The sequence below is a fragment of the Saccostrea echinata genome, unplaced genomic scaffold (genome assembly GCF_033153115.1).
Source record: "Saccostrea echinata isolate AGI-Se365-2 ecotype Australia unplaced genomic scaffold, CSIRO_AGI_Sech_v1 ptg000052l, whole genome shotgun sequence".
In the NCBI taxonomy this organism is placed as follows: Eukaryota; Metazoa; Mollusca; class Bivalvia; order Ostreida; family Ostreidae; genus Saccostrea; species Saccostrea echinata.
This window is the reverse complement of record NW_026889801.1, coordinates 11,250,039-11,322,127: the sequence shown is the minus strand read 5'-3', so window position 1 is coordinate 11,322,127 and position 72,089 is coordinate 11,250,039. Positions and strand designations below refer to the sequence as shown.

Genomic DNA, 72,089 nt, shown 5'->3' with positions numbered 1-72,089 from the left:
ATACACTTCGTATAATTATCGCGCTATTATCTGATCACAGGAACAAAGGTAACCCGAGCGTGACAGACAGGTGGTTGTTATCAATAGAGCATTCAGTTTACATAACGGATTTGATCATCAGAGCGGAAAACTTTCCTGATTTCGAGATAACGCATGTGATTTTAATGAATGGGTATATAATTTTACTTCGAGATAACCGGGGTATTCGACATTACCGTGTTCAACATAGAGGGGTTTATTTTAATCATTTATAAAGCAAATTTCGTCGGGACCACGGCCTTACTTCGACATATCCGGGGTATTCGAGATATCCGTGTTCGAGATTTCGAAGTTTAGCTGACAAAAAGGATCATTTTCTCACACTTTAACAAAATTGTACGATATGAGTGTGTCTTCGCTCCATTTTTTTGAAAGTTGATCCTAAAAGTTTGCATAAAAATATACATTTTTTTGGTTTACAAAAACATGGAGCAAAGACCCACTATACCTTAAAAGTACACTTTTATGACAAAGCATTCGCATCTTTCCGAGAAATACTTGAAGTCCTTAATTCAAGGGTCATATCACAAATATGATTTAAATGCCACTATTCGTCAGGAGCTGCTTGGCGTAGTGGTTAGCGTGTTAGTCTCGAAACAATATGATATTCCGGATTTTTATTGATAGGGGTCCGAATCCCACGAATACCATTGTTGCAGCCACTATTGAAATAACGTTCACTATTGAAATAATTATTTCAATAGTGGTTGAGAGTGCATTTCAAAACCAAACACAGGTTGTAACCACTATTGAAATAACGTTCACTATTGAAATAATTATTTCAATAGTGGTTGATAGTTAATTTCAAAACCAAACTTAGGTTGTTACCATTATTGAAATAACTTTAAATTGAAATACCGGTAATTATTTCAATAGTGGGTGAACGTGCATTTCAAAACCAAACATAGGTTTCAACCACTATTGAAATAACGTTCACTATTGAAACAATGATTTCAATAGTGATTGAAATAAAGATTTCAATTGTGATTGAAATAATGATTTCAATAGTTGCTGACAATGATTTCAATACCCAAACCACATTGCAAGCCTTATTGAAATAATCCTGCTCTTGAAAAAAAATATAAAGATAAATTCTTCATTATGTTTCCCAACATAATGAATTAATTTATTGAGTTTAAAATATGATATGTAATTTTAAGTTTTAATTTCTGTCTAGAAGTACTAATGATATACGGATATCTGTGATTTAAGTGATCTAGTAATTCTTACGTAATTTTGTTATTTAAGGTTCATCATTGCTATTAACTGCGGAAAGTTAAAGTTTATAAAAACAGAAAGTTTTAGAAATTAGAATATCTACACTTAAAAAAAGAAAGAAGAAATCTATGTGACATCTATGTGTACAAATTTTCTGATGAAAATATGGTTATTTTTAATCAATAGGATATAGAATAGAAGTAAATTCTCGCTTATATATACATTAAAATCAACTATTCGGGAAAACTAAGTATAAGCGTTATAACATAAGAGGTTGTTATTTCAATAGTGGTTACATGTATAAAACCGCTGTTAAAATAATATCAACTATTGAAATAATTATTTCAGTAGTGACCACTATTTCAATAGTGGGTACATGTACATTGTTGCAACCACTATTGAAATAGTGACTATTGAAAAAAAAATTTCAATAGTAGATATTATTTCAATATCGGTAGTATAAGTGCAACGCTATTGAAATAACGATCACTAAAGAAATAATGATTTCAACAGTAGTCATTATTTTAATAGCAGTTTTATATGTGTGATCACTGTTGAAATAACACCCACTATTGTAAAAAATGTAATGCTTATATTAATTTCCCTTTAAGTTTTGCTTTTTAATGTCTTGAGGAGTAGGCATTGGATTTACTATCCATATTTGTAGTGTAGGCAAGCCCATGAATATATGCGAGAATTTACCTCTATTGCATATTCTTTTTATCATAATAGCCATATTTTCATCAGAAAGTTTGTGCACATAGATGTCAGTCTTCTTCTTTTTAATGTAGATATTCTAAATTCTTCAATTAAAAATCAATTTAAAATCAGTGGCAAAGATGAACAATATTTACCAAAATTACTTAAAACTTGCATATATTGATTGATTGTCTGTTTGTTTTCGCCGAGTCGGCCAGATTCAGCGGAAGATTGCATATAACATTTGCATGCTTTGTTTGAATTTAAGGTACGTCAGTTAAACCAAAAATGTCCGTGTATTAATGGTAATTTATAGAAAAGAAAGGAATACATAAATTTATATATTAAACTCAATACATATAATATATTATGTTGGACAACGTAATGAACAATTTATCCTGGCTTATATTTTTTTTTTCAATAGTGGGGTTATTTCAGTAAGGCTTGCAATGTGGTTTTGGTACTGAAATCATTGCCAGCAACTATTAAAATAATTATTTCAATCATTACTGAAATCTTTATTTCAATCACTATTAAATCTTTATTTCAATCACTATTGAAATCTTTATTTCAATAGTGAACATTATTTCAATAGTGGATGCAGCCTGGTTTAGGTTTTGAAATGCATTCAAAACCTCTATTGAAATCATTGTTTCAATAGTGAACGTTATTTCAATAGTGGTTGCAATCTGTGTATGGTTTTGAAATGCACGTTCACCCACTATTGAAATAATTATTTCAATAGTGAACGTGGTTTCAATAGTGGTTACAACCTGTGTTTGATTTTGAAAGGCACTCTCAACCACTATTGAAATAATTATTTCAATAGTGAACGTTATTTCAATAGTGGTTGCAACATACCATTTTATTTTTTAATAAAAGAATAATTTTTTCCGCGATCTTTTTTCTCAGAAAAGTTTTGTTAATCATAATTTCATAAATTTCAATAATGAGAACTTTATTTTAAATACTTAATTCACAAATTGAATATGATTTTATTAACATCTGAAGATATAGGCATTCTGCACGCCTTGTTCACCCATCTTCTTTATAAGATGTGTCTAAATGATTTAGGATCTTCAAATTAAAGTACTGATAGATATTAATGATTTTCAGAAAAAATGCATAGTATTAATACCTTGTTGAACTACACGTCATCACACCAAGATAAGGGGCGGAAGAATAGTATGTTTTCTTTACGTATTGGGTTCCACCTTCACATCCATTCCAGCTATTGTCATACTCAAAACTATACAGCAACCAACAGTTGCTTGAATTTAAGCATCCTAGATGTAAAGATATATATATATTATATATAAATACAAGAAATGTGTTTCAAGTGTTTTAGAAGGACCATATCTCTATGACGAAATATCTTAAAAATTAATGATAATCCCTACTTATCTAACAATTTATTAAGTTAATACACACTTAAATGCAATGCAAATATGGCAAAAATACTGTAACAGTTGTTACTCAATTACCATAAGGGGGTCATGTTTATCTGAAACTATAAATTGCTTCTTTAATCTACTAACTCAAAGTAGTAGATGTAAGATGAATTATTAAACAATATTTCTTGAAATATATATCAAGTCCATTTATTTTATGACTCAAATATGCCTCAAAAGTATGAATATTTTACAAACCTTGAACCTGACGTTTTGAAACAATTGTTTGCAGTTTGTTGACCATAGAAGTGATATTTTGTAACTCTTCCCTGATCTTAAGTGTGGTTTCGCTGTAGTTTGCTATTATGCATTGTGCTTCAGTGAGTATTCTTTCATCCTCATTGTACAGGACATCCAGTCTAGTCTGAATCTTTTCCTGCTCAGATACTAAATCTCTCACTCTCTTTTCTGCAATTCAATATAGATGTAATGAAGAAACTAAAAAATTTCAAAGTTTTTATTCATCTTATTTAACTAAATTGAGACACTATTCTGTAGTTATCAATATTATCTATTTGTACTTTTAAGGTTTAGTATAGGCCTTGAAAACAAGAAGTCCTTAATTCACATAGCTCACATAAGTCATACTGCTATACTCTATCATAGATGACATGATTCTTTCCAAACGTCTGAATAAATTGAAAAAAATAAAAGGATAACTAGCAGCTGGTTGAATTATACCTACAATGATTGATGAATACTTTTTGGTAAATTAATGAAAATAGACATCCTTTGAATATTGGTTGTATTAAAGTGAGACGTTTGTGTTTTAACCTCATGTTAAAAAGATCCCAACACCTGATTATCATATAATATCAAACTGTTTATGTAACTTTTCTATTCCAATTTACACTTAACTTAAGATCTGTATCTCTTGCTGTTAAAGTGCTAGGTGGCAGAGGATAGTTTTTTGAATGTCAAACTTGTGCCGAGGGTGAAGGAATACACTTGAGGTAAAAAAAAAAAAAAAACAACAAAAAAGATAATTTGGGAGAGTTCTGGGGGCTAATGAATTCCCTCCACTTTATTTTCCAATAGCTCAAAAATAGTTCAATTATAGCATGTAATCCCTATATTAGAGTGCATGTGTACCAAAAACGCACCAGGGGCCCCAGATTGTGGCTTGCTTTTTAAAGATTTTGGCCACATCTCCACCCAGACAGCCCATCCCAGTCCCGAGCGAGGGGGATAAACACCCAGAATAGTGTAGAAAAATGCATGCCTAAATTAAAATTCAGAAATAAGTCTGGGGTCAACCAACGTCCCTCTAAGTTACAGACCTTCTAACTCCTACCACTTTCCAGCAGAATTTCCTCGGGAACTGATAGCATATGTCTTAGTTTTGCATTTACATCTCTGTATATGCTAAGCATCATAGTGTCACCTACATTTGTTGCACATCATTTTTCTTAGTAAGCACTCTATTACACTGGACATGTATCCCATAATTATTCTATTAATTTCCCTACAAAAAAATCACATCTAACAGGGGGTACGTCAATCTTCTTAAGAACTTTGATGGTTCATTAGTACAAAACTATATCCTCTGCCATCTTATAAACGAAACGATAGGCTCTATTTCTTTGACCCTCATTATAATTGCTAGAAATACATGTACATGTACTTGGTGTATTTGCTATAAAACATGTATATGAGAATATATACATTTGTGGTATCTCTCTATTATATAAACATGCAGAGAGCAAATATCTTCATACCTGTATGAAGTTTTTCGAAGGTCATAGGTCATTACGTGACCTAATCACACAGCGCAGTAATATCTACATAAAAAGACTTACTCCACTAAGCAATATAGCATGTTTTTCATGCATAAAAATGTACAAAATACGCAAGTAAAATAATTATCATTTTATTTAATGTAAACGAGTATTTAATACAGTTTTTGATCGGTTTTACATAGAGAATAGAAAACTACATGTTATAAGTTCCATGTCTGAGCTGCATAGTCTCAACGTTTACCCTTATTTTTCTCGCAGACCTCTGAATGCTATAATTTTTTTTCATTAAACTTTACTCACAATAAATTTGAAAATCTGTTGAAAAATATCAATGTAATGCAATCACGCCACAAACAGCTGACAAACACTGCACTTTGGAAGTTCGGTAGGCACACCTCTATCATCAAGATCGTTGTGACGTTGTCTTAACAATGTAAGCTGTCGCCAGTGTCTCCACGTCAACATCATAAACTAATAAATATGCCTTACTGAAATCGTAGATTTTATGTTTTTGATCAAATTTTGTACTTGATTTCAAGTTATCTGGTCCGGACAAGTGTCTCCATCCATCCCTTTCCGACCGAAATTCCTCCAACTTTTTATTATCAAACATCGGACGTGTTTCTTGTGTTTTTTAACATCGAATATGGGTTCTCATGAATACAAAAATTCCCAGACACCAATATGCTCACTATAATTGATCACAAGTAGCCTTTCACAGAATATTCCCTTCAAAACAGAATCCTTTGCCTGATGAATTTGAAGCGTAACCGCTTTTCAAGCCGATTTACACCTAGCGTAATTTGTCAAAATCTACGACGTACAGTTAGTGCAATATTTATATTCGATTACATTCTATTGTCCGTCTCAAATGTATATATAAGTAATAAATAACAAGTTTAAAAACTTCAATGGGAATTGAAGTGGGTCGGTACGTGATCAAATCTTCTGAGAAGGCCTTCGGCCTTCACAGGATTTGATCACGTGACCGACCCACTTCAATTCCCATTGAAGTTTTTAAACTTGTTATTTATTTCTTAATTAATTTTTCTCCGAAAGTTATTTTATTTCCCTTATGCTATATATTATTTTGTATTACAGGTTTATAGAGATTTTATTAATACATTATCTCGTCTCTCCTTATGCATGATATTAAAATCAACAAGCTACAGAACAAATAATTTGAACCAGAAATACGACTTAAATCTAAGGTAGATGATAAATATCAATAGATGTCGCTCGCCCATCTATCAACATTGCGGTCTAAAAAGCCTGATTTCATTCTTATATTTTTATTTAAGGCACTAAAATATCTACGAAAGCCCAGAAGGCTCATTCGAGATTCGAGTTTCGAAATACGAGATTCAAAATTCGAGATTCGAAATTCGAGTTTCGAGATTCAAGATCCAAACTAATCAATCAAAAGGCGGATTCAATATTTGATTACTCCCCTTTATTAAGTTTTTACTATCAAGAAATCACTGAATATATTTATAACAAATGGGTCATTTGCTTTGATAATAATGCAAGAAAAAATGTTATATGTATCAAAACGAAATAAAAATGAATTTTGGGGTAACGTTTTGAAAATATATATACATAACTTATTTTCCTCATTAAACAAAACAATAGATACGTATATAAAATATTATATGGTCTTATCTTTGAATTGCGAAATTAGTAGGTCGATAAATTATTTAATAAGGATGAGGGAGAAAATCATTATTGGTATGAAATACTAAGGATAGTCTTTACACTGCACAATCATTTAATTAAGGATACATTTAATTACATTTAAAGGTGCATTTGTGCAGTTACACTGATCTACTATTTGATAGGAAATAAAATAAATTCCAGTTTGTATTGTATACCGGTGTATAATTTTTAATTAATTCGAGTATTCAAAGCCTTAGACCAAGATAAGTAATTGAAAACTTAATTTTTATGTACATTGTATCTCTCCTATTGGGAAACAGTGGTGTATATTCCCTTCTGCTAATGTGTATACGTAGGCTAATGTGAAGTCACAGATTTCAGCAAAAGCGCATCATTGCCGAATTGCGGATAGGCAAGGAGGGAGTCGCCCCCTCTCAATGGGGGGTTGGGTTCGGGTTGGAGGACCACTTTTTGCGATCTTGCATGGCTGAAGGAACCGGGGGGCACGGGGGGGGCGTGCCCGGCCCCCCATAATTTTGCCGATTGATAGTGTCCCCTCAACTGAAAATGTATGACTGTGCCCCCCCCCCCCCAAAAAAAAAAAAAAAAAAAAACTGAATTTGCTTCCTACGGGCCTGTCTTGGATATATTTATCATTGTCATTTTTTCCACTAATATAATTAAAAATCATTTAATTATATATTTATGATACAGAAATTAAAATCCTCATGACCTCTCTTAATAAAATTGAGAAATTTTAAAATCCTTACACAGTTCTCGGAAATTACGGAATCTTCTTTGCTGAATAATCTAAATATAATTTTTAAAATGTTTTATGTTTGACTTCCTACTATTCCAAACATATTTCCTAATTCCTATTTCCTGTCCTAATCGTAGACTCCTGTTGCTGTCATTTTTAATAGTCTGATATCGACTTCAAGATAAAATTTCAATTCTAGATTTAACCAGCTATAAAAATCAAAGGTTTTGTATACTGTAAAAACTGGATAGGCATAAAAGTGTGAGTTGCTAAAAATACTTTTATTGCATTTGATGAAAAAATATTCTAGTAACTGGTAAATAAACAAGATTTATGATCAACTTCCCCCCATTTTTCAACCAAATACATGTATACATTTTTTTTTACATCAAGAAAATGATATTGCCTATATGGAATTTACACCATTAAAAAAGCGAACGCGATTTTTTTTTATCTCTACTACGATGTCTTTCAAGATTTCCTGTGTACACTAAAAATGCATACATAACCTAAATAATTTTAATAGAACTCCTTTAGGCTATACGATTTTTTTGAAATCCTAAAGGTGTATAGAGGGTCCATTGTTTTGTTAAAATAATTAATTTTTTATCATTATTAAACACTTTTATATATTTTTTTTCTCTATGGCCATTACATCATGTATTGAAACTTGTGTATTGATTGGTTATGTATCTTGAGAGACCCGAGCGGTTTCCTTATAAATAATTATCGCATACATATAATTATTTTGCCCATGCATCGCAAAATTGACACTGAATGTTGATAACCGAACATATGTCTACCGCTGTAATCAAATAAACAACATAGCCATAGGACCCTAGGCACGTGTTCCCCTCCCCCTCCCCCTCAATTCCCCTTAAATATTTTTACCGATATATACAGGGTGTTTCAGCAAACTTGTCCCGACTTTGCAGATTCAATATAAAGTTAGACAGTATCAATGTAAGAAAATTTTTGCAAAAATGAAAACCACATAACCAAACAATTTTATCAATATGAAAGTTGGAGTGATGCTGAAATTATTTTTTAAGAAAGGCATTTTTAAAGTTTGAACTTCAGCAGGAGTTTTCAATTTAACGTCATTTTTTATGTGTTCAAAAAGCCACAACGTTTTTAAGTCAGCATCCTCATTTTGTCTCTGAAGTCCTGTATGGCTTATATTTTGACATCATTTAAAAGTCTGTTTCGATCCTAGAAGGATAGTTTTCTTATGAGTACTTCTTTTTTCAAAATCTTATGCACTAGTATTGGTGAATTGGAGATTTCCTTTTGCGTTGATTAGTTCGAAACATCCATAGATCCATTTTTGGAGGAAAAAAAACTGACAACCTGATTTTTGAACATGTAATCGAAACTTCAATGGAAAAAATATAATGAAGTTATTTTATATTGTTTTATATCACAATTATATTGCCGGAAAATGTGCTATAAAATACGGTTATAATTTTGTAAATATTTTATTATTGTGCAAAAATATAGACATCAAAAGTCGGGACATGTTTGTTGAAACACCCTGTACTATAGAAAACATAGCAACTTTATGCTTGTGTCCTTTCAAAAATAACGTCTAATAACCGTGATAACCCCCCTTTTTTTGAGGGGGGGGGGTCTTTACATTACATTTTTATTATTTCCTACGGGCCTGAACAAAGAGAAATCATTATTTTTAATTAGCATGTATATTTCAGCCATCCGTACTTAAGGGACTGTCTCTTGGTTTCACAAACTAGGTCACTGGTCACTTTCTAAAACATTGTCACAAACTATATCCACTTTGAAACCCGTATTGGTCACTGGTCACTTTCTAATACCTTGTCACAAACTATATCCACTTTGAAACCCGTACTGGTCACTGGTCACTTTCTAATACCTAGTCACAACCTATATCCACTTTGAAACCCTTATTACTTTATATCATTAATCGCTAGCCACTTGTTTAATTGCACACTAATAATTCTCATCAACTACAATAAGCCCCCCTCCCCTCCCCCCTCCCTTTGCTCTTTGAATCCGATTAACAATATTTATTATTATGATTTCAAACCTTTAACCAAACTAGATAATACGATATAGATATTCTTGATATAAATCTATTATAATATCTAAGAAGTTATAATATAAATTAAAGCATACTTTGCAGACCAAAAACCCAATCTTTTTTCTCATTTCGTTCTGATATAAATAACACTCTTTCTTGCATTGTAATATAATCAAATGACCTCTTAGGTTTGAATATATTCAACGATTTCTTGAAGGTCGGAACCTAGCAAAGGGGAGTAATTGAATCTTAAACCGCCTTTTGATTGGTTAGTTTGGATCTTGAATCTCGAAACTCGAATTTCGAATCTCGTATTTCGAAACTCGAATTTCGAATGAGCCTTCTGGGCTTTCGTAAATATCTCATGTAATTTTTTAATGAAAATATCGACGCTTTTTCTACCATCGCATTTTTTAGTATTTAATATGAGAATTTCATGATTTAAGAATATATGTCTGCTTTTGATTCTTAAAGCTAAATTTGATATTCTACAAATATAATCAAAGGAAATAAAGAATCAGGTGACTTTCAGACCGAGCACGTTAATGTTAAATAATTTTATTTGTCTCTTCATAATTTAACTCATGAAGCAGTGAAAGGAACCAACTTGCCATTGATTATGCAAGAGACTATCTAGAACAACTATGAACAATCCTGAACAAATGCTTGTTTCTTAAGCACATTATTGTATATAATGACCACGAAATATATACAGCTGAACATACCTTGGATGTCGTAATTAGCATTGATTTCGTCGGTATAATTACGGAGGAAACATACAGAATTATTGACGTTGAGTAAGTAATTCTGTACGTTTACTATTCTTTCCGATGTGTCGTTTTGGTTAATTTTCATCTTTTGTTCTATTTCCCTTAACATTTTATTATGTTCACGCTGCACGTTCATTATCATTTCAGATGTGTCGTTATGATCATGTTTCATCTGTTCTATTTCAATCATCATTTTTTTATCTTCATGCCGGAGATCATCAGTACTTTTTCTTATTTCTTCTGCGCCGGTTTTCATGGCTGCCATATCATTTTTCATACTAATCATATCGTTGACCAGTGAATACACTTGTTTCAGTAAAGATAGCCTTATCACCGTTTCTTGATTTATCTGGTTCTGCAGATGGTTAATGATGATTTCACTTGCTTCGCACGAGGATTTTACATTAACGACATCCCCTGCCTTCTTATCTGTTAATGGCGAATGTGAATCTACCACGGCAAATAATATCCACAGAAATGTATAATGCAAAAAAGTCATTGTTCAAATCGCAATACTAAATGTTAGCAACAGAATTCTGTAAACGCTGAAGTTTGACGTTGTAAAAGTCCTTCCAGGTCAACATGCAAAATGTTGTGATCGGTGCAAGTTACAAATATTTATAATATATAGTAGTTTAGCTGCGTACAGAGAATAGAAAAATTAGAGCTAATCAAAACAATTTAGATGCTTAAGATACTTTGCATCTTAAGTACTCATATCTTATTTGGTATAGTCAGGGAAAAATAAGTAAAATGCCACGACTTCAGGACGTGTGTGCCAAGCTTTTATGAAATAAGAAGCAATTTGACTGATCAGAGGAGATTCTCTTTGAACTACACTGCCTACTACAATCGAATTTAATATATCATTAAAACCTTTGATTTTCATGTATAATTTTGGATCAAGCGCCAGCTTATTTATATGAACTTTTACCAAAACAGGCTTCAACTAAATTAAAATACGCGATAAGATGAATTGTAGTTTTGTAAAACAAAAAAGAAATTTTATTGATAGGATTTTCTGTACCATTGGTCCAAAATGTGGAACAGTTACCCCTATACACAACACAGCCAAAACCTCTTGATATTTTCTAGACCTCACAAATTACTTTCTGTAGAGATATTGAAGCATAAATCTACTTCTAGCATGCATATTTCATAAGTAAAAAAAAAATCGCAATTGCTATAGATTGTTGTTCACCACAATCATTTAATAAAAGCAGTTTCAATTTCAGTTTCAGATTCACTTAGGAAGTGTTTCTGTACAATTCAAAACACTTTAGATTTGTTGTCCGAGATAACCTAGTGTATGTACTTCAGCTTTTAAAATTTGCCTCTAGTAGTTACACTTGAATCTGTACTTTTAATTGACCCCTTAAATCATGTAACATACTGACTGCGAGTTTCGAGGCCTTCTTCCATTTTAAATAAAAGTATGTTGTACGCAATCAAAATATTTAAAATATTTTAAGTTATTATTTATTGAGTTATTAATAATTTTAGTTATTATAATTTAAGTTACTATTAAGTTTAACGGATTATTGGAAGATTTGATCTACAAAAACTTCAAAGATATTGTCGATCAGAACCTAAAATATCTTTTTAATATCAACTTCTGAATACTTCTGTGTACAATCAGCATGTTTTTAATAAAATAATTTTGCAAATGACAAATGACAAGATAAGTAAATTTACGAATTTCTTTTTTTATTGAAAAAGCAGTTGTCTATAATGTCAAAAAGTCTAGACTTAAATTTATCGTGGGTAATGGCTGTATAAAGAGTTACAAAGTCGCACGTTCTGATTTAGGTAAATTTTTTGTGATTTCAAATTCTAGAAAAGTTCCTTGGTGTACTTCCTTTAAGTATCCACATCTGATTAACATCACAAGACACTTCTCGAATATATTGTTGTACAGTACTCCTGAAGTTTCTCCCTCTATTCATTGCAGTCAATATTTTAGTGAGGAGTAAAGAAATTGGCTTGGTAGAACAATTACAGGAACCGCTATGTATCTTTGTTTATAGGAATTTAATGTAGTTTAGGAATACATGTAGGTATGGTAATTCAGATTCAATTGATTGTTGGGAATATCAAAAAAAAAAAAAAATAAAATAAAAACTGACATATGATTTTGAAGAATTTCCTTCTTAGAAAAGGAACTATGAATATAAGTTGGATAATAAGATGATGGAAAAATCAGTTCTTTTGATATGTAGGATCTCGCTCTCTCTCTCTCCCTCCAACATAGATATATGGATTAAGAAATAAGTTAAGGTCAAGATCTAGTAAATGAAAGGAGCCTACAGATTTCTCAAATTTGAGAAATAAATTCCTTTAAAGATGCTTTTTAAGTATAGCTTGGTCAAATAAGGTGTATCGTGGCAAGTTTTGTAGGTAAACAAGATGAAAAACCATAATTTAAACTGTCTTTTTTGATGAAAAATTAATAAAATCAGTCATGAATATGGGAGTTTTTTTCTTATCGGACAAAGGAAATGTATCCAGATTGCCTACAGTCTCTCAGAAAACGGTAATTTGTTTGTTCTTATCCTCTTCTTTAAATTAATATCAAAATAAATATAGGTTTCGGGATTAATTTTCACATGATTTCAAATTTAGTTCCATGAAAAAACTTTATTTTCTACATAATTCTATTGGAGCCGTAAAGTACGGGAAAAAGAAAGTTTAAATTGATTATGACGTCATAATGGATCTAACACCTAAAAGACAGTCTAAAGTCATTTACTAGAGCTTGACCTTAAATGCAGTTTGTCTGCATGAAGGAATTAGTTGTATACAGCCAGTCAGCCATCCTGCGCATATTGAACAATGGTTTTACTTGTTCAGTCAGGATCAAAATATGTAACATTCTCTTAATTTGGGTAGATCAACATAAAAATAACATATGGATACTCTTAAATACTCTTTCATCCTGAATATTGTTTATTTTTAAGTTTATATCATCCAATATACAATAAGGATGTTTTCAAATTTTAGTTTAAGGAATATATTTTAGATTGTCTTTTGAGCATTTTCAAGACGGTATGCCGTACCTTTGGTGAAATTTCTCATTGTACGTGTTTGGAAGATGGCCACGTATCGATTTATTGCATTATTAATCTCACAGATATGAGGTCTTATTTTGTTTTCATATTGACATATGCTAACTAGATGTTCTCAATGAAAAATGATACATGAAAAGATGACGAAAATTAGCATTCTGTCCTTTTATGCATCTGTCGAAAACAAGATAAATAGAAATAGATCACAGAGTCGAAAATGTTACATTCTCGATATCTTGAAATGCTTATTCGAAAACATAACAAGAAATAAATGTGTCGATTTCAAATTTAAAAAAAAGGAAAGTGATTGGATGTCCATGCCCTTATTAAGTACCTGTGGTCAATGTATGTTCCAGGTAAAATCTTGTCTACAAACTGCTATATATACATGGGTACCAATTGCATCCTGTTATTAACAGACCTATTTTTGTATTCATATGAAGCAGAATTTATTCAAAATCTTATACATGAGAAAAGGAAATCTCTTGCCTGTGGCCCTCAACTCGAAATTTAGATATATCGACGACGTATTATGAATTAACAATATGTATTTCCATTTATATGTCAACATAATATATCCTCCGAGCTTGAAATGATTCATAAGAGTTATCTTCCTGTGATCGCAAACCTTACCTTAATGTGACGATGTCAGAAAAGTATTTCTTGAAGATTTACCCTCGATAAAAGCAAATCATTTCTTCATAAACTGTTTCTTAATAAGAAAAACCCCACGATGATCTCTTAGTGCCTATGCCTTAATCTCCCTAAAATCCATAAATAAAGCTGTTCTACTATGGACATTGAAAATTTAGACAAACGATTCCATACTGGCTGACACAGCGCCCGATATAAAAATTGAGGTGTCAATTAATCTGTAGAGTCTACAAGGGGCACAAACTCTGACAGAGTGGCTTGGTGCCCCCCCCCCCCCCCCCCCCGTATTCTCCTTCGGGACATTAAGAATGTATTCTATATACAGTTAGCAGAAAACCAGTTTGGTATAAAACAAACCAAACCTTTATTAAATTAAAGAATGTGAGGTTTCAATTAGAGCTGTTTTTGACAAGTAGCTCCTAAGTTTGAGTGTGTCGCAATCTGAAAATGAGTGCTTCAGCTGTAACTAACATCCTTAAAAATTGCTGATATATATAAAAGAATAAGCGAATATAACACTGCAGTTGGTTGACTTGTACTTACTGAAGTTCATCATGGAGTACGCTTTTTACCTTTTCGTCTTTGTGGCAATTATAACAACGTTTGAGGGAAATAACTATTGTGAAGCTGTACTTACGAATGCCAAGACTACCTCGAATTTAACTGCTGACAGAGTGAGTGATCTAAAAGAAATTTTAATCAATCAGGATTTGACTCAGAAGCTACAACTCGTACAAAATGTCATACAAATAATGAACGATGTTCAAACATTAAAGAATGATGTTCAGCGCCTTAAAAAGGAAAATTCCTATCTCAAGAGAGAAGTTGAAAACAAAACAAACAGTGAGTAAACACATTATTTTTTAAATGAAAAGAAAACGAGGTATTTTCAAAAAATATAGTATGGGGATTTTTCTAAAAATTTCAGTCATACAAATGCACGTGATGACTGATGTTCAATCATTAGAGAATGATGTGCAAAGTCTCAAGTCAGAATATTCCTATATCAAACGAGAATTTGGAAATCACTTGATCAACACAAGAAATGAAAGTACGTATATCTGATTTGTTTATTATGCCAGTAGAAAAATACCTACATTTAAAAATGTTATTTTAATTTTGTTTTTGTGTTGGTATAATTTAGCATAGCATAATTTCATTTTTAATATATATTGATAAGCATTTGAACATGAGGGTTTATTTTGGATTCTGCAAGAAAAAAAAGATAAAAAAAATAAAAGCAAGCCGGAAACTCTGATTTTTTAATTTTCTGTCAAAATTATTCAAGACACAAGGGTAAAATGATACATGTAATTGAATTGAAAAAAAAAAATTTCGTCTTTAATTCTATCACGGCAATAAAAGTGTAACGCGAAGTGTTCCGAATTAGAGATATATTAAAGACATTGTCCACATAATACATAAATCAACACAGCTTGATTTCAAATGGAGTAAAGTTTTGGTTTACGATTTTTTAAAAAATAATTTTTGGAAAGTTTAGCTTTATAACCAAACAGTCGTTACCAAATGTTTTTGTTTCTAATGACTGCGTCAACTCTCTTGTACTGTGAATTAATAGGTTCATAAGTGTCATAGTTTAGCATGCTTTACAGTAAATAAATATATTGATATCCATTTGAAAATAATTATGTATTAAATACCCTAGATTTAATGTTCCAGGGTGCGCACGGACACTGGAATGCCTGGATCAGAAAACATACGTTGCCTTTTATGCGTACTATTCTAACAATTTTAAAGCTCTATCCACTGGGACGACTTTAATCTTTGATTTAGTAGAGACAAACCTTGGCAACGGGTACAATAAAAAAACTGGAATATTCACTGCTCCAACTTCCGGTGTCTTTGCCTTTACATGGACCTTGCACGCTGCGGGAAAACATGTCGCTGGATCATCTGGGAGCAACTATGGCGAAATGAATGCAGCGATAAAACAAAACGGAATCACAAAGGGTGTGATTGTTACTGATACTGAAACACAGTACGATAATGCTGCTGGTACTGGGTTTGTTGTATTGAGTCTAAAAGCTGGAGACCAAATAAAGATTGTGTCTAATAACTATAACGGCCAAGGATCTATGTACAGCACCGATCAAAATGGCCGAACATCATTTTCAGGATTTCAGATTGCATGATTCCTCTACTTATAATCATTTATTTAGGTATATTCATTATTGTAGTTATTGATTATTCATATTGATTGAAGAATTAACTACATTTTATTTCTTAGATTTAAAAAAAATCATATAATTCTGTAATGTCCATTGCTTACAACTTTTTTTTTCAACTAGACATTAACCCAAACACGCACGGGTTAAGGACTTAAATATTTGTGCAATTTATTAGCATAATCTCTTGATGTTTCATGTCCAGATTCATTGTTTGCTGATAATTAGACCTTCTGAGCTGAGGATTTAAGAAAGCTAATGTTAACGTAAACTTGTCATCGAATTACTGGCCAATTCATCAGACTGGTCAAAGTTTACATTAATCATGTTAATGTAAGATAAAAACATAGATCTAAGCATATTAGATAATCAAAGGTAAAATTCTCCCCTATTTGTCATCTCTCTCGAGAGATGACATATTAAGTTTAAAACTCAGATGAGAAGTCTCAGTGTAAGCTGCCATTTATAAACTGGTGGTCTGGCAAATGACGCGATTTTTAAATACAGATATGCTAGATATCTGGTAGTGGTGGGTCTTCAAAATACATGTCATGGCCGTAGGAACGGGGGGGGGGGGGCGTGCCCCCGAATGATTTTGCCGATATATAGATTACTATAGAAAACATAGATACTATATGCTTGTGCCTTCTCAATAAAAATGTCTGATGACCTTTTTTTTTTTGCTTGTCCAGAAATTTCTGGTAGTTGATAGTACCCCTTCAAACTGATAATGTATGGCTGTGACCCCCTCCCCCCAAACTGAAATTGCTTCCTACGGGCCTGCATGTAGTCATCTAGGCTATTGCGTAAAGGATGGACAGCGCTGCGCGTGCGTATTAAAATGTACTGAACATGGCATCGAATACGATCAGCCAAGACGTGGATCCATGAATTTAAAGAAAACGAAATTAAAGTGAAAACAATTACACAAATACTCGCATTAAATGCATAAATACAGCTGGTATGAATTGATGGCGAAAACTTTACTTTTGTGTATACTTTAGTCATTCGATAACTTGCTGCCATTTTTGAAATTACACAAATCTATTCAGCAAATGCTATTTCGAGGGGAAAAAGAGAAATTAAAAGCACAAGTTTCGCAGAGACATGCATAAATGTCTGCGATTTAAGAAACTACAGGATTGGATGATCTTAAAGAATCAAAAGTATTTTAACGCATGTCTGCACTGCACTCTTCTTTTTTTCCTTTAAAAATAAATATCAGAAATACAATATTATATTGTACTTACATTATTTAAAGCGTTAAAAGTTGAATCTGGACAGTAGATGTGTTTAATGTAAGAGTAGCTCATTTTCACCTTCATATCCCAGGTGGCTCGAGATTCGAACTCACGACTTTCCTATCACGGAGCGAGCGCTCTACGAACTGAGCTACCGTGAACGGTGATTTCTGATTATGAAACTAAGGATGAGTTTGTTCTATTGCTCATGTAAATAAATATTCCATAGTCGAATTTAGTATAAAAAAGAGGGATAACAATTGGTAACAAGGTCATTATATAATGACCTTAGAATTACAAAATACTGACTTTAAACGCGGTTGTGAAAATCCATGTAGCATCAAATTATCTATTAGTAGCCTGCCTCGGTTAAAGATTGAGCAGCATTATCGAATAAGTTTGGAGACATGAACACCATAAGCAGGTGATAGTGGTACATTACTTTATAAATAAGGAAAGTTGACGATGGAAAAGCTGGACATCTCGTTTGTCATACAATTTAGTTGTTAGTTATCCCTTATCGTCTACACAAAGTAGAAATTGGTCTTCAAGGTCCTTACGGTTGTATTGTAATTTCTTTCAATTCTAGAGCGATAAAGTGATTTATTCCCTTACTCTTATGCAATCAAGCACACAAAGAGAAATATTAACAAGAATTTCGTCATTAAAAAAAAGAAAATTAAGAAGAGGGGTTCAGAACCCCTGTGTAATTACACTGTACTCAGTATTATGAAGCAATGTTGTATGTTGTCCTCCACACACTGAAGTTTTTAGAATATATGTTGCTCAGTATGATTGACAAGATTTGTATCTTGTCAATATGTTTATGAAGCAAAACCAAGTACTTTTTGACACACTGGCATGTACCTTTTTGTCTAAAAGCCGTATTGCATTAAAGGCAAGCAGAAAACGATAACAATTTTAGAACAGATAAAAAGTGGCAAAATAAAAATATTATTTCAGAAACGGAAGTATAAAACCAATTAAAATTAACAAATATGTTAGTCACCAGGCCCTGGTGCAGTTTGAACTAGAATGATTAAACATTTTAAACAAACAATCAATAAGCCCATAGCAAAATCATTCATTATATCTCTTAAAAATCCATGTTGTTCTTTAAAAACAGGGTAATGCAGATGATGTATATAACTATAGAGAAATATCAGTAACATCTGTTGTTCGCAAATTATAAGGAAAATATTGTTGTTAAGCACCTATCCAATTATGCAACTGAAAATGATATAGAAGATTCAGTCTGGATTCCAGTCAGGCAATTATGTAAAATATACTTTATGTACTTCTTCTTTTATAAATAATATCTGTTGTCTGATCCAAATATGCATCGATACATACATGTAATCAAATATATCTTAATTCAATAATATCAAAATCTAGTGATACTAGCATTCTCAGCAGCTCTGACAATAGATTGAACTAGTTTTGTAATGTGAAAAAGTAGCAATTATGTAAGTGGCATATTTCTACAAACAGAAAATAGCTAAGGAATTCTCATTACACACGCTTAATTTTCTTTATTTTAGTTAATTATGGAAAATACATGCGTTGATACTACTTTAACCCTATGTTTTACTAAATTGAGTATAAATTCAACATTAAGATTTTGAAATATAAACTCAGATATATTTATGTCTGAATACCTGTATTTGTGAAAAGTTGCTACAGAGCTATTAGTATCAGGCTATTCCCCATTGATATCTGGTAACGGATGGACGTACAAATATTGATAAATTTCAAAAAATGAAATTAGGAAAACAAGGCACTTTACTAGCTGAACTATGTTTGATCTGTTATTTTAATTTTTTGAAAATACTTCATTTCAACATCGGTTTAATTTAAAGTGAGAGCAAACCTAAAAATCATCAACGTCAGCTGCAAAAGCTTGGAGAAAGTCCAGGAAACCATAACAGGTATGATATGACTCTGAGTGACATTATGTATTATATGTGTGGGTCATGTGTAGATCTCAGAATATGTACCCATTGACAGTATTTGCTTGTTACATGTATACTTGTACATGTAGACATATCTCATTGAATTTTATTTGCACATCGATTTGTTAGTCAAAATAGATTTACTTCACAATTTCTATTCCTTTATTGCAGAAATACATGAATCAACTTAAGTGAATAAAATCTATTGCACTTGTTGTTTTGATTGGCAATTCTGGAATCATCATTGAGTTCTTTTGCGACTGATATAGACAAATATAATTGACTGCGTCCTATGTGTTTTAAACGTGTCTATTAATAGCCCACGTGCGCTACAAGAAGTGATATCATATCCCGAAAAATAGTTCCCTTTAGAAATATTAATTAGATTACAAAAAGTCAAAGAATTCCTTAATTACAGATACCAAATTGTTAAAATAGAAAGGTAATTCTAAAATTGTAAATGCAGGACAAAAATAAATTGATTTTTTTTATCATTTGGAACTATATTTTGATTGGACAACTAGCGGTGTGATATCTTATACGGTTCATAAATACTTTCATTGTACATCATCGACCATTATGCAAAATATATCTGCTGAGTATTTTTCCTTCTTCTATCTATATATCCAAAAATGCTCTTTTTCTATCTGCTCTTTTGTGAGATCGCATTATCCATGTCGATGACACACTCGCCTTTGACGGATCTGAAATCCGAGGACAACCCAATAACAGATGTTTGTGCCAACGAATCTTTAGGGGAAGACATTTACCATCTGAAGCAGCAACTAAATCAAGAGTCTTTAATACGACTGTCACTCAATCAGATGTTTGTTTTTGTTAATGAAATGTTAATAGTGAAAAAAAGATATGTCCGAGACTCTAAGCAAAATACAAGAACTGGAAAACAATATTACTGATCTTAGACTTGAGAATCAGCGATTGCACAAGATATTAGACCAGAGCATAAGAGAAAAGGAGAAGGATGATAATACAAACCTACAAATGATTAAGGAAATACAGAAAGATATCAGGAATGTAACATCAATTGTAGAGAGCTTCCGTAACTATACTGAAAAAAGAAACCCGATTAGTGGGTCAATTTTAACAAAAAGATACATGTATAAATCTCAAAATTTCCCTTGAATTGGATTAGATATAGTTCAAAAGGTAAAATATTAATTGAAGACTTTACAAATCTTAAAATATTAATATAGTTGAAACTGTTCATATTTTATGCTACATAGTTAAAATTAAATAATTCTGTACTATTTAATAAGAGTTTTAAGCATTTATTAATTTACTGAGAATAAAAATTGAATAGTTTTTGATTTATTTAGTCTATATAGTTACATTATGTGTCACCGTATAAAGTTCCTTGAATTAATAAGCCCTCGAATGTTTCCTTCGTTTCACGCCCGCCTTTCACGCTCTGTGAGACAGATTGGCTTCTACCAAACTGTTATCTTTGACTTTGAAGTAGTGGACACAACAAATTCCTACGATCCACAATCTGGAATTTTCACTGCACCAGTAGCTGGAATATATGTCTTTTACTGGAATATACTGTCTAATGAAGCCTCAGGAATGGACACAACATTAGATTCCTCTCAAGGATCTTTAGGATATGGATTCGTCAGCCATGCTGTAAATTATGGAAATGGGGGAAACTTGGTAATAGCCAAACTGACTTCCGGAACGAATGTATGGGTGAAGAAAGCTGCCAGATACGGAAATTACATACATGAGAGATTTTCGACATTTACTGGTTATATTTTACATGCATCAGGTTGATATGAACCATGTTCTTCTCAATAAAATTGTAAATGATAACTAGTTCAATGAAACATGTTGCAATAATTAAGTTTTGTTGTCATATTTGTTCTATGTATAGTGCGTTGTGGTATACATGCAATATTTGAAAGAACATGTCATTGTTTTGTAAACATTGCGAGTTTTAAGGTAACGCCTGAGCTAAGAGGAAGTTCAGAATTTGTAAAAAGGAGGAAATTTTTTGCCAGTTGGTAAATTTCAGGTAAGGGTGGGAATGCCCCGAGGGTAACAGTCTATCTCAATTCGTATTTTTTGCAATTTCCTATACACTGGCCATGGCTTAATGCACAATTAATAATCCTGCAGTAGTTGAACATTAATTTACTTGTATTGGATTAATTTGCAATATCACTGAGACGATTTTACAATAATTGTAAAATATTCGAAAAGAATTATTAGTCCTTTACCGGTGAAACCGGAGGGGACTATTGGTTTTCTCTGAGCCTGTCCGTCCGTTTTTCTGTCTGTCTGTCCCTCTGTCTGTCAGTCTGTCCCACTTGGTTTTCCGCACTTTTTTCTAAACGCTTGCAGATATTGAGCTGATTTTTGGTATGTGAGTAAAATCTTGATGAGTTACAGATCAAGTTTGCATTTCGTTCCGCTTCAATGATTTTTGACGGAATTACAACCTTTTCAATTTTTCAGGGTTTTCCGCATTTTTTTTTTTCTAAACGCTTGCAAATATTGAGCTGATTTTTGAAATGTGACTTTATAGATCAAGTTTGCATTTCGTTTTGCTTCACTGATTTTTGACGGAATTATGTTATTTTCAAATTTTAACGGGAACCAAATTACACTTGCCGGTAGGGGACTAGTATTGCTAATGCAATACTCTCAATATTGTTCCTATTGTTGTAGATATAATAATAATTTGCGTTTGAATTTTTTTACATAGAAAATGAAAGATTTCAGTATAAAATTTTACGAAAATACTTGACTTGATTAGAAAAAAGACAACCATCGGACAAGTATGCATTAATTTTAATTAAAAGGAAATGCATTGACCGATGGGAGTCCCTGTACATTGCAGCGGATTTTAATTCCTGGCTACATAGCGATTTTCATTAGAAACCCTAGGATGGACATTATCCACCAATTTCTATATTTAAGTTGTAGTAGTATTTCAGGAGGCATTATATACTTTTAGGGATTGTATGACGTCTATCATGGTACGTCCTTGACGTCCTCGCGTTCCGGCGTACTGAATCAGACATTCTATCTCTCTTTGGAATCAGACATTCTATGAACCATGAAATATGGAGATAACGAACAGTAATCATGCTTAAAAGTTCATTGAAACGATACAAATTGGAAACAGAGCAAACACTGACCACTCAAATCATTAGAGGTGAGAACAGGTGTCATGGAGGAGTAAGCATCCCCAGTCGACTGGTCACACCCGCCGTGTGCTCCTTGTTCTGATCGGGCAAACGAAAAAAAACCCTTAAAAAATGTGTAAGTAATGGCCAACAATTTGCAGATAAACGTCATTTAGCATTAAACTTTAAGAAAGATTGTATTTGCTGACAAGGTCATTGAGACTGTTGATATCCTTGTTTCCTCAACTTATTTATCAATAGCTTGCCTCGTTTTAGAAAGTTTTCATACTTGGAGCAATTAATTGTAAAAGGTTTTTGACATATTGTTTCAAGATTTTCTATTTTTCCACATATGGTTAATCTAACTGTTCAGTATTTTGTAATAGCTGAAAAATATTTTTCTTATAATCATCTTCGCTTCAGATAGAAGCATTCACTTTCCAATATCCCCTCCCATGTTAAGTTCAGACATTTTATATCCAAATTTCAACATTCTGTGATCAGACATTTATAATTATGCATTTTTATCACTTCATCATCGTCAACGGATTGAGGGACACCCTTGGCAGTTATTTTCATAGCATCTTCATTTTGGCTAGAAATATTCGCAGAAAAGGGATTTACACCGTACATCTTCATGATATTTCCAATCATTAAGCCTTCTTGTAAACATTTTACACGTCTTTCTGAACTGTTTACATTTAACCTTCAAAGATCACTATCCTTTCGTTCACATTTAAGATCTTACGCACTCGAAACCAGAGCAACAGACAACTCATAGTCTGTAATTCCATTATTATTCTCATGAGGAAGCTCAGAGGTTTTGCTTTTTACATAAACTGGTTTTAACATTTCTATTGTTATTGATTATGCTATCAGATAAAACTGTAAGAAACGTTAGAATTTTGTCTCGGTGAAGAGTATTCAACCGAATACAAGCAAACAAAGGTATAAGCTACTGAGCAGTGCTCAGATCCGGAGAGAGAGAGAGAGAGAGAGAGAGAGAGAGAGAGAGAGAGGATCAAAGTCGAAACTCAAAACCCCCCACAAAACTGTCTATATATATACATAGGAATGGCAAGGTGATTCTCATCCTGAAGAATTACAGGTTTTAGACAACTAATCCTCAGAAAACCGTCAAAACTCATAGCTCAGAAAAACACTTCTGATCACCTCTGTGACATATAATCAATCTGACCCCGGTTTCCACGTTCCAAAGTGGGATTCGAACCTGCGACGTAAGGATCAGTCATGTTGTAGTCCAGGATAGGTGGAGTGACTTGGTCATAGTCAAAATAGTACTGTTTTTGAAGAATATATTTACTATTCCAAGAATATCAACAGAATTTACACTAATTTCTTTCATGGAATATATCGGAATACAGTATAAAGCCCACATTCCCTCTTACTAGTTCTTAACCGATTATTCTCGTATTTTCATAAACCAAAGTATCAATTCAAAACGTCTTGGACTTCAATATTAAAACTGTCCTCACCTCTTCGAATAGGTGACATCACCTATTTAAACAAGTTATATCACTCATTCATATTGAATAGGTGATATCAGCAATTTGAATTGGTGATACCACTTATTCGAATAGATTTTATCACCTTTTGAATTGGTGATATCACCTATTCGAGATGAATAGGTGATAATTACCTATTCAAATATGTGATTTCACGATTTCGAATGGAATATGTCTATCACCTATTCGAATTGGTCATATCTCCTGTTTGAATAGGTGATATCATTTAATGACAGTAAATACCAAAACGGTTCCTCATACATAGATTACAGGAATTGTAAACCCCAAGCTGTGAAGTCATTAGTTTAGTCAAGGATTGTTCAGGATGGTCAGGGAAGTGAACAAACACCTAATCAGATGCAACGAAAATAACGAGAAGATATTCCAATATAGAAGGTTTAGCTGTCTCAAGAATGAATTTTACATTTACATAAGATTGATTCTTTTTTGTTTTTGTTTTTAAAGGCACAGAGTAAAATGATTTTTTAAATATCTCAACTTTGGATATTTGATATCTTCAGATGGAATATTTATACCCCCGCTCCGAAGGAGAGGGGGTATACTGTTTTACCCTGGTGTGTCTGTCTCTCTGTCTCTCTGTCTGTCTGTCTGTCAATAACAAATTCTTTTTTAGCAGTTTTCTCAGAAACTACTTCTTTCAGTTTCTTGAAATTTTAGCACACTTTTGTTTTGGCATGCTATAATGTGAGATTCATTTTTGTTTGAATCTGATGTCAACTTCCTGTTTATCCGTGTGTCTGTCCGTACAATATATAACAAATTATCGTCACAGTTTTCTCAGCAATTACTCATTGCAGATACACGGAATTTTAGCACACTGCTTGTTTAGATATGCTCTATGGTGGGATTGATTCATTTTTATTTGAATCTGATGTCATCTTCCTGTTTATCTGTGTGTCTATCTGTACAATGTGTAACAAATTTTTATGGCAGTTTTCTGAGCAAATCTCATTATAGATGCTTGATTAGCACACTCTTTGTTGAGGCATACAGTATGATGGGATTCATTTTTGTATGAATCTTATGTCAACTTCATGTTCATCCCTATGTCTTTCCATTGCTGAACTTGTGTATATTCACATTAGAGTGTATATACACATCAGAGCAGGAGTATCACTAGTGATCATTGGCTCACAGACTTTTTGTTTGATCTGTATACGTCTAATATTTGACTTTGTGGAGCAGTTGTCAGAGCGTTGCTCTAGAGTCGCGGAGTAAAGACTTGATTCTTATATCGCGGGTTCGAATCCACGGTGACATGGAGACCGTATAAGTCGAGGTCCCTTGTCGCAGTAAGAGCTGGCAGAAAAAAATTCTTCACTGCTCATAGGCCGTAAATGCCAAGTACAGGTCTTTTGGCAGCCCTCCAAAAATTTTCTAGCTAGTGTTTGTAATTGTGGATGCTGCGCATCACGTGTAAAGGAAGATAAAACTCCTGATTCAAAAAATCGGTTCATTAAATTAAATTTGACAACAAAGGAATAGATGCTGTGAACATTAGTAAGATTCTTAATCATAAAAACGTTCAGTCTTGCATTCCACCATATACTCAAGTTGAAGTCTACACCCTGCATTTTCTACAGATATTCCTAAACTGTTGCTTCCATATTTTCCAAAATTTAAAACAATATCCTTTTAAGTGTTCTTGCTTCTTCTTTCACCTACAGTCCTGCTGAACACGTCATGTCAAAACAGTTGGAAATGACGACCTAAAAGCAAGAATCTTAACAGGCCCTAAATACTGGGAGCCCCGATATTCACTTCCTTTCTATTATAAACTCGGTTCACCAAGGTGAATTCGATTTAACCTTTCCAATATACTGGATTCCTAAACTTCATAAAAAATCTTTAGGAAGATATATTTCCGGGTCCATCAATTTAAATGCTCTACCAAACCCCTATCCTTACTCCTCACAAAATTATTATCTGCTATAAAGGAAAAATTTCAGACGTACTGTGCTATTCTAGATGTGGTGTAAATCAGATGTGGATTCTCAAAAACTCCAAAGAACTTTTAGAAAATTTAAGATCAGTGTTTTTTTTTCTTTCAAAAATCAGTAACATCAAAGCGTATGAATTTTCTACTCTATACAACTAAACCTCATATTGAATTAAAAACTAGCTAGGCTTTTTTGATATCATAGACAACTGCTTCTTCCAAAATAATAAAAAAGAACTCGGAAATGTTCATGTCTTGTGACTAGTCATCAACAAAATTACTTTGTCAAAAATCACTCTGATTATACACACAAATACTCTGAAGTTGATATTCAAAGGATGCTGGAGTTTCTCTTTGGAGTCCAGGTCTTCCAACAAACTGCTGGAATACTGTTGGGCACTAATTGTGCTCCTTAATTAGCCGACCTGTTTTTTTTATTCCTATGAAGCAGAATTTAATTGGAGGTCCGTGTTTGCTCTGCTCCTATTTTGTATTGTATAATGGACTTTTGAGCTTGAATACTGTTCGTTATCTCCGTATATTTCATTAAAGAAAACCCTCTACATGAGAAGAAAAAACATTCAGATATATTGACGGCGTTTTATCAATTAACAATATTTACTTCCATTCATATGTCGACTTGATATATCCCAGTGAATAAAATACACCACATAGTCTGCCACATCTGTTTCATATTTGGATGTTTGAATGAATATAGACGATAAGGGACAAATAACAGCTAAATTGTATGATAAACGATACTTCAACTTTTCCATCGTCAACTTTCCTTTTTTTGTATTAATACTCTGCTATCACCTACATCACAACTTATTTGATAATCTAGAGCACGCTCTGAGTATGATCAATTTTTTAAACCGAGGCAGGCTATTGACATATAAGTTGATGTTACATGAATTTCAACAACCTCCTTTATAGTCAGCATTTGGTAAATTCTATGGTCGTTTAATGACCTTGTTAGCAAATATAACCCATCATTGGGTCTTATTTTGGCTGACGTTTTTCATACCATTGTTGTAGCTTTTGTTTTTATACTAAAGACATCAATGACATTCAATGTTTTGTAGATGGACATGGAGTTTATTTCACTCATGGGACAAGATTTTTGATATTTTCACGAGTGCAAAGCACTTATCAAGTTCTATTTGATTTGGTAGTAAAGTAAAACAGACACTGCTTCTTTGTAAAAATACGATCTTGATGTATGATTATGTGAGAAATTATTGAAATAACCTTTCTCTTACTTCCGTTTTGTAATATGTAAACACCATGCTATCAGGATTGCAGTAGTTGTTGATTTTTTGGTAAACATTGGTTTTGTCTGATAGTCCTCATGAATCATTATTTAGCCACCTTTAACATTTATTTCTATAAAAGTGCTGAGAACATATTAAAGAAGTGATAATTCGAAAAAGAAATAATTATTGACACTATTTTATACAAAGAGGAAGGTGTAATAAGTAAATAATCATTTCATTTAGTGGAAATATTCTTTACATTGAAGTTGTATTTGTTTCCTATTTCTTTTTTAAATTATAAAAATATACCCTCCTTTGTCAAGAAAATAATCCTAACAACTTCACATTATCAATATAACAAATCTAAAAAAATTCAATTTCGTTTAACATCAGTGTGTAAGCACAGGTTTTCTGAGTAATGTATATCTGAAATTAAACCAGAAAATTAGTTTAAATTAACCTTCTCTAATGAAATGTTTTTCAAACGGAATCTATGTAATGTAATCCAGAAAACAACTTTGAAGATTTTAAATAGCCATGAAGAGTAGCTCAAATGTTCAAAGGTGACACAATCTGAAAATGATGCTTCAGCTGTAACTACCACCCAGAAAAATTGCTAGTATATATACGAAAGAACAAGACGAATATGATATATCACTGCAGTTTGTTGAGTTGCACTTACTTTAGTTTATCATGGAGGACTCTTTTTACCTGTTCGTCCTTGTGGCCTTTATAATAACGTTTGAGGGAAACAGCTATGGCGAAACTGTAGTCACTAATGCCAAAACTACCTCGAATTTAACAACTGATAGAGTGGGTGATTTGAAAGAAATTTTAATCAATCAGGATTTGACTCAGAAGCTACAACTCGTGCAAAATGTCATACAAGTTATGAACGATGTTCAAACATTAAAGAATGATGTTCAGCGTCTGGAAACAGAAAATTCCTATTTCAAGCAAGAATTTGGAAATAAAACAAATAGTAAGTAATCACACCATTTTAAAATGGAGAGAAAAGCTTTTTTTTTTTCAAATGTAGGAAGAAAATCATATATATATATATATATATATATATATATATATATATATATATATATATATATATATATATATATATATATATATATATATATATATATATATATATATATATATATATATATATATATATATATATATATATATATATATATATATATATATATATATATATTCAAATATAGGGTGGGATTTTTTTTTAAAATTTTAGTTATACAAGTGGCGAGTGATGTTCAAACATTAGAGAAAGATGTGCAAAGTCTCAAGACAGAATATTCCTATATCAAACGAGAATTTGGAAATCACTTGGTCAGCACAAGAAATGAAAGTACGTATATCTGTTTTTTTTTTTTAGTATGTCAGTAGAGAAAAAACGTATATTTAAAGAAAAAAATGTTATTTTTATTTTGTTTTTGTGTTGGTAAAATTGATCATAGCATACTTTTATTATCAGTCTACATTGAAAAGCATTTGAACATGAGGGTTTTATTTTGGATTCTATAATTGAAGTCTATTTTTTTTCTGAATTATTATTCTAGACACAGGGGTAAAATAAAAAATTGAATTGAAAATACATTATTTTTCGTACCTAATTCTGTAAAGGCATTAAAAGTGTATTAATTGCAAAGTATGACGAATTAAAGATATCTGAAAGATATGTGGCAACGCACTGTATTATTTAGAGAACGAGACAGGTACTGTATCGTAGATACAAATTTGGGGGTGGACGAGTGCGTAGCACGAGTCTCCACCCCAAATTTGTATCTATACAGAACCTGTCGAGTTCTCTAAATGATTTGTGACACGATCAACCAAAAAAAAAAAAAAAAAAAAAAAAAAAAAGCACCGTCCACTTCATACCTGTGCAGCATCCGAATTTCCGCCAGAGTTCGTTTGTTCTCTCTGTAGATGAGGCCTCGACGGGGAGTATACATCCGGAGTATATATATTTCCACGGACAACGTAAGATTTAGTCAGATTAGTTTTGACAGCGGGGTAGACGTAACAGACTCGAAGTCAGTTTTAATTGATAAGGTGGACGATTTAACCTTGTTGTAGATGGAGATTGATCCTAATTTTTTTCAGGGGTCTTAAAATCTCAGTTAACTATAGATACACATACAGGCGTTACAGACAGTTTTTCGATGACTTTGATGTTACGGATTTTTATTTTCTTATTGAAATGCGACATAAAAAACGAAGTGAAAGTGATGTGCGGCAGTCGTCAGCGATAAGGATTTAAGATGAAATTAAAAAAAACCCCTGAAAAATGGACTTGATTGAGTTTGCACGAGAAGAGTGGAAAATGGGGGGAGGGGGAGTGCGAATTTCACGTAATGTATGCTGCATCCGCGAACCCATTGGCTTTACTATTTTGAAGGCGACACAAAAAGCAGGGAAAGCAAACAGGTTTTCAGGAATTTATCCTACATAGGATGTTTTCCATATTTGCGAATTTTCCTTTTCGTTCGGTCAAAATAACCTGTAGATTCTGTGTGGAATAATTTTTTAAAAGTGATTGAGAAATTTTGACATTTTACATTCCTAAGAAAATATTTCTTCAAAGTTTATAATAGGGAAAAAATCAGCATTTACTATTTGTACGTGCTTTTGCTAAATTGAATCAGATTGATGTTTAGACCGTGCTGTATTTTAGATACAGAACAGTTGGCTAATACAAGACAGTATACAGGGCTAATACGGAACGGAAAGTAACTCCGCCAACTGTTGTCTCGTTCTGTATTGCTAATACAGAACAGCAAACTTCAAAGAAAAACACCGCAGTCGTGTCACAATGAAAAAAAAAGTGCGTTAAAATTGGGACAAAATCAACGCACTTTGAAAAAAAAATTCAAAGTGCGTTAAGAGTGTACATCAGCATTTTCTACCATTGAGACACTTAATGCACTGTGAAAAAATATGTATTCAATAAAATTTCTGGACTTAGATTGTAGTAATAAACAGCATTATTTTGTTATATTTCTTTCGAAAATGATGAATTAAGTCAACCATTGTTATATTATATGTTCACAATAGATAGATACAGTGTATATACATATGATATATTGAGAGAGAGAGAGAGAGAGAGAGAGAGAGAGAGAGAGAGAATTTTAACTGTATGAAAAAATCATAATTGCTTCCATTTGCATAAGGAAAATGTGATGGTTTAAGTCACTTATCGACCCCTACATCTACTTGATAAAATAAAAAAGAAACGAAATTGTACAATGATTCCTCCATTTATTTTTAAAGACCAATATTCCTTTTAAAACATTAATGAGGACCTTTAATTTAGGAACAAGAAAATCCCTAAAAATCTTTAAAACGCTGTAAAATCTTTAAAACGTCTATATCCTCATGGCGTGTAAAACGTATCATTATTATACTTTGTTGTTATTCTTATTCAAAGAATTTATTATTCTTATTCTAAAACATATCATTTCTATTCGATAAAATGTGATTCCTATTCGATAAATTGTTATTCCTATTCCAAAACAATGTGATTTCTATTCGATCCTGAAGTAGCGTCATGACCGAAAAGTTATCCAACCAGATTGAAATAATTATTTATCATACTTAAATTTGCAAGCAAATTGACCAAGCCGTGCATTTTTTTTTTCAAAGCGCGTTAATTTGGTCCCAAATTTAACTTTGAAATTTTTTTCAAAGTGCGTAATTTTTCAAAGTGCGTTGATACAAAGCTTTTATCTACATCGTGCATAACATAAAAACTTGATTTCATATGGAGTAATGTTTTGGTTTACAATTTTTTAAAATAAATTTAATTCAAATTGTCAGTTTCGCAATTACTGCCAAATCTGTTTTTAGAATAAAACAAATGTAAACCAAAGCGATGAAATGGTGAAATTTGGAACTGTATTATACCTGAGAACACGTGTATACTACAGGGACCTTAATATGGTCAACTCAGTCTCTCATGTGACGTCTAGCTTTCTATAATGCTCTATTGACGTGCAGTGTCTATCTTCAGTTAATTTTTCACATTCTGAATATGTCTTCTTCTCTAAAACCATTGGGCCAGTTCAACTATACTTTCAAAAGCCATCCTTGGATATTGGAATTCAAGTTTAAATGAAAAAAGGGGATATGATTAAAAAATTGTAAAAGTAAATGTTTTTTATTAATGACTCGTTTATATAGCTGCGTCAGCTCTCTTGTACGGAGAATTAATAGGTTCATGTCGTAGTTTAGCATGCTTTAAAGTAAAAATATATAATAACCATTTAAAAATAACTGTATATTAAATATTTTATTTTTTATTTCAGGTTGCACACGGACATTGGAATGTCTGGATCAGAAAACACACATTGCGTTTTATGCTTACTATTCTAACAATTTTAAGGCTCCAACCACCATTGGGGCAACTTTAATCTTTGATTCAGTAGTCACAAACCTTGGCAATGGATACAATAAAAGAACTGGAATATTTACTACTCCACTTTCTGGTGTCTATGCCTTTACTTGGACCTTGCACGCAGCAGGATCGAACGTCGCTCGATCATCTGGCAATCAATATGGAGAGATGAATGCGTCCATAAAACAAAACGGAGTAACAAGAGGCGCGATTCATGTTGATACTGAAAGGAAGAATGATGACGCTGTTGCTACCGGGTTTGTTCTTTTGAGTCTCAAAGCTGGAGACGAAATACAGATTGTATCTGATATCTTTAACGGTCAGGGATCTATGTACAGTAACGATGAACATGGACGAACTTCTTTTTCTGGATTTCAAATTGCATGATTCTTTTTTGTTTTTGTTGTCGCTTGGCAACATATATTCAAAGGAAGTAAAAAAAAATGAATATTGTTTTTCATTTTGTCAGAAAGAGTTGATTTCAGTCTCCGATTGATTAGTTTCAAATTCTTTGAAAAAGTTTCCAAATTTGATTGTAGAAAGTACGAAGACATTTACAATAAAAGAAGCAGAATGACGTTGGCGTGAATATTCAACATGCATAGAAAAGATTGTTTACTTCTCAATATATATATGGTACATAGTAAATAGTCAGTAAATGGAGCAACATCTTTTTTAAGGTTTGCAGTTGCTTTCACAAAGAAGAAATATTTCTAGATACTTAGATTTAAGGATTAAGGGTCAAAGACGATATGTAATCCGTCATCATTTAGGAAAAAAAAAACGAAATTCAATTCAATATGTGTGTTTATTAAAATGACTCGTTTATATATCAACTTTCTTAACCGGAAAGCTTGGCATTATAAGAAGACAGTCGAAATTGTTTATGTTTCTAATATCTGCGTCAACGCTCTTGTACTCGTAATTTTTTACTACATGGCAAGAAAAATATGTCCGTTTTAGCTTTTGGGTGAACTCATTACAAATGCACTTAACGCTAACCACTGAAATTTCTCTGAGAATGTTTCGAAACGACTGATTGCAATAGCTTGAGAGGTGTATCAAAAGTTCTTCAGCTTTCCTTGTTGAAGTATTTAATTCTAAACGTTATGAAATATTATTTCAAGTTTTCATTTCCATTTCTTAAAATGCATGTTTGGAATATAATTTATGCTAGCTGTATTTAACTCAATCCCCACAAATGCTTATTTTAATTTTACCTAAATATATAAGTTCTACATACAAAAAATTCAAACAAAGGAGGGGGGGGGGTGCACTCCCGGCGCGTTGACGCTGGATCCGCTTTGTTTAACAGATTTAAGTTCATCTTAATTTTTTTCCCCATAAAATATAGACATAAATAAAGTTTTTATTATACTTGAATGTGCATAGGGTACAGTTTTTCGGCGCACGATAAAAAAAAAAATCAGGGCTTCACTAGAGAACACACAAGTATTATTTCGAAATAAAAGTATTAAAAATAGATATGCTGGGGTAAAAATTATCATATTGTAAATCCACTATCTATTTTGTCATTATTTGGAAAGTTTCACGACATTTGCTTGATTTTTGGCAGTTTCCCGAGCATTTGAAATGGATGGTAAACAAAACACATGAAAAAGTGGCAACGTTTGATGACGTAACGGCTCACCGGAGAGAAGTTCAGTTTGATTTAGATGTTCTGATTTAGACATTTCTTGACGACGGACATAATATGACGGCGGACAAAACGTTACTCAGCAGTTCTATTGACGCCCTGAGAGACTTTAAATGACTACAGAAGAATAAAATTTTTAAAATATCACTAGATCTTTAGCATACAAGTGAAATGGGAGTTTTCTAAGTGGAAGCTTTTTTGATCGAGTCCTCGGGTAGAATAAAACATACGGACAAACTGCTACTAGCAATAGGGAAAGTCACTGTAGACCGTCGGTACAAGATTGCCTATTAAGTTGAATGATAGTGAGAGTACTGTAGATCATATATACGGTACAAATTTTGATGCATCAGATGCGTATTTCAACAAATTATGTCTCTTCAGTGATGCTCAAGCCGAAACGTTGGAAATCCAAAATATAAATAAAAAAGAAATTCCCGAATTTAAGTGGGCTTTATCCAACTTTTTTTAGCGAAGAGGAAACGTAACGCTGCTTTAGACACTTTGGCGTTATCATCCGTGCGCCTTAAGGCGATACCACACATAACATAAAATCTCATATTTTATTTATTTGAGCATAAATCTATCTGAAATTTGCTATGTATATTAATGAAAAACGTACTAAAACGTAATGAAAATCTTAGAATGCAGTGATGATTATTTTTCACTCTAGACAACTTGTCTACGATTTTACCGGGCAACCCTCGTAGATACTCTCATTTTAATCCTCAGGTAAAATTTCATAATTAAATAATTTACTTAACGTTTACAATAATACACTTCACACACAGAAGACTGTTTTTGCTTGTCAAAAAAAAAAAAAAAAAAAAAAAAAAAAAATCTGAACAGCTACCTCTCCCCCTCCCCCCGTTCTGAAATTTCTGGATCCACCACTGAGAACAGCAGTAGGCCAGTGATAATATATATGTTTATATGGTAGCATCCTCAGGTAGTGTAAATTCAAGTATCTTCAAATCATGACGTCCAGGCCTATTTTAGAGTATTGTAGATATTTAGTTATGGTGGTTATTTATGATGGATATAAATATGTTTTATAGAAAATTCTTTGCCCTTTCACAAAGTGTATTGTTTTTTCAATGGATTCAAAAAGTGTTCACAATAGCAACGAATATTCTAAAAAAATCTGCTGCGAAAAGGATTCCTACAGCTGGTTGAAATTTTGACGTCCATATTGAATATGCTATACTACACCAAATTTCACTTATTATAAGGTATAAATCGTTTACACCGGGTGTACTATGGTGTAGACAAATCAAGCGCGCCCTGTATGTACAGGACGACAAATGCACCGTCACGATGACGCTGCATGAAATAGCCTACGAGACACGTTAGTGTGATTTACACACCAATTACATTCACAAAACTATCCCCCCTCCCCCCCAAAAAATCTTTAAGCAACAATATCTGTTGGGCGACAATATCTGCAGTGAGGGTAAGGCACATAATGTTGCCAGCGACAATATGTACATGTGTAACTTTTCAGCCGGCGACAGTATGTCCGATGAACGACAATATGTGCAGTGATTGTAGGTACATATTGTCGCCAACTACATAATGTACTGTCACACTTGCTATAATTGCAATATCCTACTCTCGAAATGTATTTGTGAAAAGAAAATATTCATGCACACTATTAATTAAGATGTTTGACTACGGGTACTCGTAGTCAAGAAATATTAGAAATTTTATATGTATCGGAAAGTAGAAGATGGAATTTTAAGACTTTCTTTTAATTATCATTACATTTTGATTTTGTAAAATCGTCACGACTAAAAACACAGTGTTAATCACATCAGAACAATCCTGTCTTCACTGTAAAATTGCTATAAAATCACATATTTTCGTGGTGTTAACTTTTCTTGGTTTGAGGAAAAGATATAGGTTTCTGGGGATTTGATTTCGTGGCTGTAGAAGTGTTGATTTATTTTGCAATAAAATTTTACATTTCCTGGAGGACATGCATTCATGGGCCTTTTAACACCAAAAACGAATTAAAATTAATTACTTCACACATGAAAGTAAGTGATTTCACAGTACCTATACTTGTTTACTCGTTCTCAATATGTAGAATCGTTCCGACAGTTTTTGGCTAAAGGAGATTCAAAAGTCAAATACCTTAAATTTTAATTTCAAACCATTTTTTCATAAAATAAAATGAATTCTTTACTGAAATGTTCTAAATCATATTTTTTTAATGAAAGAATCAATAATTAAAAATAGTACACAAAATTGTTGAATGTTTCACGAAAAAGTAATATAAAAACAAGGGGTATTTGAACAGCTCTTATAATTGTTTGAATAAATGTCAACCATTTAATGAAAAATATTTACATTTATTTATAATAAGAAACATCATAAGAATAATCTGCATAGCAAATAAATGCTGTGACAATACAAGCATATTTTTATAATCTTTCAATATTTTAAACAACATTGACGCTTAATTTATCAAACAATTTTCAGAACTATTTAAAAAATCCTATAATTTTTTTTAATTACTTTATACAATTTTGTTTTACAATAGTTAAGTCAATATCTTCTGAATGAAAGTCTTTTTTAGTAATATACACTGAGATATGAATTGTACAGAATAATGAAAAACGAACCTGCGTTCATAAAATGTTGACATTTGGATATTGTTTAGTAAAATCACTAATAATTGACAAAGGTCCAGAACATTTTGAAGGCAATGGATTAGGGTAAAATAGGACGTGTAGCTTATTAAGCAAATGCATATGTGCGTAAATCTCAACTTCTCCAGTAGAAGCATTTGATAAATGTGTCGTCACAATGACTCATGAAATTGAAGGGGGGAAAACCTCTACATTTTCCCGAAATTAATTTATTACTGCCAAATGTATTTGAATGCCTAATATGGACAATGTAAAAAGGAGTACCAGATCAACTGCAAAGTCTAAGTCATCTCACTGGGAACCAGTATTCCGTTCCTCCTTTTGTCTGTTGACAATTTCATTGTCCAGTATATTGCAAGCAAACAGAAAGGGTGACAATAGACAACTTTGAGGGATTAAAGTTTTAACTTCAAATGCTTCTGTCAGTTGTAAACCCTTTTTGAACATGCATGCAAGGTAAGAATGGCGGATAATATTTACAATTTTACTGAGTACTCCAAAATGCCACAGAAGTAACCATATTATCTCTCAGTCAACATTGTCAAAGGCTTTCTCGTAGTCTATATAAAACTTACGTAAGGGGAGGAGTTCCAGTCAGTACATGGTTCAATTATAATGCGCAGAGTTGCTTTCTGGTTCGTACAAGATCTATTTTACAAAAACCAGTCTGTTGGTCATGTAGCTTGTCATCGTCTTCTTTTTCACTCTGGTCAGTATTATCCGACTGGATACCTTCCCTGGAACATTTATTTATTTTATTCCTCTATAGTTGGCCGATTACTAAGGTCCAAATGCAGGAGAAAATGACCACAAGCAGCAAAAACATCATTATTAGGATTAATATTCAACAAAGCCTAGACAAAGATACAAAAAGCAAACACAACTTCATATGCTACTTTACATATAGAAGGCGAATTGAAGAACTTTAACTTTTTACATAAGTTGGAAGTATAGTGGATAGGCAAGAAGGAACAGAGAAAAATAAAAAGGCCAGAGCATCATCCAAGTAACTCAGAAACTTCTAGAAGGCCAAGGAAATTACAATGCACACCAAAGTATGACTGTTCAAAAGCAATGTTAAGGCGGTGCTTTTGTACGAGTCAGAACATGCATGGAGATCATCTGTTACAACAATATATAGGATTCATCAATACATTCTGAGACATATCTTTCGGATCAGAGGACCACCAACATCGAAACGTGGCAGAGAACAAACCAAGCCCGATATGAACAGAAAAAATTGAAGAGAAGGTACAGGTGGATACGTCATGCTCTACGCAAGATACATAGCTACATTACAAGGTATACCTTGTTCTGGAACCCCAGAGGAAAACTCAACATGGGTAGGCCAAAAACTCCATGCGGAGAGACCCGGGGGCCGAACCAACAAATTAGGATAAAGTTAGGAAAAACTTACATTGAACTGGAAAGTATTGCTCAGGATTAAGGAACTTAGAGAAATCTTTCGGGCGGCCATGCACAGATTCATTCTTTCAGTTTTTTGTATGAGAAAATATATTCATCTTTTCAACATGAAATTTATATAGCGATAACAGCTTTAATTTTCTAAGAACAAATGTCTCTCAGCTCTGTTTATCAATACATTATGTTTATACAAAACTCATCTGAAGACCATAACAGTCTACATCATTTCATTGTTCCCATCTCTATTCCCTTATGACTAGTTATACCCCGCTCAACACAGCATTGAGTGATAATTTGTACGCCGCCATTTTTGACAATATCCAAATAGGTGTTTGTTTACATAACGTCATGTTTTTGTTAATTAATAAGGAGGTTAAGCAGATGACCGTGTACGTCTACGTGTACGTGTAGCTAGGGAAATCCCGTATTTAACTGCGATTTACGTCATCAGTTTTGTATAGCGCGTAATTCTACAAGTTGTACACAACGTGTAGATTCTTATGTACACGTAGGAAAGAACGTGTAGCTTCTTAAACACAAATTATAGAATATATGTTTTACAGACTGTGTTTGTTGTGATGTTGAGAGTTTATTACGTACATCTATGTATCTTTTTTAATGAAAGTCATGAATTATTTGATACGAATGGATTGTAAAGTGACTTGTTGAAATGACGTTTTACACGTACCGCTACAAGTACAGATTGTTAAACAGAACACGATGTTAGTTATGTGTACTTGTAAAAACACTTCAAGGTTTACACGTACACGTAGATGCACAAGGTTAAATGCTTAACCTCTCCATTGTGTCAAAATAATAAAATTTACAATTGAGTGCTCTAGATCAAAGAGTTCCAATGGATGTAAATTTTGTCACATTATATTTCCGTATAGCCTTGTAGTAAAGAAAGCATCGCTGGCAATGCTATTTTTGAAAGTAATGAAAATCTGAATGCATAAGACATAACTACCTTATACTATTTTGGCAGAATATCAAAAATGTCATTCCCAACTCTTGGCAAAAGATGAATAATTTTTGTCTGACAGTTTATCAAGTATTTAAAAAGTTCGCCTTTTTCTGGGACGACCCTCGTATATATTTTCTCGAGAACAAATATTCTTCTCGTAACAAGAACCTTAATTCTCTTCTCTTTCTACTGTTTAAAGAATTAAAATTGATCGCTTTTTTAACTATTTAACTCCCAAGGTCATGATTTGAACGACCTCGAATCTAGACTAACTGAAAATACTTCAATGTTTCTTTGACTAATCATGGCTTTAGATGTTTTTAATAATTTTTTCCGATGCATTTCTATATAAAAGTTTAATCTGTCGTGGCCCCACTCTACGCCAGGGGCTCATGATTTGAACCAAACTGAATCTACACTACCTGAGGATGCTTCCGTATTAATATGACTAATCATGGCTTTGCTATTCTTTCAAGATAGTTCACATATATTCCCATGTATAACTTTAATCCCCTGTTGTGGCCCCACCCTACCCCAGGGGTCATGTTTTGAACAAACTTAAATCTTCACTACCTGAGGATGATTCTGTATAAGTATGACTAATCCTGGCTTTGCTGTTCTTGAGAAAAAGAATTTTAACAATATTTCTACTATATTTCTTTGTCTCCTGTTGTGGCCTAATACTACCCCGAGGGTCAAGATTTGAACAAACTTGAATCTTGAAGCTTTCACAAAAGTTTTATCTTTTCCGTTTCAGTGGTTCTTGAAAAGAAGATTTTCAAAATATGTTATTAAATTTTCGCTAATTCTTTATAATATCCCTTTGAAAGAAGGCGTGGTTCTTCATTTGAACAAACATAAATCCACTTTACCCAAAAATGCTTTGTGGCAAGTTGGTTGAAATTGGCCCAGAGGTTCTTGAGAAGTCGAATATGGAAAAGATTTACAGACGACACACGATATACACCTTCGATCAGAAAAGCTCACTTGAGCCTTTGGCTCAGTTGAGCTTAAACCTTTAATTCATACTTAGTTAATATGATACTTTCTCAACCTACACTGTAATTGTCATTATACTTTTTCTCTGGTATTTTTACATACTTTTTTCTTCATACAATATCAATCCTTCAGAAATTAGGTTCTAGTTCACATACCTGTATATGATTGTCCAATATCCATTAAATGTCGAGTAACTGTGTCAATTCGTATATTGGAGAATAATGTGATAGTCTTTTATTACATGCAAAAGCTATATTGAATTACTTTCAGTTTAAAAAATAAATCTTTTAAAATACTTTTATTACTTACATAAGCTCCATTAAAATTAAGATTGACAATAAAAGTATTTATCAAATTTCTGGTTGAAAAAATTCATCCTCTTGTCATCATCATAGATGTATACTCCAGCAAGTTGTAATAATTAATACTCCCCTTCCACACCCAATATCTGCTGTTGAAGGGGCCATTTAAGTAAACATATTCACATCCATGGAACCACCATCCCCCTGCCAAACGTGTGGCACAGTGAGAGGTGTCAGGTCTGTCCGGAGTGGCAAAAGGTTGACCATTAAGAATATAACTTCCACTAGTGACATAGTCATCTGAAATAATTTGTTGTTTATTTGGATGAATCATTGATGGTATAAAGCATCAATAAAACAATACAATTATTTTCCAAAGAATTAATTAGTTTACAAAATAATTCTTACAGGTCATATTGCCAGAAAATTTCCCGGCTACATGCAAACGGTATTTGTCGGTTTCCGGTCCTATTGAAAACGATTCAAACCGTGCATGAAATGACCTCAGTGAGGTATCTTTTAATTGGATGTATAATTTGTTGGAACCAATCGTTGTCATCTGATGAATGACTTCGTTTCCTGTAATGGATTTGACTTGAAAGTTAAAAAAATATATTTATTTGTTTCTTCAGGGCAATGTTGTAAAACATCAGATTCATTGAATATTTCATTCTTTTAGCATCCTTTTCTAAAATATAAGATGAAAAAACTGGCATGCTAAAGACTTGGTTTTCCGTTTAAAAATTACATTGTTAAGTTAATATAAGCAATATGTATAACGATGTTGTAGACATTGCTTCAACAATAGCATCTTATTTACCAGTCTCGTATTGGGCTGTCAAAAAATCTTTTGGTTTTAAGTTCAAAAATCAAATTTCCAAGGTCGATTGTAAAAGGTGACGATAACAAAAAGTAATCAATTTTATGAATCCAATAAAGAAACGATTCGTGAACAAAGCAAGAAACACAAACATTTTGATACATCAGAGGTCAGATCAGGTGTCTAAGAGGAGTAAGCATCCCTTGTAGACAAGTCACATCCGCTGTGAGTCCTCTGTGTTGATAAGGAAAACGAAGTAATTTGTAGTCAAAATGTATAAAAAAAAAATGGCTAATGACTTGTAGAAAACATGTCTGTCAAAATACGACCAAAAGATATGTTGTGTTTGCAAACAAAATCATTACAACAACCATGGAATTTGCGGAAAGGTGACTTTAAACCTGGGGTGGAATGGCTGTGCGTCAGGAGGGGCAGTGGCCATAGACAGTGGTAGATGGAGGCAATGTATTGGGGCATTATGTGCCAGCGGGCACGTAAAGGTTATGTGTCGTGAGGTGAGGCGACTTTAAACAAGATAATTGAAAATACTGTAACATTAACATACTTGTCAGTAGCCTACTTTTGTTTGTAAATTGATGGTAATCGGTACATACTCTTGAGTATTGACTCAGTTGGGGGACAATTGACCATATTCAGGTGATTGTGGAATATTGTTACATAAATAGGAAACGTTGACATGTAAAAGCTAAAGTCATACCATTTATCGTGTAGTTTAGATGTTAGTAGGCAATTAAAGTCTACTGTCAGTAAAATATCTGAAGCAGATATTACAGACTCTGTGGTGTCCTTTATTTCAAGTTCCACTGGATATATCATGTTGACATATGAATGAAAATAACAACCGTTAATCGATAAAACGTTGTCAATGTATTGAATTGAAAGCCACAGTAATAGAAATTGAAAATTGATGTGGAAACTCATTGACCTTGCCAATATACTGTATACACCAAAACTAAGACTTCAGCCAATTTTTTCATCTAGAGGGAGTATGGATTAAACTTTTTGTGTAACGTTTGATAACAATATTTCATTGAGCAGTTGAGTAAAAATCGTTTTTGATACTGTATTACCTAACCAAAAATCTGTATATATGCTCCCAAATCCTTTTTTGTATTCAAGCCACGTTCTATTAAAAAGTACCGACTTGTCGATTCCTCGCCTTTGAAAAACCTTTTTAATGATAATAAAAAAAAAAAACAATCTTTAAAGTCAGCTGAACTAAATTTTGGCTAACGAAGAATGCATTTTTGTAACATTATCATAGAAAATGTTCAACAGTTTATATGAAGCTTTTATTGTGTTATTTGTTAACTTAATGATATTTAACATTATCACATTATCTTACTGTCCAGCCACCAGGCATCACATCCATCTCACAGTAAACCGATACAGATTGTTTAGTAGCACCCCAGGGATATACTGTGTAGACTCTGGATCTCGTGTTTCCTGAGGTGTACAAGTCGTAACAATCCATAGGGCCTGAAACAAAATGATAATACATACATGCATACAAACATTTAAATAAATAAATAAATAAATATATCTATCTATCTATCGATTGATCGATCGATCGATCGATCGATCGAGAGATTTAACCTTGCACCCCTTCTCTTAAATAGTGTTTTTTTTTTTAAAACTTTTTATTTACCCTGTTTGATGTACGTGTCAATATCAAGAAATAGCAAACAGATGAAACTTAATGTATGTTTATATTCCATCGGATGAACCTGCACCAATCAGTCAAGCAAATATAACTGATAAGTCTGGAAAGGTGACTGTATAACAGAGCCTTTCAGTAAAATTTTCGACAGTGCACCTTTCAGTTAATCGAATGACATTGTTTCATCCTATGCTCGAATTTTTCTTTAGTAAGAAAGCTGTATATTACTATGCGGCAAGTACAGAACTGGTTTTTTTTCCTAACATTAGTTATTCCCTTTTTCCTAACTGCTCACGATAGCCAAGTGGTAGCTTCGTGATCGAGAGGCCCGGCTTCGATTCTGTTCGCCACACCGCATCAAACCTAAGACATAAAAACATAGGTAGTGACTGATCCTTCGCCAAGCACCCGGCATGAAAAGTAAAAGTCACGGGTCTTTCAAATGAGACCTTAAAAACCGAGATCCTGTGTCACGGTAGGGGTTGGCTCGATAAAGAACCCTAACTGCTTAATGGCTCTGAGTGCCGAGAAAAGGTCTATATCTAAAGCCCTATACCGCTATTTGACGTCTCTATATGAGTGATAAAATCTCGAATAGGACGTAAAACAACAATCAATCAATCAATCAATCAATCCCTTTTTTCCTTAATAACACATTTATTTTCACAAAAATATTATCGTTTTGAATTTTCAGGAAACGTCGACAACAGTGATTAGGTGTATGAAGTGCATAATGCTCATAACTTCCTCTTAGTTGTAAATTGAAATATGTACGTACTGTTTTTAAACGCAACCTAGTATGAATTCCTGAATTACTCAAACGATGCCATCAACAACAAAACACATGGATAGCTATGAAGACTTTTTAACAGTGTGCCAAGTAATATATGTGCATAGTCATATTTCATATTGTTATATAAGAGGGAATACTTGGAGATGAAAACAAGAATGGCAAATAAAATGTGAAAGAGAAAAATTGTCCCACTGAAAAGAGCACTAAAAAGAAAAAGAAATATATTTATAAAATCACAATCACGGATTATATGCTATAGACAACCTTTATTATCGACAACAGTCATTCGCGATTCGCTAGCTTGAATCTCCGCCGCGACCAATAATTTTTGCAACTGAAAGACAAATAATAAGCTTGCATCAAGAAATATTTGCGATGAAGAAACATTCCAGATATCTTGTGTAATAATAAAGATATCTCCTTAATGACTTACGTCTTAAAGGCGTAGATGTCGGTTTTGTTGTTGTCCCTGTCGATGTAGAAGGCCTGGATGTTTGACTGTCAGGAAAATCTGTGAAAGGAATGTTTGAATGATTCAAAATTGCAAAGACAGAAAGAATATATTAAAGCGAATCTCATGATCAACAAAGTAATAGTCAATCACTTTATAAAACGGCTATATTAAAACAAAGGCTAGGCAAACATTTACAAGCTTATTTTGATCAATACATCGCACTAAGTCATACATCTTGCAATACATGTATAATAATCCGTGTTCTCTCGTTTAGACGTTCTGACTGTAACTGTGTTGTTACTTGAATACTACATGCCCCGCAGGATGCGGGTACAACTAATGAGTGTAAACATTAAAATCAACAACCCAAAACCACTAAAATCCGCTCCTGTTTTGTGAAGAAATGTCCCAATTCCGACCACCATCGAATGTCGTTTACAATAATACATAGACAATGATACATAAATAAAGATAATTTATCTCTGTGATGTACAAATAGTCATATAATTAAACTAAGCAAAAGTGAGAAGAAACTCATTTAAACACCCCCTACTAATGTGTTCGGAACCATTTATTTTCCGGTATTCTGCGACATATAATACCCAAGGAGTTCGCAGTAGCTCTGGCGAGATTTTGTGAGACTACAGCGAGACTGATAGAGATAGGTTATTATTCACGGAAATGTAGCTAGGAAGTGACTAGCATGGTAAACAGAAAAGTTATGTTACGTTTCAATTTTCACCGCTATATATAATATCAGTAGAAATGTACTTTAATCTCTATAGAATTCATTCAAACTTTAATAAGTATTCTTTACGACATTATTTTCTGCAGTTATGTATTAAAACTTCTTTTTAGAAGAACATGTTTGCCTAAGACCCATATTTTTTGCGTCAGATGAGACCAAATTTACATGCTAAACGAGTTGAATTGCATTATGGGTTACTACGTATACTACAGGAATTTTATACTTGGAAAAAATCAAATTCTACACGCGATAAGAAATGCACATTGAATTTTTTTCAGGCATTTCATAGATAAAAAATCCATTATTATATTTTATTTCCATGCTCAAATTTACAAACAATTCATTTGTAAGATAAACGTGGAAATCCAGGTTTCTCAACGCCATTCTATAAGACGATTTGCGTCTGTATTCTTTGTTGTACTATCGGTGCAAGAATACAAATGTCACTTGAATTCCATAGCCAAAGACAAAAGATACATTTGTTCACGTGTATTGTTATGTTTAAAAAAAACATTTGTTGGCCATTTAAAGAATTGCTGCTCGTTCTGCTTATCCTTAGAGCTCTGGTGTTTTTTGCAACACATTCTGAACGTGGCACGGACTACCTTTTATTAATATATTATGTCATAACAACAAATTACAAAAGCCCATGAAATCTTTCTTAGTTTCTATTCTATGCATTTTTTTTTTGAATAAAAACAATTTTTTCACATTTTTTTGCAGTCCATTTAATATCACATCATAGTTTGACCTGAACTACGTGTTCGAAGTAAAATATAAACATGTAGTTGGCCAGTACACTCCTATTTATATGTTCGAAACATTTTATTTTTCGGTGTTCTGCAAATTATAAAATCCGAGGAGATCCCAGTAGCTCTTGCAGTAGCTCTGGCGAGATCTAGCGAGACGAGATAAGGTAAATTATTCACGGAAATGTAGCTAGGAAGTTACAAACACGAGGATACATGGTAAACAGAAAAGTTATCTTGCGTTTCATTTTTCACCACTGAATAATATATGTAGAAATATACTTCAATATCTCTCGAATCCATACAAACGTCAATAAGTAGTCTTCATAACATTTTTTTCTGCAAATATGTATTAAAATTTCTGTTTTGGACAAACATACTTGCATGGGAACGGGGACTATATTTTTTGGCGTTAGATTAGCAAAGGGGGTACCAATATAGCTTAATCTGAATGAGTTGAATTGCATTGTGGGTTACTACGGATATTATAAGAATTTCACGCTTGAAAAAAAAAACAAAACAAAGTGATCGGAAAGGCACATAGAACATTTTTTCGATGCATTTCCATGCTGTCCATTTTTATTCTATTATTTCCATGCTCACAATTGCAAACAATTCATTTGCATTATGTTAAATAAACGTGCAAATCTAGGTTGCTCAAAGTCATACTGTAAGGCGATTTCCGTCTGCATTCCTTTGTTGTACTATCAGTGAATATACAGCGCTATGCCAAAAGTATTCGCGATTTTTCAAAATGGCGGACGTAAACACGACGCGCTTCGTAAAAAAAATAATAAATTGTGAAACAATTAACAGACTTACCTTTATTAATACTTGGTGAGATGGCCCTTAGACTTGATTACAGCTAATAGTCGACGGGGAATGGATTCGTACAGAGATTTGATATAGTTTTCATCGAAGGAATTCCAGATGTGTAAAATCGTATCGAACAATTCTTCAGGAGTCTTAATATTTGGAGCTAGATTTTGCAGATTTCTTTTGATTTTTAGCCATAAATTCTCTATAATATTAATGTCCGGTGATTGTGCTGGCCATACAATTGTAGGAATATTATTTTGTTGTTTGTAATCTTGAGTAATCCGAGCTCTATGGACGGGGGCATTGTCGTCTTGAAAACGATAGGTTTTCTTGAGGAAATGTCGGACAATGACAGGCCAAAGTTGATCTTCTAAAATGGATATGTATTTGACTGCATTAATATTTCCACTAATCATGCAAAGTGTACCTACCCCGTGGTAGGTGATGCATCCCCACACCTTAACCGAAAGCCTTCTCTGCCGAGGGGGGCACATGCACTGCGGCAAGTAGGACTCTTTAGATGTTCTCCACACATACACTCTATGATTTTCTCCTAAAACTATCTGACTTTCATCGGAAAATATGATAGTGTTCCAATAATTATTTATTGTGAGTTTTCTTTTCTCTAAACACCAGGCAACACGCCTTTTTCTGTTGATTTCGGAAACGACCATTTTTTTTCTAACAACTCGTCGCTTAAATTCGTGATCACGCAAAAATCTTTGGACTGTCCGTGGGTGAACAGAGTCATTAGCATCCCTGCTTTCATTAAATTCGTTAGTAATGTCCCTTAAAACCCGTCCTCTGTTAGTTTTAGTATGTCTTATTATCCAGTTTTGATCCCTTTTTGACAGCTTCCGAGGGCGTCCTTTTCTTTTCAAGGTTCTGACTTCACCAGTCAACAAATATTTTTTCCAAATAGATCTGATGGTTGATTCAGGTATTTGTAATAAATTCACTATTACCGATGTTTTTTGCCCCTCCAGTTTCATGTCCACAATTATTTTTTTGACATCATTTGATATTTCTGTCGATTTCCTACCCATCGTAATCCCCGTTTGTTTACATGAAATTCCAGACAGCAGACGATAAAAAAAAATAGATATAACATCACTTCCGATGTGAAGACAACTCTGTAAAAATTTGGGATGTCAACACGGCATTTAATTAGAGTTATTGCCCATTCCCCGAGCGAAGCGAACAGCGAGAACGACGCCATTGCGTAAAAATCGCGAATACTTTTATCATAGCGCTGTAATTGTCAGGTGGATTCCCTGACCAAAAAGCACAGATGATCACGGGTATTGTAATATAAAAAAAAACCTTGTTGTCCATTTAACGGTTTAAATGCCTAAGGCTTGAAGCGCTAGTGTTCTGAACGTCGCACAGACTACATTTTATTATATGCATTTTCTAGTAAACAACATAACAACAAATTACAAACGCCCGTGGCATCTTTCATAGTTTCTACTCTTTGTATTTTTTCATATAAACAGTTTTTTACAAAAAATTAATTTTTTTTCCAATCCATCTAATATTGATCGTAGATTGAGTTGAACCACGTGTTTGAAGTAAAATGTAAACAAATAGGTGTCAAGTTAACTTTGCTATTCATTCAATGATTGGACAAATGTTGGTGGGAAGATCCTCTGTGCGAATTAATAACAAAAGCCATATAAGGTAAACAAAGGCTTTTTCTACGAGCGTATCGGGCGATTTTCGAAAAATTAACAATACTGAACTCCAATTTTCGCCGTAAATTATCACAAAAGCGAAGATTAATTAAGTAGATTGTGATTTTTTTTATATCCCACCCATTTCTGTTTAAAATCTTGAAAATCTATCAGACAGTTTTTAAAAGAAACAGATTTCCTGTTAACTGCCAATTTTATTTATAAAACCGGATCTACCCTATAACCTTTGAATGGGTCAATCTACACCATGTGCCTTGAATTTAAATCACAATAAAATTAGTAGGGTGCAGTATACTTTTTTTTATTTATTCAATGATTGGACAATTGGTCGTGGTAAGATCCGCTGTGCGCAATGACAAAAGCCACATAAGGTAAACGGAGTTTTGTCATCGTTGTTGATATTATAAAGCTGTTACACATTTTTTTCTGCCAGCATACTGGACAACTTTGGAAAAATAATAGCTACTGAGCTCCAACATGCACCTTAAATTATCACAAAAGCGAAGTTTAAGTAGATTGTTATTTTACCCCCCCCCCTCCTTTTTAGAACCAAGAAAATCTTTCAGAAAGGTCTGGAAACACATTTTTCATGGTACTTATATTTAAAAGAAACAGACTATAGCAATTTCCTGATTACTGCCAATTTTATCTATAAAACCATTTCTACCCTATGAACTTTGAATGGGCCAACGTACACCACGTGTCTTGAATCTAAATCACAATAACATTAGTAAGGGTGAAACAGTTCATATGGTTATTTATCGCGCAAAAGTTTCGGACGGTCGCAAGGCACGTCACACTGCATCGTCCATCCTGGAATGTGGTTACGGCTCAGGTCCATTGTCGCTCAGAGATTCGAACAATCATCCTTCTTCAAAGGTATCCACGTACAGCAGTCATGATCATGTCTCCCCTCAATATGTGGAGACTTTTGCAATTAAGACTCCCCCGATGTTTAAGCACGAGGTAAGTAACACCCTAGTCACGAATTCAAACAACAATAATGAATCCTAAGTTTCTGAAACTCAACTGATTACCTTAACCCAGGATCAAAATATATCAGATAGAGACTGAACACCAGTAATCTGACCATCTCTAGGGTCAATTTCACTCTTTGCCAGAACATTAAACTATACTGGCCAATTGGATGAACCAAATGCACATATATCGTCACCTTCACTAGTCGTCATTGCCGAACAGGTTCAATCAAAGTAAAGCAGCCTCCTAGTGCTTCACGAAGCAATACGATATGTGAAACACACACCTCATCCCCATACCCCAAGATCCCAGAACCAGTCTTCAGAAATCTCATGGTAAAGATGAACATAAGAATGTATACATATCACAGAAATTAAGAGAAATCGGCAGACTGGTAAAACTTTTGGATGAACTTTTGATTACCAGAAACTGGAATATTTTGTTGAGATGTATTCGAGAAGTTGCTGGCTATTCAGAGCAAACTCATACCTTACCACACCTTCTTTTACCTTCAATCTGCAGTGTAAATATGTTGAAGTCTGAGGGATTGAGAGAAAATGATGATGACAAAGTGAAAACCGTAGATTCTTTTGTTGTACTCTATCAGAATGATTGGACAGATACCATATCATCTCAAGCCATGTCATCTCCCATGATAAGAAAGATAACAAACCATTATTCTTACCACTTGTTGAAGATGTTAAAAAACTGAACTGTTATCTGGCTAAGGAAGCAAGAAAAGTGCGCACTAAAGTGAAAGACAATCCTCATCTCTACACAAGGCTAGCTCAAGTATGCATTGCACAAGTAATACTCTTTAACAGGCTAAGTGGTGGAGAAGCAGAATGAATTCCTTTAGCCGCATACATAAGGCTTAGGTGAGGGGCATTGGAAAACCAGATGATGTGGTACTGAGTACACTCAGTGACTTTGAAAAGACACTCTGTCATTCACATTTAAGAATGGAGATAAAGGAAAAGAGAGGGAGAAAAATCCAGTTTTGTTTATAGTATCCATGAGAGAATCCATCGCCGTTCTCCTCGGCATGAGAGAAAAAGCGTATGTCACCCAACCATTTCTTTTCTCTAGGCCTGGACCTCTTACGAAGCCATAAAGAGGGACTGATTGCATTAGGCAATTTACCAAGGAAACTGATTTAGAAAATCCAAATACTATTAGCTCAACTAAGCTTAGGAAGCAGTTGGCTACTCTTACGCAGGTTTTGAACCTGAGTGAAACGTCTCAAGACATCCTTGCTACCCCTCTGGGACACAACATAAGAGTGCATAGAGAGTTTTACAACATTCAGGCAAATGCATTGCATATGGCCAAAGTTTCAAAGCTCCTTCTCAGCATCAATAATAGAGGTGTTTCTGAATATGAATCGAATTCGAATCTGAAAATGAGTTGGAAACGAATGAGAATCAGAGGGATCTCGATCCCTTTTTGAAAACTGAGAAAGATATTAGCACACCAAAATGTCATAATTATACGAAGAATAATAGTAATTTATGATTATTGACATTTTTCTGTGATTTATTTTTCACTTGTACGATGATGAGGAATATATGGAATTTAAATTTTCGATAAGTGCTTGAGCCCCTCCGTCTGAATTTAAATAGTTTATAATTATGTTCCCCTAACGACGTTTGAGAACATTTCTTTTATGTTTCTTATTATAATGTCACCCCGAACGAAGTCTTAATTTTAGGTTTAATCGAAGGCTTAGTCATAATGAAACTTCACTCTCATAATGATCACCAACTATAGATGTGCAATTCTTGTATAAAATTTTCAAAATGGCTACTGTTTCCATGGAAACTGTCAAAAAGTGGCAATTTTTTAAAATTTAATCTTTCTCTCAGTAACTTTTAAACCAATCTTTTTGAAACTTTGAAGTGTTCCTTGTGTCCCGTTAAAAAAACTTTGGGCAAACAAATTGGAAAAGGATGGAGAATACGATTTATATGAGAAAAGGTGACGTTACCAATTTTGAGATGTTTTCACAAATGATTTTGTCCACGAATGTTCTCGTAGATGGCTTAAATTTTACAATCTTATTGAAACCTTCCACAGAAATAATAATCACTATTCGTTGTTCCTATACCTATAGGATAAAGCAGTTAGAGAACTGATAGATATAGCCTACCTTGTTAAGGTGGCAGATGAACACCCCATATCACTGCTTTGTTTAGGACATACTTTATATCTAGTCCTTCCAATGGCCAAAACTTTGTTGCATAATATTTTTACTAGTCCGTACATTTCCCAGGATACAACTGGGTGATAGTTTTGTAATGTTTTTGTATGTATATATATATGTTTTTGATTTATTGTCATTTATTGAAGGAGTGTTGTATTTTGTACCTGTCGCAACACATCACATGTTCTTGATTTTGGTGTAATATTCTTTTTGCGACTTTTTACATGGTTTTATGTTTTATGCAGCTCTTATGCTTTGTGTTCCTTAATAAATGACCATTTTTATTCTTTATATGGGAGTTGAGTCTTCTTATTTATATGGAATATGGGAAGGCAGGCATAAATATCAATTAAAAGTTTTACCTACGTTGCCATCAAAATAAAAAAAAACGATTTAATAAATGTTGTTGTCACGTCACCATTGTACATTTCAGAAGTTTCATTTTAAAAATTACTTCTCCACTCTTATCCCAAATATTTTGCTATTTAATATTTTATATGATTTTTATGTGGTGATGTCTATTTACAAACTGAAAAATTCGTATTTGCAGTTTCTTGATACGAGTGGCCAAAAAACGTTGTATATACGTTTATCTTTGATCTTTTTAAAGGTATAAATTATTCAATTTCTTTGTCTTCTTAATTTCTTTTTTCTGTAATATTTCAACAAAGGCCCATCTATGAAGCTTTTATATCATACCAGTTTCTTGATATGATTAAGAAGAAATCAGATATCTTAGCATTTCAAAAAAAAAAAAAAAAAAAAAAAAAAAAAAAAGTAAGACCAACGTTTCTTAAAAGCTACAAACTATTCATTTTATTTTCATTTATGTAGTTTACGGGGACTGCACTGGAGTTTTGTTTGTATGTTGTTTAACGTCCCTCTCGAGAATTTTTCACTCATATGGAGACGCCACCACTTGCCGGTGGAGAGCTGCAAATTTTGTCCTATACTCGGCACTTACGGCCATTGAGCAGTGAGGGATCTTTTTCGTGCCAGCACCAACTGCGACACGGGACCTCGGTTTATACGGTCTCATTCGAAGGACCGCTCTCCACGTCCCACAGTGGGATCCGAACCCGCGACGTACGGATCAACTCCTTACTTCGCGACTCTATAGCAGACGCTCTAACCACTGCGCCACGCGGGCGACCTGCACTGGAGTAATATATATATATATATATATATATATATATATATATATATATATATATATATATATATATATATATATATATATATATATATATATATATATATATATATATATATATAAAGCACTAAAAACCAACAACACTGTATATCCTAAGTGTCGGATCTACTAAATAGATACAAGGTCACGGATGGAAATTTATACAAAGCACTAAAAATAACCAACGACACGAACAATAATAATTGTCAAATTTTCGGGACGACCTGCCTCTTCCTCAGGACAAAGAAAAAGTTAAGAAGTCATAAAAACAAAGGAAATAGAGAAACAAAAACAACTAGCACTACTACTAAACTAGCAAACACTTATTATTTACAGTGTTACATGTTTAATTTTAAATTAAACATGTATATCATGTATATATATATATATATATATATATATATATATATATATATATATATATATATATATATATATATATATATATATATATATATATATATATATATATAGTACGATGTGTAGAGGTGAAGCTTCTTTGGTGACGGATTAATGAGATTCTTTTAAATATAAAAGGGGCTGTATATTGTATATAGCTGGTGCGCATTTTTATTTCCCTCTTTTCAAATAAAGAAGACAATGTCATATTTTCCCCCTTCCTTTCCCGCCTCTCTGTCTTTATCTTTTGCTCTAATTGTTAAGCAAGTTTTGCTTTATGTCTTGGATTCTAAATAAAATAACCTTGACCTTCATAACACAACCAACCCTTTATCATAAAGTTATCAAATTGTTGAGGCTTCATACTTACAGCAAAATGATGGTTAATCAACATGTCCATTTTCAAGATCATCCCTCTCCCCCCTACCCTCGAAACAGAGTAGAGTAGGCAATATTTAAAATTTACAATTAACAGGGGATATCTTAAGAGTTTTATTTATAAAATTCAGTTCCGCTGATGTGATCTGATATTTTGCCAGCATTCATTCTTCTTCTGTTTTGTCTATATATAGAATTTATAATTATTTTATTTAAAATTAATTTGTCTTTAAAAAGTAGCGATTGTCAACTGTATTCATCAGCACTTCGCGTTTTCTGGTGAATGTATTACTATTATGAATAATTCCATTCAATGATATTTAGAATTATTTGAATTTAATTTCCATCGTTTTTATTCATTGAAAATCCTGGGATCCGCTCCAGCAGTTGCGTAAAAACCTCATCAATACTTTACACAAAAGATTGAGCAGGCCGGAAGTGTTCATGATTCTGCTAAACTAAGAAAGTTTACACATAGTTTATTTTCTCATAAAAAAAAAATCAGCCCCTGCCCAATGCAGAAATGTCCGATTTGAAGAGGAAAATTCAGGAATTATTTCGCTACAGCCATGTTTTGACGTGAACCTTGCTCTACTTTCGCTTCCAGTAACTTTGGTTCGACCAAAACTAGGAAGCGTAACGTCTTTCGTTTGTGTGTGAAAGGAGGGGGGGGGGCTTTTTCTACGAATACTCACTTCTTTAAGCATTGAAGAATCTTATAGCTTATGGATCAGTTCGGGGTGACATACTCTATTTCTCGCAATAGCAGACTTTCTAGTTAAGGTCTTTCGTCTTCACGGAAGACCTTATAGTGATTCTACTGTTTCTTATTAAGGTCTTCTGTTTTTTTTTTCACATTTATTTCCCAGACTTATAACATGAAAGATGATATATAGGGCAGCTACCAGGGATGGGCCCTGACTAAGCTCCCTCTATAACAAAATATAATAGTAAACCCTACAGCACCACGCAGGGTGCTTTATATCTAAATACAATGTCTCACATATTTATTCAATCATACATTCAACAGGTATATTAATTAAATTGTATAACATATAAAAACAAATAATATCTATGCGGATTCAATTTTGGTTCAAAATTTTTTGTTCGTTTATACAATCCGGGGTGATTCATGAATGTGTTGCAATAATGGTAATGGGAAAAATGCATTGAAGGTAATTTAACGCTGGAGTGTGGAAAACAGGTAACAGTTCATCGATTCTGTTAGTACATTTAATGTTCACGGACGACCTTATAGTGATTCAACTGTTTCTTATTATTAAGGCCTTCCGTCTTCACGGAAGACCTTATAGTGATTCTACTGTTTCTTCTTCTTTTTCATATTATTTTTTTGACTTTCTAATTTTGTGCAAGCAATTCCTCAAAGACTGTTGGATGGATTTACATGAAATTTTCTGGATTTATTTGTTATAAAAAGAACTTATAATATCCATGGGCAAAATTCAAAATTCACTTCCGGTTCCGAGATATTGACCGTTTTCCGAATTGAAAATGACATTTTGTCTGCGGATAATCTAAAGAACGAAAAAGATATCAATGTCAAACTTTCAGGGATTATAGATCTTGATAGATATTAGCCTTTTCGCTACTTTTCGTTCGTCGTCGGCACTTCCGGTCGCTCACGGTCGCTCACGGAAGTGATTTTCAAAAATCGATATTTTTTTAAACTTTAAATTTTTCCTTGATATTTATACGGTTAATAGAGAGTCTATCAGAATGCGAAATATCTAATTTGTTTCTAAACTTCTCATACCATTTTTCTTGACATTCGTCATTTTCCACTCTGAAGCGATGGTTCCAATGGCGTAATTGATAGACCGTTGGATTTTCACGCAGGCGGCCCTGGCTCAATCACCAGTTTGTCCGATATTTTTTTTATCATTTGTTTCAGCTTAAATTTATGTTTTTATTATCTTTGATATGATGTCTGCTAATTTAACTGATGGAAGTTTGCGTTATTTTCATAGTTTTCATTGAAAATTGCAATTACCTCTTACGATTGCCGAAAACTTTAGTTCTACATTCACACTTTATCTGTTTAACACTCCAAACCAAAAACTATTTTTTCTTACATATTTTATGTATGTCAAAAATTGAGAAGTTAGAGGGATTACCCAGCGTTAATACATAATGTGTCATAAGTGATAGCTTTTCAAGGACCTTGCCTGACTAAGGTAATCAATATTTATAATGAGTCACTAAAGTAAGATTGCTGTCTGATTTTGACCATCATGTATTGTGCATAAATCTTTTGGCATTTTCAGCTTCTTCTCAAAATCCGCTGAACAAATTTCAACTAATTTTGATATATACATGGGTAAAGCCCCTGAAAAGGGCTAAGTTTATTATACAGTATACACCTTATCTTCCTTACTTCTGAAATTCAGGAGTTCAGCTGCACCAATATGATTATGAATATAGAGTTCTCATGGAAATGTAAAATTGTTGTTACATGAAGCTAGAATTCTAGATCCAAAGGTTTAAAATAGCCTGAGAAATTCATGTTACTCAGGTGACAGTCAAGGCATAAGGCCTCTTGTTGCATTTAAAACTTCAGATGGTAATTAACTGAATGAAATTAAATTTGTAAAATCTCTTGTCTGGTTGTCACTTTTAGGCTTAAAGGATTTTTTTTATGAATGAAAAATTTGTTTTTCTTAACTCCTGATTAATATGTTTTTTCATATTCTACCGAAACAACAGTTAGAAAAATTTGCTTTATTTGGCACAACTACTGGTTCTCCTTATGAAAGTGTTTAAATGAAAAAAAATTCTTTAATTGAATTATTGTGCACATCAATTAAATTGTTGATATTGTCCCTTTGAAGAGAGCAACAATTCAATTACTTCCTTCATCAATACAGGAAATATTGCTATAAAAAATGAATAATTACAAAGAGGTATTTGTTACAATTGTTTTGCATATCTACAATTAATGTAAAAATTGTCAATATTTTCAATAAATTAAAATTGTCTTCCATTATTTAAGTTAAATGTGCACTCTATTTTATGATGAAGCTTGATAACAATTATTTCCTGCGTCAAGGTTTTTCACGGACATCTAATGTCCAAGAACTGACAATATATAAGTGGAAACGACAAAGTGCGATAATGAATGAAATATTCAAATTTTACTGTATGTAGTGACTTTCTAATCATTTTTTATTTTGGACTTTTTAAACTATTAAACATCATTTGGATCCCTATACATGCTATATGCCTCTATATATGCAAGTATGATATATTTATCTTGATAGCATTGCGGGAACATAATGTAGTGACTTTCAAGTGTAAAACCTTGTGTAGTGAGAATCAGGATTTTACAAGTGTGTGTATGTAGGTGTGTGTATATGTGTGTGTGAAAAATGATACGTTGGTATTTAGATACACAGTATAAATAATCCATTTAAAGCCCTGAATACGGTTATTTGTATGTAATCTTGATTAGATGGACTTACTAAAGAAGCAGGTATCAGATGTAGAAACAACCTTGAATGCATGTAAAGACTACCTACATTACATTCTTTTAAATAGATATAAAAAGTTATAAATGATATTACAAACCTTGCCTAGTCAAAGTTAGGTAACTGACCATAGAAGTGATGTTTCCTTCTAAATCTTCCCTCATTTTCAAGATTTTTTCGAGTGTATTTTTACTATGGTTTGCTATCATGCCTTGTGTTTCAGAGAGTTGTCTTTGATTATTGTGCAGCTCATTCAGTCTAGACTCAATTTTTTCCTGTTGGATTGATAATTCTCTCGTTCTATTTTCTGCAATGCAAAAACGTTTAAATGTTTATAAAGATAAAAGGAATTTCAAATCTTTCATCACAAACAATATATCTACGGAGCAAAATACATCTGATTCAGTAACAATAATTGAAATCTCTTTGTAATTTTAACTTTTAGCACAGGGCTGCTTAATAAAACAACACGAATCTTGCCTAAGTCATTCTGCTGAATTTTGCCTCCTTTTTATCATGAAAACACACGAGATTTTCTAAACAATACCTTACATTATCATGACTCTAGTCTGATTAAACTGTCCGAAAAAAAATCATATTTTGTTTTGCTCTTAATCGTATGACAGTAAGTTTCAAAACATATTTCAAAAAAAAAAAAAAAAACAAGAGAGCATCTTAAAATATCCATTTCAAATGGCATTAAAAATTGTATTTTGAATCTTGATTTCACCGCCTGAAATGTGGGTGTTTTAACTCCAAGTAAAACACGACAGCTAGGTAAAAGTGAAAATTATTTTATTAGAAGATGCTGTTTGATCATTAAAACTAGTGAATCGAAAAGGAGTGACTTAATTAATGATGCCGATAATCTCGAACAGCTTGTTTCATAAGTACAAACTTGTATATCATAACCAATGGCCACGATATATTACATTTACATACCTTGAATACCGTACTTAGCATTGATTTTTTCGGTATGATTACGGAGAAGATCTACAGAATTATTGACGTTGAGTAAATAATCCTGTACGTTTACTATTCTTTCAGATGTGACGTTGTGGTTATATTTCATCTTCTGTGCTATTTCACTCACGATTGTTTTATATTCATGCTGCACGTTCACTATCATTTCCGATGTGTCGTTTTGGTTAATTTTCATCTTCTGTTCTATTTCACTCAACATTTTATCATGCTCATGCTGCACATTTATTATCATTTCGGATGTATTGTTATGTTCATGTTTCATCTGTTTTATTTCATTCAACATTCTTTTATGTTCATGCTGCACGTTAATTATCGTTTCAGATGTATCGTTTTGGACATGCTTCATCTGTTCTATTTCATTCAACATTTTTTTATCTTCATGCCGAAGATCACTGGTACTCTTTCTTATATCTTCTGCATTGGTTTTCATGACAGCCATTTCATTTTTCAAACTAATCATGTCGTTGATCAGTGAATACACATGTTTCAGTAAAGAAAGCCTGATCACCGTTTCTTGATTTATCTGGTTCTGCAGATTGTTAATGATGGTTTCACTTGTTTCGCACGATGATTTTACATTAACGTCATCTTCTACCTTCTTATCTGTTAATGGCGAGAGTGAATCTACCACGGCAAATAATATCCACAGAAATGTACAATGCAAAAAAATCATTGTTCAAATACTAAATGTTAGCAACAAAATTCTGTAAACGCTGAAGATTGACGTTGTAAAAGTCCTTCCAGGTCAACGTGCAAAATGTAGTGATTGGTGCAAGTTGCAGATATTTATAATATAAAGTATTTTAGCCGCGCATAGGGAATAGAAAATTTCCAGAGCTAATAAAAACAACATAGATGATTAAGGCACTTTGCATCTTAAGTGCTTATTTCTGATTTGGTATAGTCTACATAAAAATAAGTAAATTGCAACTTTAGGACTTGTGTACCAAGCTTTTATCAAATAAGAAGCAACTTGACTGATCAATTTTGAATCAAGCGCGAACTTGTTTATATGAACTTTAATAAAAACAGGCATAAATAAAACATATTGTGCGAAAAGTTGCTATGTAGTTCGTATCTCAAAAGAACTTTTAGTGATACGAGTTTCGGGTCCAAAATGTGGAACAGTTACCCCTGTGCATAACACAGCCAAAATGGTATTTGAGGAACGTTCCTCTCTCCATTTCAACTATGTAAAAAATGCACAATTATTTAACATTGTTGTTTACCAAAGTTTTTAATAAAAGCAGTTTCAACTTTAATTTTAGATTCATTAAGGAAATGATACTTGAGAATAAGATTCTGAGATAGTATAGTATTTGTACGTACTTCAGCGTTTAAGATTAGCCTCCAGTGACACTCGAATTTGCACTTTTAGTTGACCACTGTAACATACTGGCTATAAAGCTAGTTCAGGATCTTTCTTTGTGATGATCGACATTCTGATGAGCTATTTAATTTTTTCATTTGAAATATCAAAACAGTCACCTGTACTTTCACAAAGTAATCTTTTCAGGTGTGTGTGTTTTTTTTTTTTATAAAAAAAAGTAGTGAACAAAAGATACCTTCAGCATTCAACGGCTTAACCTTCTGTTTCAACTGGGGGCTTCCTTTCCTAAAGTTTTCCCAGAACACATACGTATTGACTGCGTTAAAAATGCTTCTGTTTGTTATGAGAGTGTGTAGTATTTCTAAGGGTTCTTCTTTAGGAACAACCAAGAGAGCTAAGTAGTATTAAGCTGAATGTTAATATGGCTGGTAAGTAGATGCCCTCATTAGTTCAAATCTGTACGTGGATAGAAGAATAGAGGTTATAGAAAATTGCAGTTCTCTTGATGCATGGGATCTCTCTCTCTTAAAAAAATATATATAAGTTGAATATAAGTTGAATTTTATTCGTGATAACGAGGTTTAACTGTAGTAACATTTTTAACATTTTAACATTTTTATGCTAAAATTCTCGGATCTGTTTCCAGCTGCTACACAGCCAGTAGTACCAGGATATCCTCAGAATTTCTGGTTACAAATGGATGTACAAATTCATCAATTTTATTTAAAAAAGACAATAAAGCAAACAAGATAATTTTTAAACTGAATTTAGGTTGTCCTGTTTTTTTTTTAATTCATGTTGTAAATGTAAAATTTCTTGTGAACTTTAAATTGAAACTAACCGGAGTATAATTTTAAATTGAAAGCCAATATTCCATTTGGGTTTCTCATCCAAATTGGAAGACCATCAATTTTAGTTGCAAAGGCTTGAAAATGTCCAGAAATCCATGCCATACCAAGGATGAGGTGATTCTGAGTGATATTTTGTAATATCTGTGTGGCACATTGCAAGATGCAGAATTTTAAATAAACTGTTTCCACCGATAAATAGTTTTCAATAGACGTGATTTAAGCAAGAGCTACATATATTTCCCGTTGGTCACATATTGGATTTCAACGAGCCCGAATTCCTTCATAATTCAACCAAATGAATTTAAACTTGCCAGACTGGGCAACTGAGTAAAGGAACCACATTTTTTGTAAGAGCACAAGCTTCCTTTAATTTATAATTTTAGTATTTTAAAGATTTTTGCCCTTATATTTCTGCCATACAAGTTTAAACTTAGCTGCGCAAAGAGGAAAATCGCTAATTTGACCTCCAACATGGCGACCAAGGGAAGTAACTCGCAGGGAAAATACATCATACGAAAACTTTGTATACAATTATGAGGTTTATATTGCTGATGCTGGTTATTTGTAGAAAGATCTGATTGAATATTAGTTGCATATTATATTAGTGCAATAGGTTTATATATATCACAATTTTTTTTTTCATTCGGTGCAGAAATACACGAATCAAACAAAAAGAATGTGTTGGAAACTCATTCGCTACTCCAGATTCAACGAGTACTTGTGTACTTTTACGACAGGGAATGTAGATAAACATTATACGAAACCGCAATCAGCTAATGCATAGATTTGTTTGGTCATCAAAAATTTAAATTAAGCTTTCTCTGATAAGGCGATAGATACATTTTTCTACTTTTCTATTACAATTTAAAGTATCGACGGTACATTTTTGCATGGTGTTAGCATTTACAGAAAAATCTGTGTAAATAATTTTAACTCACTTCTACACAACACCCGTTTAGGTTGTTAACCAATCGATTATTTTCATTATATAATTCCTACATTTATAGCAAAAAACTTTTAAAAATCAGGTTAAATTCATGAAGAAATAATTGTTTGTACATAGCCCAAGTACACTACAGGAAGTGGTATCATATACCAAAAAATAGTTCCTTTTAGAAATATTATTTAGCTTACAAAGGACAAAGCATATCTCAGTTACAGATACCAAATTCTTAAATTAGAAAGGTAAATGTAAAATTGTAAATGCAGGACAAAAATAAATTAAATGTATTATTGTTTTTGTTTGTTTGGAACTATATTTTGACCGAACAACTAGCGGTGTGATACCTTATATAGTTCATAAATATTTTCATTGTACATCATCAAGTATCTATGGAGCATAAGCGATAACTTCTTATATCTACACATCCAAAAATGCTTTTTATTAATCTGCTCTTTTGTTGGATTTCTGTATCCATGTCAGCGACACACTCGCTTTTGACGGATCTGAAATCCGAGAACAACCAAATAACAATTGTTTGTGCCAACAAATCGTTACGGGAAGACATTTACCATCTGAAGCAGCAACTAAGTCAGGAAACTTTAATACGACTGTCACTTGTCCATCAGATGTCTGTGTTTGTTAATGAAATGTTAACAGTGAAAAAAGATATGACTAGCGTTCTGGAAAAGATGGAAGAAATAGAAAAGAGTAATGCTGATATTAAGCTTGAAAATCAAAGAATGCACATGGAATTGGACCAACATATAAAAATGAACAATAGTGAAGGTGAAACATTACAAGAAAACAAACAGCTACATAACGATCTTCGTTCAACTGTAGAAGAAATCTTTCGTAATTATACTGTTGAATTCACGACGGAGGAAATTGTCCAGGGTTTGTTTATGGTTAAAAGATGCTATTCAATTCCATGGTTTAGTTGATTATTGTAACAAATACTACAGAGTTTAAGTATATACTTATTGTAAGTTAAGGATTTTTTTATTTGTATCAAACTAAGGTAACTGTACAACAAAATCTGAAGAAAAAAAAAATCACTCGTTTGTCACATATCAAGAGGGCCTTTATAATTACAGTGAAAAAAGATATGTCCGAGGCACTGGGTAAAATACAAGAACTGGAAAACAATGTTACTGATCTTAGACGTGAGAAACAGCGATTGCAAGAAGAATTAGACCAGCTCATAATGGGAAAGGAGAGGGATGGTAATACAAAGCTACAAATGATTAAGGAATTACAGAAAGACGTCAGAAGTGTGACATCAACTGTAGAGAGTTTCAGTAAGTACCGTGTAGTGAACGGATGAGTCGGTCAGTTATTATTAAAAGGACTATCTCAATATTTCCTTTGAATTAGATATATTTTAAAAAGTTAAAATATTAAAGACAAAACTTGAGAAAGGAAAGTGTAAAAATTAAATATGTTAATATTCTATGCTACTTAATTGATACTTTATAATTCTATACTATTAAGAAGAGTTCTATGTACAACCTGCCTTTTGCCGATAATTATAATCCAATATTCTTCGATTTTTCAATTCATTTCATTCTTGTGTTACCGTATAACATCTACTTTTATTTTAAAATTAATTAGGCGTTGATGTTCGACTACATCCTGCATTTCATGCCCGCCTTTCACACTCCGTGAAAAATATTGGCTTTAGACAGACTATTATCTTTGACTTTGAAGTTGTGGACACAACAAATTCCTACGACCCTCAATCTGGAATTTTCACTGCGCCATTAACTGGAACATATGCCTTCTACTGGAATATTCTGTCTAATGAGGCATCAGGTATGGATACAACATTAGATTCATCTCAAGGAGCTTTAGGATTTGGATTCGTCAGCCATGCAGTAAATTATGGAAATGGGGGTAACTTGGTAATAGCAAATCTGACCTCTGGAACGCATGTCTGGGTGAAGAAGGCTGACAGATATGGAAATTACATGCATGAGAGATTTTCGACATTTTCTGGTTATCTTCTGCATGCATCAGGTTAATATGAACAAGATGTAAAGGATAATCAGTACTATAAATTCAATGAAAAAGTAACATATTTCTTAGTTTTGTTGTCAGATTTGTTCTATGTATAGTGCGTTGTGGTATACATGTAGTATGTGAACGATCATCTTCATTGTTTTGTATTGCAAACATTGCGAGCTCTTAAGGCAACGCCTGGGCTAAGAGAAAGTTCAGAATGTGCAGAAAAGCAGAGATTTTGTACCGGGTGGTAAATTTCAGATGAGGGTGGGGCTTAGTTTTTCAAGTGTGAATGCCTCGAGGGCTAGCAGTCTACCTGAAGTCGTATTCTCTGCTTTTCCTTTTACAGTGGCTTAATATGATAGTTAATATTCATGCAGAAGTTGAACTTTACTTGTTTTGGATTAATTTGTTATGCCACTGAGACTATTTTACAATAAGTTTAAAATATTGGAAAATAATTACTGTATTCCTATTGTTTTGGATAATAGTGATTTGTATTTGAATGAGTTTCGTTCATTTTTTAAAGATTTTGAAACGAAGCAAGTTATCGATAAACAGGGATCTCAACAGTCTCGTTTATAGTTAACATTTCGCAAATTCCATGGTCGATACTAAGACCTCGTCAGCAAATACAGTCTATCATTAAGTCGAATGTTGACTGATGTTTTTCATACAAATTGTTAGGCCATTATTTACAAAGTGAATTATCTACTGATTTTTCTGTTTTCCCGATCATAACAAGGACCAGAAAGTCAATGTGACCGTCCGAGAGGGGATGGTTACTCCTACTTGGTATTTGAACCCACTTCTGGTGTTTTTAGAGGTCCATGTTTGCTCCAGATTTGTATTGTTTAAATGGACTTTTGAGTTTATTCACTGTTCGTTTACTCTGTATTTCATTTCAATGATGGTTGGCACTTTCAGTTTAGCTTAAAATCGATGTAAAGTTGGTTTAGAGACTCCATGATCATCAATTATACATTGAATTCAGATGAACTTTGAAGAGAATTATAACCTACGTTTGATTTATACATAAACTTATCATTGAGTCAAATACTGACTGACGTTTTTCATACTAATTGTTAGGCCTTTATTTATACATTGAACTGCATACGAGTTTTTTCCCGATCATGACAAGGAGGACACGGCGGGTGTGACCGGTCGACAGGGGATGCTCACCCCTCCATGCCACCTGATCCCACATCTGATGTTTTTGGAGGTCCGTGTTTGCTCTGCTCCAAATTTGTATCGTTTCATGAGACTTTCGAGATTGAATACCGTTCGTTATCTTCATATTTCATTATTATGATTCATAGTATTATTAGACGAAACGATTTTACATACTACATCTACTTTATAATTTGCAAAGCCAAAATTTACATATCAATACAGTATCTTTGTCGCACTAGTATATGTGGTAAGCAAAAGACCGAATGTTAGTTTGATGATCCCTACGAGCCCCAAACAGATACTAGTAGACATAATATTAAAGTAAACTTTGATTTTTAAAACTTTGCTTTTTTCAGTCTTCGTTATGGAAATGCAACCAACAAACCACGTCACATTACATCACATTCTAGAACTCTCAAAATGTCTCGTGCGGTTGGATGCAGAATTTAAGTTAAAAATGAATAGGTATCCACTATGACACAACTGAACTCGCCCTAAAGTTTGCATCATCATTATTATTATAACTGATGTTTGATGTTTTTAATTATGATATAGGAAGGACCTCTATACAAGTATTGTATAAAGTATTGAAGATATAATGCAAAAAAGCAAACAGTACGGACTGAATTTATTTTTAACATTTAAAACTTCTCATTAGATGGAAAATGTGTTCGAAAACTAGTCTCCTAGATAACATGAATTTAAAAAGAAGAACACACATACCACCTTAAATTATAAGTTTTAAGTGTTTGAAGATCTACAGAGATACACTTCCGTAGTAGGTAATTAAGATACAAGGACGTTTTTAAGTTGTTTTGATGACCTTTGAAATGCGTTTTATTTTACCACTTAAATATTTTGGTTGTGAACATTGCGGCATGAGGAGAAAAATCTTTAATAAGAAGAGTCTAAGCTCTTCCTTGCTTTGTTTACAAGTAAGCTCTTCCTTGCTTTTTTTTCAAGTATTTGCAACTTGTACCAATAATTTAATTTTGCTGACAGGATTTCAAATATACATCATGAATTAGTTTTTTTGCATTTTCAGAATGCATCTTCTATCCTTAAGGTGCTCTAATCCTTCGGAACATCGTCAGTTAAGTAATTGAAATGGTCATAAAAATGTCATTGAAGTCATAAAGTAAGGTGTATATCTCACGTATGGTATTTTACAAAAATCATAATTATTGTTAATCAAATTATATTCGGAAAATTATCAAATCTCAAATATTTATTCTTAGGAAACACGAATAAAAGCGCCATCTCAACATTTTCTAATTTAAAATTGATCAACATATATACATGAATCTTAGAATAAAAACTAGAGGTATCCAGGCATTCCGAGAATCTGCATGTTTTTATATACTTATACATTATATTAGTTCATATATTTACTTTGGTATATAAAGGGGCCTTGACAAAGTTGCATTGTTTATATTCTAAATTTCTTTTGTTATTCAAAAAATAAAACCGGTTAAATGAATTGAACTTACATGAATATTCTTAGAATTCAATGACAATGACATTCTTCTTTACGTCACGTCTAACATCTGTTTTTTTAATCAGGGCACGAACTATGGATTTTCTGAATTATAGTTTCAATATTTTTTTTTATTAATACACAACAAAAATTCTACTTTGCGTAATTATTAAGGATTAAGTTTACTTTGCGAAAGCAAGGATTTGTGTCAATCAAACTCATCCCGAAAGTCGTAGTTGTAATAATTTCTAGATAAAAGAAGTTTGTGAACATGCTTTTATTATATTTTCATAAGTCATGATAATACACAGAAAATTTGAGAAAATATTAACTTCAAATCTGTGTCCAAGCCCCTTAATACAAAATGTTAAAAGCTTCCGCTATCATTGCAACAAGACAATCACAGGACGCTTCTAATTTTATAATAGAGGTACAAATGTCAATTTTTAACAAGACTGTTTCTAAGACTTCAAAGAACCTTGATTAATATTGAGATGTATGAAATGAAAATTGTTGCACAAAGTATTACGATTTCAAACTTCATTTTGAGACTTTTTAAAATTAAATAATAATTTTAAGAGTTATAGTTCCTGGCTGAGGAGCGGACATTCTTAAAGATCTTAGGAACCTGCATGTTTAATCAGCCTGTTACTTATGAAACTATCATTTTTATTGGTCAATAATTTTACATATATCAACAAGAAAAATGAATTATTAGATATCATGAAACCAACACAGAAGAAATGAGGAAAAGTAACTTTAATCTTTAAATTTGCATGATGATAAAACAAATTAAAAATCATCCAATTGTCTTGAGATGGTCCTAATCGAATGAAGATTTTTTGGCCAATATTTTAACATGGTCAAAATACGCGATTGTGAAAAGTTGTAAATTATATGTATTTAGATGAAGCTTTAAACATTTTTGTTTCAAATTTATATTGGTAAATATTTTTGCTAGCCCTGTGACAAAAGGATACGTCAGATTTTAATATAACGGCCAATATGACCAAATTTCTCCAAGCCTTACACAAAAATTATTACAAAATCATATCTGTTAATAGAATCTTTCTAAGAATGTGCAGATGTATGAAAAGGATCGAGAAAACTTCCACATTTCATATTTAATCTGACCAAATAATTAATCAATTATTCTTTTCCTACATTAAAGGGCAAATTTGACGATTTGAAATTTAGACAATCACTTTTTTTCACACAGACAATAAAGAACTAAAACAAGTAGTAAAATATACAATGAGGAAAAAATTAAGCCCCTTATACTTATGCAATGAATACTCTTTCTGCAAAAATAGGAAATGTCGTTTTGTTTGTTATTATTCTTCTTTTAAAAAAAAAATTAAAAAGTAAGATAAAGAATGCGAAACATTGCATCTTTAAACTGTGCTTTGACTGAAAGTTAAAATAAACTTATTAGACTAAAATCTACAAACAGAGACTAGGTTTGCTTATAATTACATATGGCTGAGAAGTACTACAGTTTCAACTGACATGTTAGCGTTTGTCTTCATTTCTTTTTCTGACGATTTTATTAAAAGTTTACGTACTGCTTCTTCCTCATCTTCTGACCAGCATTGGACACTCCAGAAATCTTTTTTATACCAATGACTACACAATGTTCACCATCATGGATCTTGTTATAAGAAAATACATTTTTATAATCATGACAGTATGGCACGTGGAGGGGGCATATTGATTTGATGTGTTGCTGGTAAGTCACGTGGAGGGGGCACATCAACAATATAATGTCGGTAGGCAGCATAATATGGTTAAATGCAGTATTCTTCTCGACCAATGAAATTTCAAGATTTTTATCAGAGGCAGGATTATGTTACATCCAGTGATAACCCCATGTGAACTTTATGGACCGTGTTTATATTAATTGTATATTTGTAGATAAAGTCATTGTTAGTTTTTACAAATCTTGTTATTTCTTGGTGAACAGAAGTCATCCAAAACAATATTTGTTTTTGGTTGTAAACATGTAATTTAAAGAACCCATCACAACTAGAGGTTGGTAGTGACAACAATATATTTTCATTATAAATTACTCAAGAACATCTTGAAGCAAACGTGTTTGAATGACTACACGTAACAAAATATTATGAAATCATTGTCCTTAGAGTTAGGAATAAGGATCTTTAGAAGCGTAAACTAAATTTTTTTTATGCCCCCGGATCGAAAGATCCCGGGGGTATATTGTTTTTGTCCTGTCTGTCTGTTTATCTGTTTGTCTGTTTGTCTGTCTGTCTGTTGTCAACTTTAACCTTGCCCATAACTTTTGATTGGTTGGAGCTATGACTTTCATATTTCACATGTGTATTTCTTGTGACAAGACTTTTCTTTGGGTACCATTATATTTGAACTTTTGACCTTGACCTTGGAGTTTGACCCACTTTTGCAAAATTTTATGAGACTTTAACCTTGGCCATAACTTTTGAACAGTTGATGCTTGGGGTTTCAAACTTCACATGTGTATTCTTTGTGACAAGGCCTTCCTTTGGATACCAACAACTTTGACCTTTTGACCTTGACCTAGGAGTTTGACCTACTTTTGAAAAACTTTAACCTTGGCCATAACTTTTGAACAGTTGGTGCTTGGGGTTTCAAACTTCACATGTGTATTCCTTGTGACAAGACCTTCCTCTGGATATCAACCTTTTTGACCCTTTGACCTTGACCTAGGAGTTTGACCTACTTTTGAAAAATTTTAACCTTGGCCATAACTTTTGAACAGTTGGTGCTTGGGGTTTCAAACTTCACATGTGTATTCCTTGTGACAAGACCTTCCTCTGGATATCAACCTTTTTGACCCTTTGACCTTGACCTAGGAGTTTGACCCACTTTTGAAAAACTTTAACCTTGGCCATGACTTTTGAACGGTTAGAGCTAGGGCTTTCATTCTTCACATATATAATTCTTGTGACAAGACCTTCCTTTGGATACCAACCACTTTGACCTTTTGACCTTGACCTAGGAGTTTGACCTATTTTTGAAAAACTTTAACCTTGACCATAACTTTTGAACGGTTAAAGCTAGGGCTTTCATACTTCACATATGTAATCATTGTGACAAGACCTTCCTTTGAATACCAACCACTTTGACCTTGACCTTGTAGTTTGACCTACTTTGGAAAAACTTTAACCTTGGCCATAACTTTTGAATGGTTGATGCTAGGGCTTTCATACTTCACATATGTAATTCTTATGACATCACCTTCCTTTTGGATACCAACCACTTTGACCTTGACCTTGTAGTTTGACCTACTTTTTAAAAACTTTAACCTTCGCCATAACTTTTGAACAGTTGCAGCTAGAGCTTTCAAATTTATCATTTTTTATCTTTTGGCCTGGATTTTGACTTGCATTTGAGAAACTTTAACCTTCGCCATAAGCTACCATACGAGGGCATCAGTGTTTCACAAACACATCTTGTTATCAGTTTGTAATCTTCAAAGTCGGCCCATTCAACACAATTCTGTCTTGGAAATATTTTGACGAGCAAAATAAATAAATAAAATAAAGAAACACATTTCGTGTGTGTATGTGTGTAGGTGTGTAAGGGTGTGTGTGAGGGTGTGTGTGTATGTGTGTGTGTTTAGGGGATTGGTTGGATTTCCATGGGTTATTCATGGAGGGGTGTTCCAACATCATTTTTTAATTATTTGCTATATAAGTTTCGTAATTCTGAAAATCAGGGAGGGTGGGAGAATAAGAAATAAGAACGAAGATTTGTTTTTAATGTTTTATAATTAAAAATTTTCTAAAACAAACCCGACATTTTTTTACGATATATCTAATAATACATAAGAAATAGAGTAGGGTTTCGGCGGGTTTACATTGGTATGACCCTGTTACTTCCCGGTATGCTGACACCACATTCGATCCATTTTTCATACCATTTATTTGTCCGCTGTGGTCTATATCCTATTGTTCCATATGAGAATGTGCCTCCCCTTGTATTTCGATAGAAGCCTTAAAAAACAACTTTGGCGATTATTATACTTTATCCCATTTTTTGATAAGAAAAAGAAGTTTATTTGAAAGCAATGTGGAAAAAGAAAACCTTTTTTCCCATATTTTTTGCAGATATATTTCACAAGTCATCATTATTACTCCTTTCGTAAATTATTGATTTAGAAATGTCACGACATTAGTACATTGCATATAAGTTTCAGTATCTTATATATTATGAGACATAATAATAACAAACTGACGAGTGACTTTGCTTTGTAATTTTTGCATTGTCTTAAACATTATTTTCAATTATTACTGAAGTTTCTGAAGAAACCTGAAAAAATAGAGAAATATAGGATACAATCTTGTAGAAAAAGTTTCTTCGAAACCCTTACCCAGTGGAGATAAAATGGGAGATTAAATTTTATATGCTTTGAACTGTGACTGAGAAGCACATTATTATTTAAAGTAACAAGTAACAATACAAGAACAATAACTGAATTTCCTCTGGCTTTGTTAAAAAAGAAGTATAAAAATTAACTATATTAGCAGCACTACAAAACAAATCATGGTGTATATTCTACCTGAAAAACAACAAATCCTTAGAATTCATTAAGTTCCATAACAATTCACTCTAAATTGCACTTTAATCAATATTTTTTACGCTTTAATCATTTGAATAATAATAATAACAACGTCCCTGAAAAAAGACGATTAAGATGAAAGTTTTGATGAAGTAAAAAAGTCAAGCTACTGAGCTTAGATCTATTTTTCCGTGGTCTTTTATTAGAGTGAAATAAAATACAAATCAATTTCATTATAACATTATTTTGTAAAAAATTGTATAAAAATGCACTGCATTTTTCCCGACAAATTAGGAAATATTTCAATATAGTCAGACTAGGATCAGGAAGTTTTGTTGCTTTTTTTAGCATCCGACAAGAACTCTGATTGTAAATATTAAATATTTTATTAAGATAAAGGGTAAACACGCCATTTATCAACATTATATCTAATGACATTGGTCTGAATGTTGATATATAGGATTAAAGTAAAAATAAAGATAAAACACTGATGATCGAACAGTCTTAAAATATGTAAAAAGGAAGGAAAGGCTTTAAATATGTAAAGAGGAAGAAGGAAATACATCATAACTCAAATCATAATTGGCTTATACAACATCTTTCCTCACCTTGTGTGTTTGGTGAACTTTCGTAGTCTCTAGGCAATACACCATCCTGGGCAGTCCCCAAAAGTTCACAGTGATCCTGTCCATTACCACCGGTATCAGCAATGTTATAGTATGTGCCGGTAACTGTTTTACTCAAAAACAGTTTGTATCTATCAAAGTATAAATCATGAACGATAAATTGCATGACTACGTAAACCAGTGTAGGGAGAAGAGAAATAGTAATGTAACATAAAATAACATAACATTTATACTCGCCACACGATCAAAACATTTCACAATTTACAATCAATTCTATTTTTTACATAGCATATACCCAGAAATAAACATGGAAATTTAAATTACAATAATTTTGTTTCAATTGAAATAAGATGACAACTATATGAAGTAATCTAAAGACGTTTACAGGAAATTGCTTGCAAATTAATGCACCACACAGAGCTTTTTACAGATTGTATATTATAGATTGCATTTATTGAAAGCTCAAAAATAAAAGGCAAGGCAGTAAAATTCGAATGCCTGAACGTTTTTGTCTTGAACTTTGTCAGAAAAACTTAAGACTTTGTTTTGAATCGAATGAGGAAGAATGAAAGCAAGATAATTCCGGTGATAGTGTCACTCAGTGGGAGTAACAACTTAAGTATGCAAAGGTTTAAATAACATTTTAAAAGAAGCAACAGTATCTTGAGAAAAAAAAAGAGGATAATCAATGTTTTATAGTTGAATATGGAATTTATTTTACGAGTGGGACATGATTAAAAAAAAAAAATTTTTTTACAAGTATACGAGTGAAAATATAGAATGAAAATCTTGTCTCACAAGGAAAATCAAGAGTTTTGTGGCACTTCTGATATTTTCTTACACTAGTACTATGACGGAATATCATTTTGTTTTCCTTTCACACTGTGACAAGATATCACTTTTATTCAGTAAATAAATTACAGTATTGCACTGGTAAAAATGTATTAAATTTCTTTATATAGTTTTTTGATTGTGTACATTATTATCAAGTGCTCATGTCATGGCTTATGTAAACTCAGGTAATGTAATATGTTATGAATATGTTTTTATTCCAAATTCGTCTCTTCACTGTTTGCATTACAATGTATAATTCTAAATTTAATTTCAAATAAAGCTTCAACTCTCTTGAGAATGAGTATTTTACTTTATATCAATAATAGAAAAGCAAAAAAAAAAGTAACAATAGTAATAACATAAATAAATAAATCACTATTTTTTTCTTTAACTTACATACGGATAGTTCTCCATGTTCCCCGGGGTTTCAAAATAAGATAATTTTTAAGGAAAATATTGCAGAATACTTGAGTATTATTGTTATAGACATCTACTTAATAAAAGCAGTTAAGCATATATTGCATTAGTTCATCTTCAAAATTGAAAATTGTTAAAATTTAATAATTGACAAAAATTGCATTAATCGCGGAACACTTGGCCCCTTAACACATACAATGTATTACCTTATATTTTTTTGCGGAATGATAGAATTGTCAAAAGCTATATCTATATAAATTAGAATCTTCAAATAAAACTTTCATAAGCTATTTATTAATAAAGAAAAGCATATACATAGTATACCTTGTCGAATTACATGTCATCACACCAAGATAAGGGGCAGAAGAATAGTTTGTCTTCTTTACGTACTGGCTTCCACCTTCACATCCATTCCAGCTATTGTCATAACCAAAACTATACAGCAACCAACAGTGGCTTGATTCTAAGCAGTCTAGATGGAAAGAAAGTTATTATCATGCTTGAAATATGCCTCTAATTCAAATATATGCACAAAAATAATTGATCAATCAGTTTAAAGCAAAATAATATCAGCAATAAGTAGCTAAAGAAAACAATGCATGTTAAAGTGAGTATGAAGAAGTACTTTATTGTTTCAAATTAATTGAAAAGGAAAGTATTCTGTCGATCTATGTAACAACTGCTCAAAACAGATAGCATCCTAC

At 32.8% G+C, this 72,089-nt stretch overlaps 8 protein-coding genes across 8 annotated transcripts in view; 4 read left to right on the top strand and 4 right to left on the bottom strand.

Moving 5' to 3' along the window:
- The window catches only part of LOC133204045 (osteopetrosis-associated transmembrane protein 1-like), a 137,196-nt gene extending 129,388 nt beyond the window's left edge, over positions 1-7,808 (bottom strand). Inside the window, exon 1 of the mRNA XM_061339832.1 lies at positions 7,798-7,808. The gene's annotated coding sequence lies outside the window, so the exon portion shown is untranslated. The remainder of the gene's footprint in view (positions 1-7,797) is intronic.
- The window catches only part of LOC133204039 (uncharacterized), a 41,712-nt gene extending 30,774 nt beyond the window's left edge, over positions 1-10,938 (bottom strand). Inside the window, exons 1-3 of the mRNA XM_061339824.1 lie at positions 10,347-10,938; positions 3,606-3,815; positions 3,095-3,242 (exon numbers count right to left, since the gene is read on the bottom strand). Of these exons, the coding sequence (XP_061195808.1) occupies positions 3,095-3,242; positions 3,606-3,815; positions 10,347-10,890 (902 nt within the window). The 5' untranslated portion in view covers positions 10,891-10,938. The remainder of the gene's footprint in view (positions 1-3,094; positions 3,243-3,605; positions 3,816-10,346) is intronic.
- Positions 10,939-14,649: 3,711 nt separating this feature from the next.
- Positions 14,650-16,305, top strand: LOC133203887 (uncharacterized). The gene is made up of 3 exons (XM_061339684.1): positions 14,650-14,953; positions 15,039-15,161; positions 15,791-16,305. The coding sequence occupies exons 1-3, from the start codon at positions 14,665-14,667 to the stop codon at positions 16,261-16,263; spliced, it is 885 nt and encodes a 294-aa protein (XP_061195668.1). The 5' UTR covers positions 14,650-14,664; the 3' UTR covers positions 16,264-16,305.
- Positions 16,306-20,163: 3,858 nt separating this feature from the next.
- LOC133203956 (complement C1q-like protein 2) lies at positions 20,164-21,280 on the top strand. Its single transcript, XM_061339750.1, has 2 exons — positions 20,164-20,315; positions 20,878-21,280. The coding sequence occupies exons 1-2, from the start codon at positions 20,164-20,166 to the stop codon at positions 21,278-21,280; spliced, it is 555 nt and encodes a 184-aa protein (XP_061195734.1).
- Positions 21,281-28,073: 6,793 nt separating this feature from the next.
- On the top strand, positions 28,074-32,182 carry LOC133203955 (uncharacterized). Its single transcript, XM_061339749.1, has 3 exons — positions 28,074-28,362; positions 28,630-28,746; positions 31,706-32,182. The coding sequence occupies exons 1-3, from the start codon at positions 28,074-28,076 to the stop codon at positions 32,179-32,181; spliced, it is 882 nt and encodes a 293-aa protein (XP_061195733.1). The 3' UTR covers position 32,182.
- A 7,633-nt stretch (positions 32,183-39,815) lies between these two features.
- On the bottom strand, positions 39,816-57,836 carry LOC133204036 (fibroleukin-like). Its single transcript, XM_061339821.1, has 7 exons — positions 57,134-57,836; positions 56,292-56,498; positions 43,526-43,603; positions 41,985-42,118; positions 41,710-41,809; positions 40,207-40,377; positions 39,816-40,098 (listed from the first exon to the last, which is right to left on the bottom strand). The coding sequence occupies exons 1-7, from the start codon at positions 57,633-57,635 to the stop codon at positions 39,869-39,871; spliced, it is 1,422 nt and encodes a 473-aa protein (XP_061195805.1). The 5' UTR covers positions 57,636-57,836; the 3' UTR covers positions 39,816-39,868.
- A 2,853-nt stretch (positions 57,837-60,689) lies between these two features.
- Positions 60,690-62,379, top strand: LOC133203876 (heavy metal-binding protein HIP-like). Its single transcript, XM_061339673.1, has 3 exons — positions 60,690-61,193; positions 61,394-61,597; positions 61,911-62,379. Exons 1-3 carry the CDS (start codon positions 60,731-60,733, stop codon positions 62,318-62,320), a joined length of 1,077 nt encoding a protein of 358 aa, XP_061195657.1. The 5' UTR covers positions 60,690-60,730; the 3' UTR covers positions 62,321-62,379.
- Positions 62,380-68,746: 6,367 nt separating this feature from the next.
- On the bottom strand, positions 68,747-71,871 carry LOC133204046 (target of Nesh-SH3-like). The gene is made up of 3 exons (XM_061339833.1): positions 71,710-71,871; positions 70,117-70,265; positions 68,747-68,942 (listed from the first exon to the last, which is right to left on the bottom strand). Exons 1-3 carry the CDS (start codon positions 71,727-71,729, stop codon positions 68,803-68,805), a joined length of 309 nt encoding a protein of 102 aa, XP_061195817.1. The 5' UTR covers positions 71,730-71,871; the 3' UTR covers positions 68,747-68,802.
- Between the last annotated feature and the right edge of the window lie 218 nt (positions 71,872-72,089).

Bases quoted from the DNA above. Each gene is read 5' to 3' on its own strand.
- LOC133203887 (XM_061339684.1), top strand. From the start codon at position 14,665: ATGGAGTACGCTTTTTACCTTTTCGTCTTTGTGGCAATTATAACAACG. The intron at 14,954-15,038 runs GTGAGTAAACAC...TAAAAATTTCAG, and splicing joins AGTTGAAAACAAAACAAACA to TCATACAAATGCACGTGATG. The intron at 15,162-15,790 runs GTACGTATATCT...TTAATGTTCCAG, and splicing joins GATCAACACAAGAAATGAAA to GGTGCGCACGGACACTGGAA.
- LOC133203956 (XM_061339750.1), top strand. From the start codon at position 20,164: ATGTCGATGACACACTCGCCTTTGACGGATCTGAAATCCGAGGACAAC. The intron at 20,316-20,877 runs GTTTGTTTTTGT...TGAATTAATAAG, and splicing joins CGACTGTCACTCAATCAGAT to CCCTCGAATGTTTCCTTCGT.
- LOC133203955 (XM_061339749.1), top strand. From the start codon at position 28,074: ATGGAGGACTCTTTTTACCTGTTCGTCCTTGTGGCCTTTATAATAACG. The intron at 28,363-28,629 runs GTAAGTAATCAC...TTAAAATTTTAG, and splicing joins ATTTGGAAATAAAACAAATA to TTATACAAGTGGCGAGTGAT. The intron at 28,747-31,705 runs GTACGTATATCT...TTTTTATTTCAG, and splicing joins GGTCAGCACAAGAAATGAAA to GTTGCACACGGACATTGGAA.
- LOC133204036 (XM_061339821.1), bottom strand. From the start codon at position 57,635: ATGATTAGTTTGAAAAATGAAATGGCTGTCATGAAAACCAATGCAGAA. The intron at 41,810-41,984 runs GTAAGATAATGT...ATCATTAAAAAG, and splicing joins TGATGCCTGGTGGCTGGACA to GTTTTTCAAAGGCGAGGAAT. The intron at 40,099-40,206 runs GTAAGAATTATT...AAATTATTTCAG, and splicing joins ATTTTCTGGCAATATGACCT to ATGACTATGTCACTAGTGGA.
- LOC133203876 (XM_061339673.1), top strand. From the start codon at position 60,731: ATGCTTTTTATTAATCTGCTCTTTTGTTGGATTTCTGTATCCATGTCA. The intron at 61,194-61,393 runs GTTTGTTTATGG...TTATAATTACAG, and splicing joins GACGGAGGAAATTGTCCAGG to TGAAAAAAGATATGTCCGAG. The intron at 61,598-61,910 runs GTAAGTACCGTG...AAAATTAATTAG, and splicing joins ATCAACTGTAGAGAGTTTCA to GCGTTGATGTTCGACTACAT.
- LOC133204046 (XM_061339833.1), bottom strand. From the start codon at position 71,729: ATGACATGTAATTCGACAAG. The intron at 70,266-71,709 runs GTATACTATGTA...ATACTTTGATAG, and splicing joins ATGACATGTAATTCGACAAG to ATACAAACTGTTTTTGAGTA. The intron at 68,943-70,116 runs GTGAGGAAAGAT...TTGTTTTTTAAG, and splicing joins AAGTTCACCAAACACACAAG to GCTTCTATCGAAATACAAGG.